Here is a 65,357-nt window from a genome sequence, read left to right as displayed (position 1 = left end):
GTCCCATACCCTCATGGCAATGGTCAAGACGCAAATCCACCCAGCGGCCACACACATCGGTAGGGCAGACATGTGGGCCAGTGCAGATCCATGCAGGCTGGGCAAAGGGGTGAGTTCAACACTCTGGGAACAAAAGAAGAAAAGAGAGTGTAAGAAGAGACTGAGACCAGGAAAAATATATAAACCTTTCTCTGTCAAAAACATAGGAGTAAAATTCAAATGGAACAGTAAAATTAGTCAAATGTGAATTAGTGAAATGTCAACGTCAGTGTTGTCTACACTGTCTTGTACACAGTGTTGTCTCGATCTGACCTAATCAGGGTATACAAACAAACAAAATCAAATCTGTGCTCCGACTAAAGCGTTCTTTATCCTCACCACATAAGAACAATGTTGTTGTTTTGGTTCCCTTGTATCCTATTATGGGGGATTATTGCCCTTTTCTGGGAAGTGACATTTCTCAGGACAAGGTAGAGCACCAATTATTTGGAAGGTCCTGATAACAAATGTGCAAATTACAGTCCAAAACATATCAGGACAAACAGTGTGTGATGTAACTACATGTTTTATATACAATTAGGCTAGAGCTTTTTAGACCCACCATCATCGCTTATTGCCATCTCACCAACGGATTCTTCAGTCTTATCAGTGACCACAGCTGTATGACTGAACAAGCCTACATCTACATGCATGTTTCTAAAACATTTTTAAAACGCACAAAAACATTTTATATATCAAAATGTAACAAGCAAGTCACAGATAATAAAATTGTATCCACGCCAATACTTCTGATTGGAAAACACACACACACACACACAGACACACACAGTGTGGCTGAGAGCTGCCTTTCAAGCACACAGAAGCATGGAGCCTAACAATTGTTACTGAACTTGACAACTTGTTTTTGACCCTGATTATCCAAGTCATAGCAACATCACCAGACTGTCTCTCAGGTGTTTTGGACTATTATGAAGTGCAATGACGTAACAGCTTATCTATGTGGTGTTTTTTGGACTGACACACCCCTTCAGACGTGTGTTTATATCTCATTGTTATGGGACATTCTCTCCCAGGAAAGAGGATAACAAGGCTTTTGGTTGTTTAATCTACAGAAGCAAAGGATTCGAACACAACACTTCAGTCAAGTGAAAAAATATGCCCGAGTGACTGACATTGATAAACAATATTTGAAGAAGGGGGAAAAAAATAATAATTCAGAGTTGACCACTGATGGCAAACTTATGTCACAGTGACAATACACACAACAACACCGGGCTTAACTCACTGTGGACTCCCACTGCTTCAGACAAAACATCGGATGTCCTCTAGAGGAGACATGTTGATTACTGGTCTTGGTACTGTCCAGTTTAACCATTTAGGCAGCCTCAACATCCTTTATTATCCCCTTTTCAGTTGGACATATTTCACTGTGTATCAAGCATGCCATTTGTGCACCAGACACAATGCCACAAACCAAAGCTCCACTCAAAAAACACACCTGAGCATCCAGTACCCTCCCTCCACCCTTCCCACTCTCTCTCTCTCTCTCTCTCTCTCTCTCTCTCTCTCTCTGTGTCCCTGCGTCACAGGAAGCCAAGGCAAAAGACAGGATGAATCAACAGCGGGTTTGGAGTGCCACTCTGGGCCCACCTACCCAGTCTAGTGTTACAGGAGGCTCGGTGACCTCAGATCTGTGTGCCAGCACTTAGCCGTGCGCACGGCGCGCCGTGCCGTGGCCCAGGGGTGGGTGGCTAGCTGAGCCGGGCCCTTACCAACTTCACCTCTCCCTCTTAGCAGTTGTAAACATTCTTCAGAGAGCTGGAGCAAGGCCTGTGCTCCTATTTAACCTCTTCTTGTGACAGATGAAAAACACACACACACACACACACACACGGAATAGAAAAGAAAGAGAAAAAGAGAGGGACAGAAATCCAAAGACAGAGGGGCAGAGAACTGCAAAGATATGTGTACCCCGATCCGCCTTCCTACTCCACTTACCCTCAAGGCTGATGGCAAAGAGCATGTGTGAGCATGACCATTCATGTGTGCCACACACACACACAAACACACATCCGTACCGTACGCACTGAGAAAGTATCTCAGTAGCATGCAGCACCACTCTGCACCTGTCCAAACACACTGGACATTATGTTCCTTCACTGGGAACTGACATTGGTCCTTGGTTATTACCATTCAAAGACAAATCCTCTCTCCCTCTCGATTGAGCGCCCACACAAACACCAACACCATTTTGTGCTTGTAGCCCGCATCTTTGATCACACTGTTGCCCATACCTTCATTTGACCATTATTTGTTCATTACACAATGAGAAAAAAACTGCTACACTACTATAGAGATATATACTGTTTTACCTTCACAAAGTTCTCTTTCCTCTGACGTCTCCTCTAGCGTAAATCTTATGTGCTCCTGCTATTTAAGTATGCGAAGAAGGCATTCCAGATGTACTATAACTTGTAATCTATGGTTCTGGGAATAACACTGGATAACAGCCATGTTCACACCTAATTTCAGCGGATTTCTTCACAAGCATAAAAATCCTAGTCATGTGTGTGTGTGTGTGTGTTTGCTACTATGTGCCTGATATTCTATTACCAATACATGTTAATCGTTTCTGCATATGTAGTATGCAGGCACACACACACATACACACACACTCACACGGTAAAAATAGTAAAGCACACTAGTGACAATGTGCCATCAAAGACAAGAGACATCAGTGCTATTTCCATGGGGACGTTCTATGTGAAGTAGCTGAGAACACAACTTCCTTAGATCGTTAGTGAGTACACATGCTTTATTTTGCAGCATCCACAGTTCTGAATAGACACGGGTGAGTCACGCCAGATACACACCGCACAGAAAACCAAAGCAGAAAAAAAGGAGAGGAGAGTTGCCATGGAACCCTGCTATTCCATGAATGTCACCGATGACAGTCTGGCTGGTAAAACAGCTCACAGAACACATGGGACCGGAAGTCATGCTGGAACATATTCTGAGAACAGGACTGTCACTGAAACCTTTCGGTGTTGAGGCAAAGTGGCAATGCAATGACAGGTTCAAGCCAATTTGAAAGGGAACCACAGACATAGTGTAACGGCAATAAAGAGCATTTTATTATAGAGTTAAAAAGCAGACCCACTGTCTTGATGTTTGTTTTCCACTTTGTGTTTCAGTCTTAAGAGTTATAAAATAAAATAAAATAGCAAAAAGGAAAATGGAAAAGAGGGTGTCGAACAAAGGTGAGAATGAGCTTGGCAGAAGGGATTGGGAGAGTGGGTGATGCGGATGGAGAAAGAGAGAGAGAGGAGAGTGAGAGAGAGAGAGGGGGGAAGACAATGAGAGAGATGGACATAGAAAACAACACCTTTATTGGCATCACTAAGGTAACAAAGCGACTCAAACTTCCTTTGACGCACAAAAAAAAAATCGAAATCCAAAAATACCTCCTTCTCCCTCTGTTGTCCTAGTGACTCTCTTTCTCTCTCTCTCTAACTCTCTCTCTAACTCTCTCTCTCTCTCTCTCTCTAACTCTCTCTTTAACTCTCTCTCTCCTTCTGTGCGTGTGTGTGAATGTATTGGTAGCGAGTGTCACTGGGTTTAGTCATTATTCTCGGGACTATGCATATAGTATAATAACAATCCTATCAAAGGTGAAAGTGGTATGGGTGAAAATGTCAAACTGTGCTTATAAAGGTCACACAGCGCTGAGTCGATGTGATCAGATCCTCACAGCGGTCCTCCTCTGACCACAACAGCAGATAAACGCGAAAGGTGAAAGCACCATTTGGCCATCTTTGCTCCTGTCTCCATGTCTTGAAGGCACCATGGTTTTCCCAGAACCACTTAGGCCTGTCACTGACTCGTGACCACTTCTTTATGTTATCAAAAAGGGGCACAACAGTTCAGCATTTGCAATGCAAATGAGGTCTGTATCATTTACAAACACGCAGCAGCGTCTGTACAACACTCAGATCCAAGTACCCAAGTACCAATGAAGACATGCTAGCTTGTTTTTTTTTTTTTTTGGGAGGGGGGGGGGGGGGGGGGGGGGGTTGGCTATGGTTGTGGCTACCACGTGTCTTCTTTGGCTTTACAGTGTTGTAAAAGATGAGCGTAACTTCCCAAGCAGTATCAGAGCAGAAATGGGTAGAAAATAGCATTAAAATACCTAATGACGAAATTGAACACATCCATCACAATACAAATATTGTCCTCATAACAGTCGTGCGGAAAGTTCTCATATGATCTCAGTCCACATCGGCTTAAAAGTGTTGTTTTAAAAGCATGCCTCAAAAGAAATATAAAAATTAGAATTGGATAACCAGCCACTGTCACTTGAAATAAGCACTTAAACAATGCAACATTCAAGTAACAGCATCTATGTAAGTAATGACGAAAATCTTACTGTCTGAATAACAGGCTTACTGGCAAATAATACTAGCAGCTTTTACATCACAAACAAGGGAGTCCTTTGAACATTTGTGTGTGTGTTGTTGGGTGGAAAAGAAGTAAAAACAGAGGCAGAATTTGGTGGACACTTATCCCTCCTCTTCCAAACATCCCTTCGTATTTCTAATCCTTAAATAATCCACCAAAGGATAGACTAGGTTATGTAAGGTGTCACTAATACAACACTTCAACCCACGCGCACACACGCACACGCATGCACACACACACATAAACACACACATACACATACACACACACTGCTTGCTAATGGTGTTGAGTGCCCACAAGTCCATTATGGAGCTGGTTTACAGAACACTCTGCTCTGCGAGCCATGGATGGGGTGAGAAGATTAGGCCTGCAGTGACCCCGCTCAACCTTTCCCGTCTAGACGGGCCCTCAATCCTCCAGCAGGTGGTAGAGGAGACGGCTAGCGTCTGCGTGGGATGGAGCTGTGAATCAGGCTGGCAGTCGGCTCCTGTACCACACATTATCTACGGTGCCTCTCAGTTTTCTCGGAATGTGAGAATGTGTATGCGTGTGTGTATCAATAACTGTGTGTGTGTGTGTGTGTGTGTCTGCTATTGTGCGCCACACTCTTAACTCAAACTCTGTGATATCAACATGACCCACATACCAGGACAAGGTGCAGATGATGTAAACAAACATGTTTGTCACCTCGGAACGACCGTGCAATGTCAGATACAGTGTTGGCCGAAGCGGATGAGCACAGAAAGTCTGCTACCGCCAGCCGCACATGTCCCAGCAAGTCTGTGTTAGACTCGGTGCCAAAGTCACCGTTATGCGTTTCCACAGAAAATGCCACCTCAACAGTCTCACCCCAAAGATGGAGAGAGAGTGGAGTAGCAGAGAAAAAAAAGAGAATGAATAGAATGAATAGAAGTGGGAAAGAGTGGGAAAGAGTGAAAAGACACAAGAGGGAGAGAATGGCCACTCGTGTGGCATTCCACTGATTGGTTTGAAGCAAGGACACACACACACACACACACATCTCCACCGAGACTGACTGTAATTAGACGCATAGAGTGAGTAAAATATAGATAAGCCAAATGCGGTGCGGAATCCCACAGTGGAGCTTCAGAGGAGCGACGGATCTCTCTCTCTGTCTCTCTCTGTGTCTCTCTCTCTCTCTCTGTTTCTCTCTCTCTCCGGTTCCCTGTCATGCTACGCCCACAGTCTGACCACACGCACCACTGTCGGTGCTACTATACGCGCTCTGTCAGCTCTGCGTTACTCCTGCACCCTGCCTGCTAGCCCCTAATGGGCCTTGACATGGAGCTATCGCCATGCAGAACTAGGCCATTTACTACGGTGGCACAAAATCAAACAGCGCGGACCCAAAAATATCAGTGGAAACAGGGCTTTACTCATTCATGAGTTCAGCCGTCTTTTCTATGGCACTCAGAGGGCTGTGGGCGGTGAGGCTTCCTTTCTCTCCCCCTTCTTGGACTTGTGTGTGATAGCCCAGCAATAACAGACAATCATTGAACAGCTTCAGTATGGCATTGAAGTGGCGCATTTAAAAAGCCTGTATGTCTTCTTGGGAAACTTGTGGGACACATACTGTATGGAATTGCCTGAATAGGTGTTAATTACCTGAGGAGCAAAATAACATATAAAAAAAAAAACACCTGAAGGGTAAACAAGCATTAGGGGGAAAAAAAAGAAATGTCTGAGCCGTTCTTACCTTTGCTTTCGTTCCTGCTGTTCTGATGAACTCGGAGCTCTTCAGACTTGTAGAAGTCGATGCTGGCATAGGTGTTGATGCTGGAGCTGGCACCGCCCCCCATAGAGCCTCCTCCGAGGGCCGAGGAAAACAGCGAGTGAGTGGCCGCTGAGCCGTCCAGGCCCGTCTGCAGACCCTCCTTGGTGGCCAGGTCCAGGTCTATGTAGTTGAGGCCTTGCTCCAGGGAGTCTGCTGCTGAGGCGGGAGGGGGCGGTACGGTGGACACCCCCGTGCTGACGCACTGCGGGGGGGCGGCTGACGGGCCCGTGCCCCATGCAGAGCCCTCCAGCCCAGCGGCGCAGTGGGAAGCCACCACCACCTGACCGCTCTCATAGTAGGAGAGCGGGGAGGGCGAGGAGGACGAGGAGAGGGACAGCAGGGGAGCCGGTCCCACAAAGGTCTCCGAGCGGTGGCGTCGCCTGCCGAGGGCGTCGGCCCGGACCAACCTGGCCCCCTGGTCTGGGCTGGAGAAGGGCTTAGCGGAAAGGGTCAGAGCTTCATCTTGGGAGATGGACGATGATGACGACTGGGCAGTGTGTGCGGAGGGCTGGGGCGTGTTAGCACACTGAGCTGAGGGGTCGACAAAGACCATTTCGGAGTACTCCGTGAACGAAGCGGCTGGGACGTCAGCTGGCACCAGGGCCAGGCCGCCGGCCTTTCGGTGGCCCGGCTCTGTGTCCGGCACCGCCTGGGGCACCAACGAGCGCTCATCCCGGGCCTTGGGGGCCTTGGCAGCCGGCGTCGGAGCATGAGCCGGGGAGAAGGTGGACAGGGGGGGAGCGTCAGAGGACAGCGGCGATGGCGAGCTGCCCAAGTCCATGTTGACGTACTCGGAGGACCCTGCGGAGGACAGGGGTGCGGAGAAACTGCGGGGGAGGTTGTTGCCACTACTAGGGCAGGGAGGCGGCCGGTGCAAGGGCCGTGGGGGCCCTGGGGCCACCGACAGGCCAGACTCTTTCCTCCGCTGACCTCTCCCCCTCCCACCGCACTCTCCTCCATAGGCGATGCTCACATACTCCCCAGGGCTCTGGGGCACGGTTGGGAGGAGGTTCTCCCTCACCCTGGGTAGGGTGTTGGCTTTGGACATGTCCACAAAGAGGCTGGACGGGCGGCCCTTCCTCTGCTGCAAGTGACCCTGCTTTTGAGCGCCGGGTCCTGCGCGTCTCTGATGATGCTGATGGTGGGCCCCCTCTTTGGTGCGTGCGCCGCCGACTGAGAATCCCCCCACACCACCCACCCTGCCCATCCTCCCACCTCCACCCGGCATGGACAGAGCCATAGGCCGGTCCTCCAGGCTCTCGCTGCTGGCCGAGCTGGAGGAGAAGGACGAGGAGGAGAGAGAGAGGTGGCAGCCTCCGGGGTGACCCACAGAGGCCTCCTCTTGGGCGCCATGGTATCCCCTGCGCCGCCCCCCTCCCTCTCCAGTCCCACACCCACCGCCCCCATTCCCACCCCCACCTCCCGCCTCGGGTCTTTTTCCCTGGCCTAGGTCATCCTCAAAGCGCGTGGACAGCGTGTGTTTGTAGGAGCGCGGCAGTGAAAAATAGGAGTAGACCATCTTGGGCTGCAGGGGGTGCTGGTCTGGGTGGGACGGGGGCGTGCTGCAGGCCGAGCGGGCGCTAATGGGGGACATGTTCATGTAGTCGCTGCCCGCCCGGCTCTCCATGCTGCCTCGGCTGCCCCAAAGGTTACTGGCCGCCAGGCCCGTGTGCAGGTCCGGCGAGCAGCTGCTGTTGGGGGACATCATCATGTAGCCCTCGGTGGCGCCGGCCAGGCGCGCGACATGCTGCGGGGGCGACACGCTGCTGTTGGGGGTCATGGCCATGTACTCGTCCGCTCCGCCCGCACCCCCACCGCCTCCACCTTCCCCGCCGCCGCTCCCCTTGGACCCAGCGTCCGACATGGCCACGGAGAGAGAGAGCGAGGCGGGCGTGGTGGCCTTGACACCCGGCAACATCGACATATAGCCGCTGTCCAGGGACGCCACGCTTTCGTCCCGGGCTCTGATCACCCCGCTCTCAATCTTCTCTGAAAGAATGTCGCCCCCCTGCCCCGACAACACTGTGGTGGTCGCAGCAGCGGCGGCGGAGGAGGTGGTGGTGCCTCCTCCTGAGCCCCGTCGAGATGCGAACGACTCCCTGCTGACGCTCCGCGACATGACGGCGTAATCGTCGTCCTCGTCTTCCTCCTCCTCGCGCCGCCGCGGCACCAGCCGGTCCTGGGTGTTGGAGGAGGGCAGGGACGCCCGCTTGCTGAGCAGCCGCCGCTCGGCCTTGCACTCGCGGCTGGATGAGCGCCGCAGCATCCTGCGCCCGTGCGACCGATGGTGGGAGCCCGAGTTGCCATGGTCCCGGTGGCCCATGACGATGTAGCTGGCCGAGCCGCCCTGGAGACCCAGGCCCACGGTAGACATGGAGGGGAGCCCTGACCCCAGGAGCGAGTGCTCCCCGGGGCTGGAGCCGTACTCGTCCGAGGAGCCGTAGTCGCTAGGCGAGCCAGACACGGACACCCTCTGCGGGATGCGGGCGTACGTGGGGATGGCGACACTTCCGAATCCCCCGGCGGCGGCGGCGATGATGCCGCATTCGGAGCCGTGTCCTGAGCTGGAGGATAGGCTGGGCGCTGGCGAAGGAGCGGGGTTGGGCGTGTACCTTGCCAGGCTGAGGGTGATCTTGGCCGGGGTGGGCGCACGCGTCGGCTTGGGCCTCAGCGTGGGCGTGGTGGAGCAGGACGAGCCGTTGAGGCTGGGGCTGGTGCTCGGCACTGTGCTCCGTGTCATGGTCGACCCGCTGTCGTCGGTGCGCGCGCCGATGCTGGCCGTCCGCGAGCGGGAGAAGCCGTGGCGGGGCGTGGGTGAGGTGTTGGTGCTGCTCAGGCCGCCCGCCCCGGGGGTCTCCGTGCGTGCCCGCCTGGAGAAGCCCACCTGGGATGGCGGCAGGTTGGGGTGGTGCCGGCGCGATGGCACGCTGATGGGGTTGGAGGCGGTGCCCCCGCCGGCCGTTGCGCCCACCGACTGGGTCTTGGTGCGCTGGCGGAACTCCTCGCTCAGGGCCTTCATGGCTTCCAGTAGGGTCTCGTGCATGTTCTGCGCCACCACCGAGTCTTCCACCTGCATCCAGAACTCGCCAGGGCCCGTCATGGCTGAGCGGCCCACCTCAATGAAGAAAAAGTTCTCGGAGTGTCCGCAGCGGCGCACGTTCATCAGCTGCAGGACCACGGCCGCCACATCAGAGTTGAGTTTGACGAAATTGACTGTCTTGTCGGTCAGGCAGAGTCGGTAGATGCCCACCAAGTTCCTGGCCTGACCTAAGCCTTTAGGCCACACCTTCACCTGCCATACCTCCTTGAAAGCAGGACCAGGAGAGGGAAGGCTACACTCGCCCCCACTCCCACTGTCCTCTGGGGTCTTACCTAAGGACAGATGGGGGAAAAAACAGCTTTTGAGATCAGGGAATCTGGAACATAAGAACAGTGATACACAACGATCGGGGATGAGCAAGGTTTAAATGTAATCCTACAAGTTTATTCAAAAGGAAATGTTACTTTCTGGGGTTGTACTAAAAGAGTTGCAGAAAAGTATGAGGTCTACATCATATAAAGTGTTAGTGGTCTGTGTTACTTTCAGGTAGCCTACACTGGCTATATTTTATATTTATGTAATATGGAGGTTTATGAGAAAAAATGCGTGGCGCCGTGAAGTTAATGTGAGAAATAAATGAACTAAATGGGACTCTTGTTCCTCAGTAAAACTACTTCATCATTCTTTAAACGCCATTCAGTGTATGAAGCATATGCTCTCAAACTAGACCCAAAATATCACCATATGTGCAAAATGGGATGACGTCCTTAAGATTTCACCATTTTCCGTTAAGGTTAGGGGAATGGGACTGCACATTCAGTGGTAAGCACTGCCTCTGGCGATTGACCTCGCGGTTGTGGTTCCTTTCTAATTAAGTGAAAGGAAAACGTGATGTTTGCATAGGAACTGCACATGTATCCTACAGTGGTCATTTCGCGGGGCGGAGGGCGACATTTATCGCCAACTAAATATGAGGGATCCAGCAAGAAACCCGTTTTCCAATGAAAACACGCGGTCGCTGCAGCAGCGCTCTAGCACAGAAATGTAGGTTACACGCACAACACGCACAAATGTGTGGAAAAACAAAAACAGTGTCGTGTGCTGCTGCTGCTGCAGCCAGGCGCTGCACAATGCGCCACCCATGATAACAAGAAGCGTAGTAATACCGTCCATCTACTATTTAATCCACAAATAGGACTGAGCAATTCTCAAAACATCGATGAAAATTACACTATTATTCGTCAAACAGCCTAGAGATAATTCGAGCCAGCCTTACATTTTGACATGCCTTACTCTGCAGCTCAGCTCATGCTGCAACGCATTCCATTTTACTATACAAAATAGCATAGTGTAGGCTTTTTTAAGCTTGTGCATTAACACTATTATTGCACTATCACAATTAGCGTTATGGTCAAGGAGTGCAGCATTGCAATGATGCATTTTGATGAATTATGCATATCCATACCGTAGCATAGCAAGGTAGACTACACGTTTTTGTCCGAGTAACAACGCTAGTTATGTCAAACGCGCTTGGGAAGTAAAGTAGGCCTAAATTAGGGTATGATGGTTTGCTTACTTCTGCACTGAAGGTCCAACATGGCCTGGTACCATTCGTTCTGAACCTCCTCACTATCTGCTGCAATGGCAAAGCTCTCTCCGCGCGTATAGAGCACTATCATGTGCTTATTCTTGGAATCCGCCCGCTTGTTGATGTTGAAGCAAGACTCCAGGTTAACCATTTTTTTCGGGACGGGTGACTTGCTACGAAATTTCTTCTCATTCTCGTAATACTCAAGGCGGGCAGGGCCGTGGTCCGAAGCCGCACGGAGAACGAAAAATCGCCGGTGCATAGATTTTTGCTTGCGGAGATACCCGCTTTTCCGGACGTCATCATAGCATTGCTGTTCCACCACTGCCTGGGTCTCCATGGTTAGCCAGGTTTCTTGTTATTCCTCCTGTGCTTGCGGAAAATTATGATGGTGTGTTGATCATGTTAACATCCCGACCTCCTCTTGCTACCAAATGGAAACAAGTGTACCCCAACACAAACAAGCTAATTCATTTCAACATAATTCTTGCAGCCAAGTCTGCCTCTCATATGCCCGCCTGCGAACACACACCGCCTTTCCCACACACGCTCTCTGGCGTTGCCCCCCGCGCCCCCTCCCTTCTCTTTCTCCCTCTCTCTCTCTCTCTCTCTCTCTCTCTCTCTCTCTCTCACACACACACACACACTCACACACACAGTGTGTGATCAGACATCGAACTGTCGTAGGCCTGTAATTGCTCGAGTAGCTACCTCGATTATTTACTATTTTACTCTGCATTTCAGAGACAGACCCGTCTCCTCAGCATACAAGGCGAAAATAAAACGCCCTCAGTACAGTAACCATGATCGCCTAAGGACCGATAACCGATAGAAGCTTTAGCTACATGCAGGATGTATAGCCTAATGGGGGAAAAACGATACAGTGGACAGCGCCAACCTTGCACCAGTCAGTAACTGACGGCTTTCTATATGGTAAATAAATAGGCTTTCATTTTGGCCATGTCAGATGAGCCCATGCGTTTGATCTATCTCTGCAGTAACTGAACTGCATGTTAGGCGAGACTAAACTGTTGTGCATACAATCTCTCTTTCTCTCTGTCTGTCGGTCTCTCAGTCTTTCCCTCTCTGTGAATGTGTTTGTGCATGTAAGCGCGCGTGTCCAGTATTTATTAATTATTAAATGCGGAATCCCCATAATAGAGACCCCTTTCACGCCAAAACTGGACTATTTGCGACACCTGTTGGTCGCTGATTGCATGCCTACCAGTGTCTGCAGTTGAGCAAGGGAATAAGCCTAGGCTACCACATACAACACTTAACAAATACAAGTGAGACATAGTATGGTAAACGTAGATAAACCTGAAATCTAGATAGGAATATAGTACCTAATCTAACATAATAAAAACAGTGCAATTATCTAAATACAATTGTATTAAACCAATATATGTGTTGCCTTATGTGACTTTATTTGTACTTGATTGATTAATTGATTGATTGATCAACTGACTGAATTATTGATTGGTGAACTGAGTGGCTGATTGATTGATTGACGTGTGTGTGCCAAGTTTGGACTATATTAATATGGGCTGTATAACTACAAATTCTACCATAATCCACCAGGAAGCTGTCAGTGCATTTCCTGGGCTGTATAGCTACAAGTTCTACCATAATCCACCAGGAAGCTGTCAGTGCATTTCCTGAGCTTATGGAGACCTGTATATGTTAACAGTAGCGGAATGGTATGGTCGGGAGAATTCCCGGTCGGCCAGTTATATTTTGAGGCCGAGGAGATTACTGTGAGCTTAAAAAGAGCATGATATTGCTGTTTGTATAAATTCTTTTCAGTGAACTGTGTAATCACAGCCCTTCTCTCTCTCACTCCCCACAGCCCTAGTAATAACGTGGTAACCATGATGGCCTAACATGCAGGTTATGAGATATATATCAGATGTCTTGATAAGGGAGGTGGCGCAGTCCGAATTCTCTTTTTCTTGACTTCTTAAGCACATTTAACATCATCCAACCCCTAATGCTGCAGGACAAACTAGGATGCGGGTGGACACCTGTTGTCATGGATAATGAACAACCTCACGGACAGCCCACAGTTTGTCAGGTTGAAGGACATCACATCCGAGACTGTGACCAGCAGCGCAGGTGCTGGTTCCCCTTCTTTTCACTCTCTACATGGCGGACTTCAGTCACATATCCGAGCTGTGCCACATTCAGAAGTTCGCAGATGACACAGCCATCGTCGGGCGCATCAGGGGTGACCAGGAGGAGGAGTAGCCTACAGGAGTCTGGTCAGTTTGGTGACTTGGTCGCCTGGTGCTACTTAATCCACCTGCAGCTTAACACTACCACAATTAAAGCGACGGAGGAGGACAGGGGAGCAGAGGCCTGAACACAGTGCAAGGACTGGACTGATTGATCTATTAGTACTATAGTCCTTGTGATGGCCCTCTCTCTCATAGTGCATCTCCACAGAAATAAGTATGCATTAACAACACTATCCTGCACTTAATATTTATTCTAACTATCTTTTTTATATATACTACTTATCTCTAGGACCTAGAATCTATGACCATTTTTAAATAAATAAACAAATAATGTAAAAACATAACGCTCACCTTGCTGGTGGGCCGAAATATCAAAATGCAGGGCTCTTTGAAGTAATGGTTTAGTAAAAATGTAGACAATTCAATGAGCTCAACATAGTTCATACTAAAAGGTCAAATTCAAAAGGTAAGCTGAATAGTGCTTGTTTTTTAAATTTTTTAACCAAATGGTATAATAACTAGATGCCACCCAGTCCAGCACATTTTTTTCACAAAAATATGTCACGCTTGTCAAATTGTGTTCATTTCCTACCTTGTTCCTTTTTTGTGTGTTTGTAATTGAGTGTGTGCAGTGTGTGTGGTTGTTTTTTGTGTATATGTGTTTTGTGTGTGTTTTTTGTGTGTGCGTGTATGTGTATGTTTGTGTTTGTGTATGTAGGTGTGTTTGTATAGGTGCATGTGTGTGTGTGTGTGTATGTGTGTTTATGTGTTTGTGTGCGTGTTTGTGCGTGTCGTGTGTTTGCATGTATGTGTGTGTGCATGTGTAGTGTGTGTGTGATTACGTGTCTTTGTGTGTGTGTGTGTCAAATCAGGGAACCATCTACTCTTTGCGATAAGTGCCATGGGATCTTTAACAACCATGGTGAGTCAGGACCTCAATTTAACATTCATGCAAAGGAAAACATCTCCTGCAGTACAGTGTCCCTGTCACCGCAATAGGACATTGGAATTGATATTTGTTTGGTGGCTTTTGGCCACAGGGAAGAGTGCCACCTACTGGCCAGCCACCAACACCACTTCCAGCAGGAACATACTCTTCCAAGGAGGTTTCTTATCCAAGTACTAACTAAGCCTGCTTAGCTTCAGTAATTCAGCAAAGTCAGGGTATCTGCTGGTCTGGCTGCTGGCTAAAAACAAAAGGTGAAAGGCATATATGATTCTAACTGTCTCACTGAATTGCACTATGCACACTCAATTCTCATTGGTATCTGCTAGACAACAAGTACCAAAACATGATTAGTTCATAGATTTCACATGTAAAATAAATTTTATACAACCCCACCCCCATCTTGCCTGTTCATAATTCTGAGAAATTCTTGAATTGTGTGCATGTGTACGTGTACGTGTTTATGTGTGTGTGTGCATGTGCTTGTGGGTGTGCCTGTGTGTGTGCATGTGCATGCATGCGTACATATGTCTACTGTGTGTGTATGTGTCATACGTATGATTACTGTGAATGTATGTGTGTGTGTGAATATCTGTTTATGCACATGTGTGCATATGGAATGGGTGACCCCTGGAGGCAAACACACACAAAAAATGGTCATCCTAAGCCCTACGGTTCTCAAGATATTCACAAAAAACTCTGTTGGTGTACGGTCACTAAATGTACACATAAATGAATTTATTGTATAGCCCCCCATGAACGAAAGTCCACGGAACTTGGCAAAGAGTATACTTATACTATACTTAATTGTTTGCTTTTTAATTTTTAACTAGGTGCTGTATACATGAATTGAGTGGTAATGGGATGGGTTGACATGGCCCCTTAAGACCAACATACAAAACAAATCTGGTCCTCCTAGGCCCTAAGGTTCTCGAGATATTCACAGAAAACTGTGTCCGGCCACCTACAGGCCAGTTGGTGTACAGTAACATAAATTAATTTATTGTATGGCCCCCATGAACGGAATTCCACGAAACTTGGCGTGCATTCAAAGGGTGTCATAATGATCCTGCACTACCAATTTCGTGCAGTTTTGACCATGTTAGGTCACAGATACCTGCGATTACAACACCTCATTTTTACTTTTTTGTTTTTAACTAGGTGGCGCTATACATGAAATGAGTGGTTATGGAATGGGTTGACATGTCCCCTTAGAGTCAACATATAAAAAAAGGTGGTCCTCCTAAACCCTACGGTTCTCGAGATATTCACAGAAAACTGTGTCCACCCTGCCCTGCCTGGGGGGGTCCAGTCCAGGGGGGGGGGGGGGGGGGGTTACAGATCAAAACGAAAAACAATGGTTCCATGCTATCCTTGTGGGGCTACATGCCCACCAAGTTTCGTGCACCCCGGTCTTTCAGTGTCCTTCGCTGCGCGGCGGTCATAATAATGAGTATGATATAAGTAATAAAACTTCACAATGATGATTAGCTCAGATACAAAAACATCATGCCAATAGCAATGAATTTAGTGATTTGCTGGCCATTCTTTTTTGGCAAATTAAACAGTTTATAATTCCATTATTGTCCTGTGTTCAGGGGTCTATCCCTGTTTAAGGGTCTATCTCTGCATCTGTGAGATAGTTACTATCACTGTTCTCGGAAAACCATTGGGCCAACATGCACTAATCAAATGTCCATTTTTGTATTTACACACCCCAATCCATTTTAGCAATTGTCCTCTCAGATTGTGTCTATTTTTGGAAACAATATAACATTTATAATATGGCAGGATATCATATTTCCTTGCTTCCTGATTAATTTAATTGTACAGCAAGTCCAAACATAATAATAATAATAATAATAATATTAAGAAGAATCATTAAGGATGTCGCCCTCCCTCCCCCCCACACTCTCACACAATTACACCTTACCCCTAGCCTAGAGATTCCAGATGAATGTAATGGCCCAACTCGAGGGGCAGCACAAAGCGTGCATTTGAAAATCTCACTGCACGCAATTGGATGAGACTATACGACCAATGTTTACTGACTGATTCCGGACTTCGACGCAATTGGATAACACTACTGTCATCTGTTTAGCTTGCCTTTGGCCCGCCTATATCAGATACACCGATGTGATTGGCTCTCCGCGATACAAGTGGTCAAAGTAACATGCATCAATACTCATTGCCAGAGTGTCTCGCAGAGACAATTTAAATTGTGCTCTTGCAAGAACTCTGGATTTTCCAGGGTACCTTACCCCCCAAACACACACCATTTCATCATCCCACCACCCAAACACACAACATACCCATCGATACCTTATCCATAACCATACCCCTCCCCCCCCACACACAGGTATACCCCCTCTACCACACACCCATTACCCATGCACACACACACACACCATTTCATCATCCCCAGCTCCCCCACACCCACCATTACAACCCCCCCCCCCACACACACACACACACCATAGCTTCCCATACACACACACACAATATACCTTTTGAATTACTACTTTTAATTTGATTTATTCTTTAAAGTTGAGATGGTTCTTGAGCACAATAATTTCATTACTTATAATTCTTGTTAGCCTATATGAGTCTACATGACAATAACCTATAGCCTACTTGAACTTGAAATAGCCCTATAACACACAAAACAAATGAAACCGCCTATAGATCCATAAAGAATCTGGGTAAACATTGTGCTGTCACGACTACATAATATTTTATCGTCGTTTGCAAAATGATAATTTTCAACAAAGTCGTACATGCTGTGTGGCTTTAATGAAACCTGTCATCTCGCGGGGCGGGTGCTTTCAAAAATGACAAGCATGCGTAAACATGTTGGCCAAATGCAATACATTCCTGAGTTTTGTTGGGTTTTTACCATAGGGTTTTACAACAGCATTATAACAAGTATACCTTACAAATAAGAACAAGAGATCATTTACACTATATGCAATATGAAATAATATAGTTTCATAATTGTGTTTCAAGAGGAATATTTAAGAACCTCAGAAATATGTTAAGAGGCCCGCTTTAATCGGCCATCATAACAAACAGGAAGTGGGCACTACGGTGCCACTGTAAACTTTCCCTAGAAAACGCTGAAGGTGTTTGTGATGGTACATTTTCCTGTTATCGTTTTATGTTAATACGGATTCTGCCATAAAACTTGAATATTGCCAACATTTTTTTTTAAGGAAAAGGTTGTATCGCTTACAGCGATGGGCCGCTATGATATCTGGTGTAACCGCAGGTAGACAACGTTAGTTAACGTTAAACGGCACGATAGCTAGAAGCTAATGTTTTAGCTACTAGTTAACGTTAAGCGCTAAATTGGTACACCTAACGTTAATTGCCAACGAGAAAACTTAACAAACGCTGGTCGTAACGAGCAGTTGTGGAAACTAACTTCATTACGTTTCGCACAAATATAACATCAGTGTTAAAACCTCCTTTGTCTTGTGAGCTGGCTAGCTAGGCAACGTTCACTGTAGCCATTGACCAGCCTCATATCTACGTGGCTTTCAAGCAGATGCAACCGTTGGTCTCTTAAAAAAACGAGTTGCAAATATGTCGGCGAATGAAAGTACCAGCTCTTCTCTTGTCGCAGAGCTATCCTTCTCTTTTCAGGACGAATTGACCGCAACCATTCAAAATGCGCTTGGGGTGGCTGTGGAGATAGCTGTTGTAGAGATCACCAAACTGGTCACTCAAGTGCTGAGAGGCGTGAGAGACCAAATGCACGAAACGTTAAGTGATAATAAATCTCTGAAGTTTAGATTACAGGCCGCAGAACTTGAACTTAGTGCAGTGCGAGATCGTATGGAAGAACAACGCCACACGAGTTATGTGAAGAAAGATGCAGCTTGTAACATCGACATTCAGCAGGTTCATGACCAGCTAACCTCCTTAAGCACAGGTCTGGTGCAAACAGCCGTAAACATCAGAACACAGGACTGTGAGATCAATGGTGAAGCGCTTTCTAATCATCGTGTCACCGACTCCGCTGATGTGAAGGAAATATTTGGCATTTTGGATGACCCACCCGATACTGAAACCTTTTGTGAGATCCGCGAGGATGGACGTGTGTGTACCCAAGACATTAAACAGGATGTGACCGAGGAGCCTCAGCTACAATCTCAGGAAGGGCCTGGTACGTTCTTTTTCCCTTTTCAGCCTATACTTGTAGATATCCTTAATACAATTAAGCAGGGCTAGGCATAATTTATTCCTACTCTGATAAAAGATATAATCTGATTTATTCTGTTCTCTAGTGACCAAGGAGGAGCAGTTGGCATTGCGGTCCTGTAACCAGGAAGAGACTTCACATTTCAGTGAAGAAAGTTCAGCCAGAGCTCAGAGTGCCCCACAGGCCTTGCCTGATGATCAGTCCAAACTATCTGGGACTGCAGTCAAAGTCGAGGTAACAGCCCAGAACTGCAGCTCGGGCAGTGTCTCCTATGGCACAGAGGGAGATGATGGAGACTTTGGAGCAGACAGTCTGTCTCTTGCCCAGTCCCAGCTCCTGGAGGACTGGAGGCCTGAACCCTTGCAGCTCCAGGGCTGTGATGCAGACACTTTCACTCCATCCACGAGCCATTCTCTTGGTAAGTCGGGTGGGTTGAAGCATCACTGTTTTCAAAAGTGTTCTATTTACCAAACTATTAACCTTAGTAATGAAATTGAATTTTTTTTTGTATGTATGGAGAGTGAGTTGTTGTGAGATGTGCTATAACAATGGATTATATTTATTTTTGCACATCTATCTAGTGTAAATAGGTGCTGAAACATTTAATTGTCTGTGTTTGATTTCTAGCCGACTCCCCCATCTTCTCTGCAGACATCCCTGACCTGGCGCTACTGGCTCAAGCTGGCACAGGGCATCCCGTGCCTTTCTCCAAACCCTACTCGCACAGGAACCCTGTGGCACTTCCGACGTCCAGCTCAGCTCAGAACCAACCATACCCACCCCATTCGCGAGGCCAGCAGCATGTGTGCAAGGTCTGTGGCCAAAACTTCCGTTTGTCCGAAGAGCTGCGCCGGCACCGCAAGAACCACATCCGGAGCCCCAAGAAGAGCCTGTTCCCGCCAGGCCGCAGCCCTTACCACTGCTCCCTGTGTGGCCGCGACTTCAACCGCATGGAGCACCTGAAGATCCACCAGCGTATCCATACGGGCGAGAGGCCCTATGCCTGCAGTGTCTGCAACGCTCGCTTCCGCCACTCCTGGGCCCTGACACGACACTTCCGTATCCACACCGGCGAGAAGCCGTATGCCTGTGGCATCTGCGGTAAGACCTTTCGGAACTGCGGGGGCTTGCGCTTCCACCAGCGATCTCATGGAGTCGGGGCCGTGGGCTGAGTGTCTCGTTGGCAGGCTGTTACGCAAAAGACTTGGAGCAGTCATGGCATTTGAAGCTTGGTTATGCTTGGACTTGGAAAGTGAATACTCTTCTTCTGGCTGGTCTTGATTAGGTCAGAAGAGGCATTTTGCCTATAATTACTTCTCTGCATTATTACACACATGATGCTGTTATTGTGCTATCCACACCCGACAGCTGGGGCTGTTACACACGAAGACTGACTTTTTGAATTTGTATTTTGTACAGCTTAAAATATTTGAGAATATGTTGCATAAATGATGGCCCAATAAAGGAAAGTCCTAGTCACAGCGGAAATTGCTAACAACTACTCCGAGATCCTTTTTTATTTCACAGTCAATCTACAGAGACATCAGGTAAAGAAATGAAAGCATAAATTGTAGGCATAGTGAGGCCATCCTGAAAATATTTTTGTTTGCAGTAACAGGCAAAAAAAAAAATGGGTCGGTAGATAGGTCTATATATTTTTTTTTTTCAATATTCAAAGTAAAAAAAAAAAAGTACAATTTTGGTCATGGTGATTACGTAGGTATGAATTTAAACACATTTGCATATTGTGATGTCACTGACTGGGTCTTCAACCCGTGCCTTCAGGCGCACCAAGTCTTTGTCAAAAAACATGTTCATTGACTTTATAGTACAAAACAAGTGGCTTCTAACATTAACAGGTAGTATGCATGCTAGTTCCAAATCAAGGCTGCTCTGCTACTGGTCAAGAATGCAAACTCACCATCATTGCAGGAGCGAAGGGGTCTTCGCCTGCCCCATCATGATGGAAAATGCATTCCTTATGTTGTTGGGTGGTGGTGGTGAGTCACTTTGAAATGTCAATTTAAAAGAAACTACTTATATTTGAGGGTCACTGTAGCACGTCCTCAATTGTTTGAAGATCCTCCACCAAAACTTTAGTGGTCTCCTTGAGGTCAGTGGACACGGTCACTGTTAGACGAGGGGAGAAGGGATGGGAACAGATCTGGGCAGTTTTTCCAGAACTTCGTGCCAAGTTCAAGTGGTGCAGAGATGTTTTAATTTATTTTTAACTAATTTAATTAGTTTTGTGGGCATATGTAGCCTTCTGGTTAGCACTTCGGACTTGTAACCGGAGGGTTGCCGGTTCGAACCCCGACCAGTAGGAATGGCTTAAGTGTCCTTGAGCAAGGCATCTAACCCCTCACTGCTCCCCGAGCGCCGCTGTAGCAGGCAGCTCACTGCGTCGGGATTAGTGTGTGCTTCACCTCACTGTGTGTTCACTGTGTGCTGAGTGTGTTTCACTAATTCACGGATTGGGATAAATGCAGAGACCAAATTTCCCTCACGGGATCAAGAGTATATATACTTATACTTATACATATATGATTTTACTGGATTTTTCAAACAACAAAAGGGTGCTCCACAAATACTTATACTTAATGCATTTTTTAGATGTATTACTATGGTGCCTGAACCCGTATGACTTTGAACGGTGACCGCAAACATTTTATTTACTGCAGCCGCAGCCATCATTACAGACAAGCGCGAACCATTGACAGTGAATGAAAGAAGCAAACGTATTGTCCATAGTGTGACATAAGTAAACCAATGGTGTAAACATAATCATAGATGACGCCATGGGTTTTAATTTAAAAGAAAACATAGCCTGCGTTTGTATGTAGGCAATTTATATTCCCAATACTTACTAAAATATAATTTTTATATTATTTTATTGCCTTTGTAGTAGTTGTTTGAAGAGTAAAAAAAAATAAAAAAATCGGTCGGTTTTAATGCAAGTTTACAACCGGCAAGTCGGTCGGACTAAAAGGGGAAAAAAACAAATATTTGGGTCAGTCCTAAATTGATAGACTCAGTTAGGTTACGGCAAACAAAAATATTTTTAAAGATGGCCTGAATGCTGTTTTAAATATTTCTTTTTAGTCCCGTTAATGTAATGGTGACATGAATATATTATGTTTTTTTTTAGCTAAAGCTGAACATTCCTTATTTTCCTCCATGACCTTGAATCCTGAATATGTTAAGTCATGCTTTTTGTCTTTGTGAAAGGCACACATGTCTGATTTTTTTTATTTTTTTAAACTTGCATTCTGTACCATTGTGTTAACCAAACTTCGCACTCAACTATTTGTAGCCGAGGTGTTACAAACTGTTCACAGACTCAAGCTGGGTTGTCGGCATGTGCCTCCTTTGCTATCGTGCAAACTTTAGGAAATGGTACTTTAGGAAACAAGAGCTGCTGGTAGCAGCATAATCATCATTTAAACTTTTATTTATTTATTTAACACTCTGTTTGGAGAAGTCTTAATTGAGATTAAAAATGTCTGATGCAAAAGTTGCTTATAGTCATATTGCTGTTTAATAAACTTTTGTTATCATTTCATCATCAATGCATATGTCTGGATGTTTTTCATCATCAGTGCATATGTCTGGCTTTAGCCTCTTGTTAGAAACTGCATTAAGCGAAGCCTTTAATTAAGTATTTTTAAAATACAAGACTGATGAAGCTTCTTTAAAAGGGGTTAGAACAAGGTCATCTAGAATCTTACATATTGACTCTTCTGGACATCATGAATTGTCCCTGAGGTGTTTGCTTTATTTCTTGGGATTTGTCTCTGCTGCAACAAGAATGGAAATAGGTAGTTAGTGATTGTTGTTTGCATTATCATTATTAGTTCAGGTTGTTTATTGTCATGTACTTATAAAAGGAATTATAAGTAATAAAATTCCTTGTGCTCAAGAGCCAGCTCAACCATGGCCGTAGCTCCCATAGAGGACACCGAGGTCATATCCTCAGTATTTTTTTTCTTCAAGTTTCGTTTAATTTATTAAGTAGGCCTAGCCGACGAGACCATTATCTTTGCATCAGCCGTCACGTGATAGCCGACTCGACTCTACTTCCGTTTTGACATGTCTTAGGTAGGCTATCGCGTAGTGTGTCCTAAACTGATTAACGAACGCAACGCAGCTCACATAGTTTAAAAATAAACTTGACGTCTTGTTAATTTCTGCCAGTAGGCTAATCTTAATTCACCTGACCTGTCACAAAGTTAACGTTTTGGAAAGCCAGCAGAAGAGCAGACAGAAAAGGAGGGAAGGTGAGAAATGTAGGCCTAGGGCTACCAATGAGATGCTAAATAATGAAAATGTATGTTGAAATTCAGTGGAGATGCAGTTAGCTAACCTGCATTGAAAACAAAGCTATATAAATGTTATATAGGATGGATAATGTTGTGAAGGATATTATCTCATGGCACAAATATTAGGCTACTTTTTGTCAAATTATATCAATTATTGTTCAGTAATTTAGAGACTTGTTGTTTTAAGAAATCCAACACAGGAGACGGGATAGAAATCAGGCAGTTGAGAAGAAAGAGAAGAGGGAAATGATAGGTGAAGGGTAGAGGGTGACAATTTTTCGGGACTCCCGCGGGTCACGGTATTCCCGCGGGTTTCCCGCAGTACGGGAGTAAATTTCACTGTTGGTAACGTGATTGGGACGGGACAGGAAATAATAAACGGGAGCTGGCGGGAAGCCAGAGATTATTAACTTAAAAAATTACGCTGCAATGCAGTGAGTGCGCCCAAAGACGTGAGGGATTTCCTTTTAGAAAAGAGAATTAATTACAACCCACAATACGTTTGTTGTTGATTGGTAGCCTATCAGAGCAAGACAAGCAGCTGCCCTGTTCACAATCAATCAGCTTCAGCGATAGGCCCTAAGGCAAAATGGATGCAAAGAAACAGTTACAGGCGAAAGTATCAGCAAAGGACAACTCTATTCAATTGCACGAGCTGTCCGGGAAAGCGATTCTCGTTGAGTTTAATGTGTAATGCAATGTTGGGGCATGGCACCTCGACGATCGCATTCCTCAATATATTTATCGCATAACCCTGACGGAACACAAAAAATAGTTTTGTTTACTCATAGCAACGTTGCTATGCTTCGCTGGTTTAACGTGATGAGAACGGTGCAAACTTAACTGATGGGATGAGATCTAACTATGAAATGATTTAAGCATAGCCTACAGCAAAGTACAGTAAAATATGTAATTTTAATGTAGCCCAAAATGATCGGCTATTAAAGAAAAGTTAGACAAGGCTTTCTGCCCTACCAAAATGTATGGTCACCGCACGCTACTGTAGCCTAACAGTCGGATAACTTTAGACATCAACATAGGGAGCGGGACGGGATTCGGGAGTCTTTCTCTCGGGATTTTGCGGGACAGAATTTTTTTGGGGGGGCTGTCACGTGATCGGGATATGACGGGAGTATTTGTGCAGGCTCGGGATGGGACGGGAGTGAAAATTGCTTCCCGTGTCACCCTCTAGTGAAGGGCCCTCCCAAGTGAGAGTCAAGATGTGATACTCACTGTGTCAGAAGGTAGCCTATAAGATCTGCAGCCTATGACCCTGCAAATTATGCAACATTTGCTACACTGATGAGGAGAAGCAGCTCATTCTTAATATTCTTAATAACAGATGGAGCAGGGTCCAGTATAAATATCCAAAGCCAATTTGGGAAAAGGCTCAAATGGTGCATCTAAAAACAATAATATTGTGGAAAAGTGTGTTGGTTCAAGTTATAAACAAAACATGTTATAATCTGAAGAAATATATGGTTGTTGGCAAAATGGGGGGGGTATTTGAAAAATCCTGGCTATGGCCTTGAGCTCAACCACATTGGAGTCCCAAGAAGAGCCTGTTCCCGCCAGGCCACAGCCACAGCCCCTACCACTGCTCCCACCTGAAGGGGTTGATGAAATGGTGTGTGGGTGTAACTTACTAGTAACTAACTTCATTACCCATACCTTTAAAGGAAAACACAAGCTACAGGTTACATTTAGTTCAATACACTAAATTGCCTTCACCTTTCAGCCGCAGGGATATCTTTTACCAACACCACTGCACTCGTGTCATATTCAGGAGTGTCGGACTGGGGGTAAAAGAACTACTGATTATAGGGGCCCAAGGGGAGAGAGGGCCCTTGAAAAGTCTGGAATATATTTTATTTCACCTGGATATTTTCATTTCCTAATTCAATTTCATAATGCATGTCAAATGAAATGTAAAGTTGGTGTATTGGTTGAATAACCTTGTTGATTGACTGACTACATTTTGTACACGAAAAAATACTATCTAAGGTCTCACCCACCCCCTGCTATTGCGCCAAATGGTTTAGTCCATTTGCACACATTTTGTTTATGTTCGTTCAGTTGAGCATCTGGTGGAGCGCAAACTTCTGCTGTAGAAATGTCTTTCTCAAAGAAAGCCAAATCAGGCTACCAAAAAAGAAAGGAAAGACAGGAGAGAAAAGGAGAGAGGAGAGAAAACAAAATGAGGGGAAACAATTGGTAACTTACTTATTTTCAAAAAAAGGTGAGTACAAACTAGAAAACGAAATCCATGGTGCTAAACTGCTTGAATATCTCCGCAAGTGCAGAAAACCCACTGAAGGAGCAGAACATACACTTTCAAATGATCATTTATACATGTAATCTGAGGTAAAAGGCTACATAAATAAACTACACTAACAATGCTGTTTGCATACAACATTGTAACCGAGCTTTAGAACTTACTATAATAATTCATCAGTCAAGAGTTGTTGAAAACAGTTTACTTCACATACTCATCATCCGTAACACAGTATCAAGAATAGCGCTCTCTACCGCGAGAGCAGGAATATATCTTTTCACTACGGAAAGCCCAGAGGGGATATAATACCCTCATTATGATACCAGTCTGTTACATATTTAATGGGGTTAGTCAGTTGTCTACAAATATCACAACCGCGGCAAAACGTTGACATGTGAATACATTGAGCCAATCATGTGGTGTGTTGTAAAATACATTGAGCCAATCATGTGGTGTGCTGTGAAGACATCATGCCAATCATCTGTTGTGATCTCGCTGCTGGAGCAAGATTGGTGTCGTGAAGCCTTACGCACACGCATTTCTGCCGAAATAGATGCACGATAAGTGCCCAAAAAGTGTTGCAATATGGCCGCCGAGTGGAGGTACTTGGCTGAAAAGGACTTTGGTCCTAGCTTGAGTTGCTGCAGCCAGCAGCTAAGGCAGCCATAGTCATGCTCCCAGTGTGTAGCGCTGTAGCTGCAGCAACTCGAGCTAGGTAAAACCGATTGTTTCAGTTTTGTTCATACCGACAGTACTCGGTGACGTTGAGAAATGGAGTTCTCCTTTAAGTTTGAGCAGTAGTTGATTTTCAAAGTTAGTTGCACTCATCCTTGCGTCGCTTTGCAGTTGAAAGTAATTGTAGGTGAATAATTACTTAAAATTAATCTTAGACTGGCGAACTTCAGGAAAAACTCAGGAATCAAGTTTATTCTATTACAAGCAGAGAGGGTACAAAAAAGGTCTATATGTAGGCCTAGCCCAGGCCTGAAAGGCCTAGGTTGGCCTGTAGCCAACTCCTCTCTTCCGCTACATCCTTAGTCCAAGTCTAGAAAATCTGATCTGACAAACATTGCAGTTTAGTTACTTTTAAATGTTTTAAACAAAGAACAAAATGGCGCCAAGAACAATCCCACTTGGTTGGCTCTTCACTTGGTATCAGACACACCTACTCACACCCACTTCACACCTATATGAATAGCATGAGGAGAGATATCTTATATATCAGAAATATCACTTATAGAATGTTCCAAACATTCTCACAATCACATCATTACAATCCTTGTAATGAGACTATCAAAATGATACCAGACATGAATACATTTACATTTCATGATACATGGATACATTATATCAAGGTAGCATCCTTTGTCTTGTGTAAGTGATAGGCCTTAAACCAGCACATTAGCATTCCATTGGGGGAGGGGATGGGGTCTTTGTTTAAAACCATGAAGGGTTACATGGCTAACTAAAAGTAGTCTTGAAGTTAAATTATTATCCATACATTTTATTGCTATCAATTCCCCCTTTTCAAGTCTGAATGACTTGAAGTTTAAAATAAGATTCCATAACATGAGCCTTCTTGAACAATTTTACAAATTTTTTTTTGTTGATTTTTTTTGAAGTCCATAATCAGTCCATAATCAATGTAAGTGTGTGCGTGAGCAAGGAAAGCAGCGTTCAGCATACATCCTTTCTTGCGTTTCTCTTCCGTTGAAGAAGGGTCCTCTTATGAAACTTGAATGTGTCTGCATTGTTTCAGTGTAAGTGTATGCGAGTGCAAAGGGTGTGCATGCAGGCCGTGTTCGGCGTGCACCCTTGTGTCAGTCCAAACAGTCCATGAACAATGGGCCATGAGTGTCTTTGATGATGCGGAGTGCGAGGCTGCTTTCGGCACCCCCTTTCGTTGCTTTCAGTCAGTCCGGTTTTGTTGCTTCCAGAGTCATGGCAGTTGGTTCTGCCACAGGTTCCGTTGGACCTGTGGTTCCTGAGCCTCGTCCAGTCTCGTCTCATGACATGGTCTAGCCCCCACCGCTGCTGCTGGCTGTACCTGAGCCCAGGGCAGAGTTGTCTGGTCCATCAATCTCGTCCAGTGGCATGGCCTGGTCTCCACGGCTGCTGCTCTGGCGTGGTAGCTGAGCCTGGTTGGTGGAGCCATTCGCCATCTTGAAAGGATCTTCTTGAGATGTTTGCGTAGTGGTAGTCGAAGACAAAGGCATGTCACACCTCCCTTTGTCCCTTCTGGCATGAAAGAGATTCTGGAGAGACTGGAGAGTGGTTTCACAACAACTTGGGAGAGACATTAGCATGAGTGTAAACAGAGTCAAACAGTGTCTCGTGAATGCAGATTCACAAGTCAACAACAGTATGCTAATGTATTCAGTTTCTCAATTGGAGACAGTCACACCTACAGTATGGGTCTTCTAACATAGCAGGGCTATTTATCTCCAAACAGAGACTACACATTTGCATCTATTGGCAAAAGGCCAATATAAAGAAAATAAATAAACTTTGGTTAAGTTTAGATGTTTAAAAGAAAAATAATCCACAGACTCACGTGGGTAGGGTACCCTTGCATGTCTTTTAAAGAGATTTTGCATTAGAAGTGAGGGACAGTAAAACAAAACAGTAGGCATTTAAACAAATGACCATTTGAGCAATAAAACCAGTAAACTTAGATGGTATTTCAAGTCAATACCATCTATCTCCCCCTTTTTATAGTTTCTTAACTATAACAGATTGTGATCCCAATATGAATGAAGAAAAGAAAATACACCACTAAAAACAAATAAAAAGTAATTTCAAACATAAAGAAACTCAAGTTGTGGGTATGAATCCATTCAATTGAACATTTGCCCACATCAAACAAGGCGTAAACATGTAGCAAACATTTCCCATTGGCATACAAGCAAAAATAAAAAAAATATGTCTTAACATGTTAAACCCCAAAATGTGTCCCTTAAAAGATAAATTAAATGAAAGAAAGAAAATGGTTGAAATCAACAATGGTTTCCCATTATCACTCCTCTTAGGTTCATATCTCCCCAGTGAAGTTCCTTTTGTGTCCATGGGGGAGAAGCTGGGGGGTTGGTTATAGAATACAGTGCTGCTAGAACAAAGGCAGTGAGATAAGATAGCAAAAGGTGTGAAAACTTTTGACCCAAGAAAACAAAGAAGGACTTGAAACAAAAAATGGAAACAAACACATATAACGAAATAAACAAATTTCACACACACAGGGCCGGCCCACACGCGCATTCATTCATACTGGACACACAGACACACACAGCTCCATGGAGCTGGAGGACAACTTTAAACGGGCTGCAGGAAGAATTTCCTGCTTAAAAGAACAAAAGAAGTTTAGTCAAGCCTTTTCAGTTAGCTCATATTAGCTCACAAAGACATCTAGACGCCCCTAGCGGCAGCTAGTTAGCTCAGGCGTACTTAAAAGAGGCCTAACCATGCTCTCTTGAGCTTAGGCCTATGCTGTTTGAGCTTATGCTGTTTTCACACTTGAAAAAGATTACGACATGAATCCTGGATTCATCATCTGAGTGTAGATGTAGCCTAAAACAAAACACCACATCTACTCAAAAACAAAACAAGACTAGTGTTAGCTTAACACTTTGGATTCTAGCCGCTCATACGCTCTTGGTGATAAAAACAAAAACAGAATGTTCTACAGTGAACAGTAATCCAGCACAACTGAAAAGCCCCTCACAGGCAGCTGAGGCAGGCAGGCCAATGTTGAGTTGCAGAGAGTTTTTTTTTTTTAATATTTGGAAACGAACCTCTGACTCCTCTTGCAAAATCAAACTTTCGCCTCAAAACAGGAAACATCAAGTGGAAATTACTACTTTGCTTTGCTCTTTGCATTTTTTTGTTCTTCCTCCTCCTTGTACCTCTATTTTTACAGTATCCTGCATCTCACAAACTTGTCCTTTGATTCTTGTTCTTTGTTGATATGAACTTGCACCAGTCAAAATCTATTGAGCAGTCAGTACTGCAAACAAATGGAAAGGGCCATACGATTTGTTTACAGTATTGTACAGTATACAGCCTACAATGCACTGTAGTACAGTGTCCAATAAAAATCCTCTTTCTTGCCATCCTCCCCTTCCTCCTCATCCCCCACTTTGCATATGCACTCGTCTTCTTACATAGTTTCTTTTATCCATTTTCATCCCCACCTTCAACAACCTGTTTGCTCTCTGAACTGGCGTATATTGGTTTTGTCACATCATTTGAAACAAGTGAAATCAATTTTGAGTGGTTGTGTTTAATCGATGACATGTGTATGTCTATTTGTATTTTATTTTTGCCACTTGTGTTTACCAGTATGGATACAGTACATAAGCATTAGTGCAGAATGTGTTTTGAGAATGAGTGTTTAAAGTTTTTCTAAAAATTGTGTTTTACCATGTGAAATGGTTTAAGGTATTGACAACAGACTGAATAATTAGCTTAATGAGTTCAAGCAACTGAGAACTTTCTTCAGCCAATGGGTTTTAGTGTTTTAGCAACTGAGAAAAACTGTAAGTACTCATATATTTTAGATGTTACATGTACTGTACATATACTGTATATACTGTATCACCACATATGTATTGTGCACATTGTATGTGCATGGTCTCATATATGTACATATATTGTGCATATACATATATCTTTACAAATATTACCAATACATTTCCCCATATACATCTGAATACATTATGGTGGATATTTCTAACTAATTTGGGGCAGTCATGGCCTACTGGTCAGGACTTGAAACCGAAGGGTTGCTGGTTCGATCCCCGACCAATAGGTAAAATGCTGACCTGATCATGATGTTGTGGCACCATTCTTCATGGTAGGAAATGGCAACATCATCAGCTGACCAGTTCACAATGTTGTGGCAACATCACTCACAATACTACATGGCAATGTCATCGGCTGACGTCGCGGGGGACGGTTCCAATGGCACCAAATGGCAACGTCATCAGCTGACCCGTTTACAACGTTGTGGGAACATCACTCCAAATACTACATGGCAACATCATCGGCTGACGTCGACGGTACATTTCCCACAGCATCAAATGGCAACGTCATCGGCTGACCTAATCACGATGTTGTGGCAACATCACTCCAAATACTACATGGCAACATCATCGGCTGACGTCGCCGGTACATTTCCCACAGCACCAAATGGCAACGTCATCAGCTGACCCGTTTACAACATTGGGGCAACATCACTCCAAATACTACATCATTGGCTGACGTCGCGGGGACATTTCCTGATACTAAATGGCAACGTCATCAGCTGACCTGACCATGATGTTGTGGCAACATCACTCACAATACTACATGGCAACGTCATTGGCAGACGTCGCGGAAACGTTTCCCACGGCACCAAATGGCAATGTCACCAGCTGACCTAATCACAATGTTGTGGCACCGTTCTTAACGGTACCAAATTGCAACATCATCAGCTGACCAGGTCACAACGTCGCTGCAATGTCACTAATGGTACCAAGTGACATTGTCTTGCAAAGTAGCTGTGACGTTACAACAACGTAGCCAGAAGGTAATGTCGCTGTGACCAAATGACAACTTTATGGCGACATTGCTGCAACGTCATGTGTTAGCTGGGTAGTCTATATTTTGTTTATTTAGTTGAGCATCGCTAGTAGTGGACCGCTAATTGTTGTGCTGCTGGTGCAATGTTGTCTCCAAGAAAGCCATGTCAGGTTACTAAAAAGAGAGACATCAAAATGAGGGGAAACAACTGCTAATAAACTTCTTTCCAAAGAAAGGTGAGCACAAACGTCAAAACACGAAATCCCATGGTGTTTGCTTGAATATCTCAGCTATCATTAGTGCTAAAACGAACTGAGACCCATTGAAATAGCGGAAAATACACTTTCATAGGTTAGGCTACACATGTAATCTGATGCATCTCGTAATCCAGCTCCATCTCCATCACTTTCAGAAAGACTGCATGACGCCAGCTTGATTCATGTCCTGTTGTAGGCTACATGCTGATCATTATCACTAGGCTAATGGTTTAGGGCGCGATTTCTTTTCTCTCCCTTTCTGTTTTCGTTAGTCTTAACTTTTTTCTTTTTACTCAAGTAACGGATGGGATTTTTTATGTAGCGAAGTACAATACTTCACTCAAAATGTAATCAAGTAAAATTTAAAATACCAATTTTATAAACTACTTAAAAAATACAAAATACACAGAAAAAATACTTAATACAGTAACGTGAGTAAATGTATTTCGTTACTTTCCACCTCTGGTGGCCGTGTAGGCAGGTGAACTGGCAGTGTATAAGGCCTCAATCTGTCATAATGCACCACCTGCTGTCGCTTATCACAGTCCAAGAGGTTGATGATACGGTAGGTGAGGCCCGGTACATCGCCTGAGTCCAATACCTGCAAGACCTGATAGGGCCCTTTCCAGTGTGGGGCTAACTTCATGCAGCTTTCCACTGGATTGTTAAGCCACACCATTGCACCCACCTTCTAAGGTTTGTGTTGGGCTCTCTCGTCATGATAAAGCTTCTCCTGCTCATGAGCATCTTTTCTACTCCTTCTGGCTCTGCTGAAGGCAGACTTCAGTTTGTCTCGTAATGAGGAGACAAACTCACTGTGAGATCCAGGTGCCAGTGACGCCAAGGCACGGGTAGGTATCAGAATGTCAACTGGAACTCCCGCCTCACGTCCGGGGGAAAGGAAGTAAGGAGTGAAACGTGTGCTGGCATGTACTGAGGTATTATAAGCAAAGGAAACTTGCTTCACATATTCATCCCATTCACCCCCACACTCCAGTAAAGTTTTAGCCAGCTGGTCAATTAAGGTCCTGTTAAAACGCTCTACCATTCCATCTGATTTTGGATTGTAGGGAGTGGTGCGTCTTTTTGTGATTCCAAGCAGCTGACAGAGGCTCTGTATCACCTCTTCTTCAAACTGACGCCCCTGATCACTGTGCAAGCGCTCCGGTACACCGGCGCAACACATAATCTTCAAAGAGGCATCGCGCTACTTTTTGTGCTGTCTGGTTTTGCAGAGAATATAATTAACTATTATTATAAATAATAATAATAAATTATAATTATTTGGGCAGCCGTGGCCCACTGGTTAGCACTCTGGACTTGTAATCGGAGGGTTGCCGGTTTGAGCGCCGACCAGTGGGCCGCGGCTGAAGTGCCCTTGAGCAAGGCACCTAACCCCTCACTGCTCCCCGAGCGCCGCCGTTGAAGCAGGCAGCTGTGTGTTCACCGTGTGCTGTTTGTGTTTCACTAATTCACCGATTGGGTTAAATGCAGAGACCAAAAAAGTATATATACTTATACTAACAAATTTTGTTAAATAATCAACTAGCACGTACCGGTTCCCTTTGGTTGTCAATGGCAACACAACAAGGTCAGCCGCCACTCTCTCAAATGGACGAGTTGCACAAGAGCCCCCCACTGGTGCACTGGTGGCACTGGGAACTGGCGTGTCTGACATGCTTTGCACTGTTCACACCACTGTTGATGTCTTTATATATGGAGGGCCAAAAGCAGATTTGCCGTGCTTGCTCCCACATACGCTCAGCTGAGAAATGGGCAGAGGCCGGGCCAGGAATGAGAGCAGAGGGGACCACAATTTTATTTAGTCTGTCAGCAGTGAGGAACAAGACAACAGACTGACATAATGGTCCATCTTGCATAATCAGCCGATCAAATTCTGTCCACAGCTTCCTCAACTATAAGAGGCGGCCCTCAGTCGTGCTCAAGACGGCCTCCGGGATATCTCCATCCTGCCGAGAACAACTCCAATGTCCACATACGCGCTTTAATGTCCGCCACATCATGTCCCAGGGTGGACAGCGACGGTAGGATGCCTGTTCCTACCGCCCTTGGCGCATCCGCTGTTGAGTGCCCGTGATGACAGACAGACCCCTGCATCATATTGCGGATTAGTTGGGTCTGAAGGCATTGGCATTGGTGTATGGCGTTTACTCCCACCATGGTGTCAGAGTGTCTTGCTATGCTGTCAGCCAGGCTGTCTCTCTCCGGCCACCGGGAGATAGCGTCTGCATTCATATGATGTTGACCGTCTTTGTACACACTGTACCAATTGAGTGGGTCTAGCTCCAAAATCCATCTACCTCGCCTGCCTGTTGGGTCATTATCGAGAGCCATGCGTCAGAGCCCCAACAGAGGGCGGTGGTCTGTGACCATGGTAAAGGATGTAAGGCCAATGTAATGCCTGAACTCACGCACAGATTTTTCAGATAATTAAATGATGTTTCACAGTCCACTCAAAAGGTACATTCTTACGATTCAGAGGGGCGGCATGTTTGGCAAAATTGTGTACAAAGTGCCTGTAATATGAGCATAAGCCCACAAAGGCTCTGATTTCAGATGGAGACTGAGGAGTAGGCAATTTTCTGACTTTATCAGTGTTCTTTGGATCAGGCTGTAGACCATGTTGAGAAATTATGTGGCCCAAAAACAGGACATGATTCCGGGCAAGGTGACACTTTTGAGGGATTTTAATCCGGCGGTCTTAATTCTTGAAAATACCTCGTTGAGGCTAGAAAGATGTTCCTCAAAAGTGCCACTGTAAAGGAGGACATCATACAGGTACACCATACAGATGTTTTAAAGCAGACCCCTGAGGACAAGCTCCATCATTCTTTGAAATGTGGCGGGCGAGTTTGAAAGACCCATGGGAATAGATCGCCACTGATAAAGGCCTCGCCCGGTGGTAAACGCTGATTTTTCCTTCTCTGCAACTTCAATTTGCTAAAATCCATTCGAAAAGTCTAATGTGCTGAACCACACAGCACCTGCCAGTGCATCCAGTGTGTCATCTACCCGCGGCAGAGGATGACAGTCTTTCACGGTCACACTGTTGAGACGCAAAATCTCCATTGACCATTCTTTTTCTTAACTAAAACAACTGGAGAGGCCCTGGGGCTGTAGCTCTCTTCAATGACACCATCTGCGAGCAGCTCTGCTACCTGTTTCTCAATCTCAGCTTTTTTCAGGGGACGTTTGGTATGCACGTTGCTTGAGTGGAGGATGGTTTCCTGTGCGGTGCGGTGTTTCCGACCTTGTATTGATTACCGGGCTCTCAATAAGATCACCATTAAGTATCGGTATCCGCTGCCCCTTGTGCCATCCTCCCTGGCATGGGCGGATTATGAACTTTCGGGCCCCTGGGCCCAGATGTATTAAGGGCCCCCCACTAATTGTCGTATATGTGGGAGGGGGGGTTTGGGGGTCCTCCCCCAGAATTTGTAAAATTTGTTTGATGTGATTTCCTGTATTCTGGTGCATTTTGGGGATGGCCAATACTAAATTCAATCAGATTCATAGCCTACATCCTGATTTGTTGATATTGAGGCAATGATTCCATGCAAAGGCTTGGGCTTCAGGGCCCCCTGACCCCTTGGGCCCCTGGGCTTGGGCCCGGTAGGCCCGTGCAGTAATCCATCCCTGCTCCCTGGAGCTTCTGCGCAACGTACAGATCTTCTCTAAGCCGGACCTGCGCAGTGCATACAACCTGGTCAGAATCCGCAGAGGGGATGAGTGGAAGACTGCCTTTGTGACACCTACAGGTCATTATGAATACTTAGTAATGCCCTATGGATTAGCGAACACTCCCTCCGTATTCCAAGCATTCATGAATGAGATCTTCAGAGAATATCTCCACCGATTTGTGTTGATGACATTCTAGTATATACCAACAACATGGCCGATCACCGAAGCCATATGTCCCTGGTCCTCCAGAAGCTCTGTGAGTATCACCTCTATCTTAAAGCTGAGAAATGCTCCTTCCACCAGTCTCAGGTCCACTTCTTGGGTTACAACATCAGCCACAACCACATTAGCATGGACAAGAAGAAGGTGGAGGTGGTACAAACTTGGCCCAGGCCCACAACTATCAAGGAACTCAGCGCTTCCTAGGCTTTGGTAATTTCTATCGTCGCTTTATTGATAATTACAGTTCACTAACTTCTCCACTCACCTCCTTGCCTGTATGTGAACCAGACGTGAACGGTAATGTGTTTCTTTTTAATAAACTGCCTGTACACTTACAAAGTTCTCAATGCTACGGTTTACATGTAGAGACCCTCATTATGCTACTGTGTAAGTGTGGTGCTATTTTGATAGCCTGATCCTTACCGCCTGTGACTACGTTTCTCTTCGTCATAGTCTGAAACAAAGTAATAATAATCTGTCTCCGTAATGGGCGGATGCTTATTTCGAGGTTTAAAATCATTGGAGTTCCCTTAACCAATCAGCAACGTTTGGTAATGATGTATGCTGTTCGCCGGAGTTCACGCTCTTACGCTTACCACTTCCGCTTCAGGCTCTTACGCTTCCCACTTCTGCTCTCAGTAGTAAACAGACCGCTGGCTAGTATGTAGGCTACCTGACCGCCAGGGCAGTCTCTTCATAGTGGATATATCCCTAATTTGCGCCAGCCACAGACTGAGAGTTGTATAAACTTACCAAAAGCGTCATGTCACCGATATTATATCAGCTCTTGTCACACGCCAGTTTTCCTCTTATCTCTTCTTGCCGCTTATCAGACGATTGTTGTTCTACGCAGCCCGGTGACTTCGTCGGAGCTACGGAGCTTACTTCGTCCTACACGGGCTGTTTAGACTACACTCTCGGATAAGTTGGATTGTACTGACGACCTACGTGTTATTTAACCTGGAGCTTGCTCAGTTAAACTGCCGAACAGTTGTTCGGCATAAAACAACGCAGCCTCACCTTGAGCCATGCTCGGTGACTGGCTAACGTTACTGTCCACAAGCACGGTAGCCTCGCCTGGAGCCCAGCTCAGCCACAGGCTAGCCTCTGTCAAACACAAACACGGAGCGGTTTACCTTGAGCCCAGCTCGGTAACCGCTAGTCCCAGTCAAGCACAATCACAGCAGCCTTGCCTTGAGCCCCGCTCGGTAACCGGCTAGCTCACGTCAAGACACACCGCCTCGCCTTGAGCCCCGCTCGGTAGGCTAGCTAGTAGCTAACATTCCATTCCTTAAGTAGGCCTATGCCGCATTGATTTCGTAAAAGTAATTTGAGAGTAGGGGGGAGAGCAGCAAATGTTTAATTGAAAACATGAAAAGTAGTGATGCATGTAGTACACTTGTGTGTTTAGGTTTAGTTATCACCATCTGATAAATCAAACTTTTCCCAAAGCCAGTTGGAAGGAGAGTTATACGACGTCCTTGCCATTTATAAAATTGACAAGACAAGCCTCTTGTTCGTGCTTTAATTGCCCTCGAGAGTTGAGACAACATCGCGGATAGCTCCTAGCGTCTCTTCCTCCGTCGCCATTGTTGCTATGCTGTTGAACTACAAGCTTCGCTGGACTACAAGCAACTCGGCAGGCAAATTCCGCGTCATCACTCAACTGTTCGCTGAATGGCTCGGCTACACGCGAGCCGTATAATGTTGGTTGGGCCAGACTACGTGCGAGGCTGAAATAAAAATTTTGCCGGAAGTACGTAGGATGGTAACGACCAGGCTACTATTTTGAGCCTTGTTAGTGGTATAGAAATAGCGATTTCTTTCTACTGTACGTGTGCCCCGAAGGCTAGCATTAAACGCTAATTAGCGGTTTGCAATAAAACTGGTCACATTCGACTAGTATGAAAACAAATCCCAGCGAACGGTCGAACTCGGTACACATGTGTTATTAACCCCTAGGTTCATTTTGCGCCGGAATTGTCCTTTAAGCAGAAGAAACTGCACTAGAAATAGCTTTTGAACACTTGAATGAAGAGCGCTAAACGCTTTTTAATAGCCTCCCCCCCCCGAAATATTTTGCTTCAACCCAGTGATCTCAAGGAACTAGCTAATGAACACATTTTATTAAGTTTATATACATAGTTATAATGTAAGCCATGCAAGACAAATGTAAACACTTTGCTTGAACCATTTATTCTTTAAAAATCATCAAAACAGAAAACTCAAAGTATTTTGTTTGTGTGTCTGTGTGTGTTTTCAGAAAATGCCAAAACAAAACAAAACTGGACATGAAGGCGGCCCTGGAGGCAGGGGGGAGCCTGAGAATGGTGGGGGCCCGCTACGGCATCCCCCACAACACTCTCCAGGACCATGGGCGAGGCCGCTACACCTATCAGCCCCACCCCATGTGCAGGATGGGCAGGCACAGCTTCCCCGTGACCAGGGCCGTGGCAATGATGATGGCCACTGGGATTGTCAAGGCCTCGGGACGCCAGACAATAGTCAACTTCGAACATTGGCTGAGCTGCATGTGGTGGTGCCGTTTCCGGGAGCACCACCCGGAGCTGTCGGCCAGGACCCCCCACTCCCTGGACCGGCAGAGGGTCTTTGGTGTGACGGTGCCTCGGGTGGAGGCACTCTTTAACATCCTGTAGCCCAGGGGTTTTCAAACTTTTTGTGAGTGTGGACCACTATTTGTAATGAAGAATTTTCGCGGACCACCTCATAATACCCTTAATAAAATGTCTATACACAGCCCTACCTGAATTAATCTGCACCTCTTAATAGGCCTACTAGCACTAAAACTAGGCCTATAACTGGGCATCACATTAGTAGGCTATCGTAAAAGCACCAATATGTCTAAAAAAAAAAAAAAGTTTTTTAATACTTCAAAATAGCATTTGATAAATTAACCTTACATTTTCAGTAGCCATAATATGAAGTGTGTAGATTTAAACAAAATCTGGGTTGGTTCTTAGCGTGAGCTTTTACTGCCCAAGAAATTGGAACCGTGCTCAAACCGTGTTTGAATTCTTGTCATGAAATAAAAAATTCCACTGGAGCTCCAAGCGGTTTTGACTCTTCGAGTCACTGTACATAGCTAATTTAAATACACTTATGGGGTGGGTGTTTGCGTTTCTTTAGGAATCCGCTGTCTTGGTTTGTATAGAAATTAATATTAATTGACGCATAGGCTACTCGTAAAAGGGCGGATACAACAGGCTTGTTAAAAGAAAGTTTACTGCACACAACGGCTGCCACGTATTTAATTTATTTATTTACTCAAGCGCCCGATGGCATAATCAAGTTCATTTCAACAATGTATTTTCTTAACAATATATTATTAAATGTATAACGTTACAGTAATAAGAACATCTGTCTGTCTGAGAGCGAGAGAGATAGAGAAGGGGGGAGAGCGACAGAGAAAGATAATTTTTCTTTTCACCCTCCTTTTTTTGTACCTTTATGAGGAATCTGGCCCGACTCACTGTCAATCTCCTCATTATTAGTAGAACTAGAGTTAACATCTGCCTCTTTTCTATTCAGAGAACCTGTTGCCATCCACCGATCCATGTGGTTCTAACCAGTTCTTCTAACCGTTAGCGCTTAGCGGCACTGCACTTGAACGTCACAGCCTAGTGCCACTAGCCTTTTAGTCACACAATAACTTTACTATTTAATTTACATTTAAATTTGATATGAATATACATATTCTTAGAATATATGTTAGCATTTACTGGTAAAATAAAGGTTTAAAAAATATATTATTTAATATTTTATTTTGCTTTTCCACTGACCACCTGCAGTACCCTCACGGACCACAGTTTGGGAATGACTGCTGTAGCCAATGTTTGCAGTTAATAGCTGGCCCCACCTGGTATTTAACTGCGACGAAACAGGCTTTGGGGACAAACAGAAAAGTAGGAAGGAGAAGGTATACGCGCAGAGGGGACAAAAGCATGTGTACAGACAAACGGTCACAACGAGGGAGCACATCAGTGTACACTGCTGTGCTAGCACGGCAGGCGTGAGTATCCCCCCACTGACTTTGTATGCCCAATGCCTGCCTAGTAACAGCTACGCGCTAGATGGCCTCCCCAACGCCCTGTACGGCATCAGCGAGAAGGGGTACATGGATGGGCCCCTGCTCGTGAGATGGATCGGACATTTCCTGCGGCATGCTCTGGCAGAGCATCCACTCCTGCTCACTTGTGATCAACACGAGACCCATATGTCCAAGGACGTGGTGGACCTCTGACGGGGCAATGGTGTGGAGGTGGTGTGCCTGCCAAGCCACACCACCCATGGCCTTCAGCCCCTTGATGTGTCCCTCTTCGGGCCACTGAAAGAGGCCTTCACCAAGCTGGCAACAAATATGGGCCTGGGGACCTTGTCCTGGGGAAAAAGCATTTTTCTTCTATTATGAAATTTGCTTACCCAAAGGCGGCCACCGTGGAGAACATCAAGAAGGGCTTCCGGCTGACAGGCTTGTTCCCCCTGAATAGACACACACTGGAGGACAGTGATCAGGTACAAAAAAACAACAAAACAATAGACACTGCATAGATACAATAGAAACAATGCAAACAATAATTTAGTAATATCTTCTCTAACTTACATTTTAGATGATGATCATCCCTCCAGTCCACCCAGCCCCTCCCAGCACCACCATCGCCACGGTCCAGGTCCACGCAGCCCCTCCCGGCTCCTCCCGACACCACATCAGTGCCAGTTGTTGCTGGCTGTGTAGAGTGCCCCACCTGCCATCGGCCCCCAAATCTTTTGGTCGCGGCTGGAATTATCCCAGCGGGGCTCGACCACATCCTGGTCCCGCCGCGTTTTGATCAGTCGGCCCGGAGGAGGCGGCAGCAGCAGCGGGTTCCTGCTGGAGCGGGCTGAGAAGGAGTGGGAAGAGAGGGAGAAGCAGGAGGCAAAGAGAAGGAGGATGGAGGAAATGAAGGAAAGGAGAGCATTGATGGAGGAAGAGAAGAAGAGGAAGCAGAGAGTGAGGGAACAGAAAGAGAGGGAGAAGGCGCAGAGAGAGAGAGAGAGAGAAGCAGATGGAGAGGGAACAAGAGAGAGAGAAAGACTACGGAGAGAGAGGGAGCAGAAGCGGCTCCAGATCGACATCTGCGCCGCTTGCAAACAGCCAAGCCCCCCAGGTTCTGCAACAGAGATAGAGTGGGTACAGTGTGAAAATTGCACCCTCTGGTACCACATTGAGTGTGTCACTCATGTGGTACCAGAGGAAGCATGGCTGTGCAGAAAGTGTGCCATTTGTATATCAATTACATGTTCTATGTTATATAGCATCTATGTACTGCATTTTTGTTTTAATAAATATGTTCGTGTCATATGTTCAAATATGTTGACATTTATCAAAATCAAAAGTGCATCAGTCTTTTCTTGTACCCCACACGGTTTCCTAAAACCTAAAGCCCAGGGACGGATTAAACAAATATGGGCCCCTGTGCACAATATCAAAAAAGGCCCCCCCTCCCCCTGACCGCGACGCGCGCGCATGCGCGTGCAAGTGACGTGCGCGTGCAGCCAGCGCTTCTCTCTTTGCTGTCGCTGTGCAGGCTGGTGCACAATTGCACACAATGAACATGTAGTATATTATGTCATATATTATAACTCACAGAAATGAATTCCAGCAGCTGTTTTTATTATTAGGCTGTAATCTCCCTTTGCTGTCCAAACAGTCTACAGCAACATTTTTCACTAAACGGACCGGACACAGTCATCTGACGGATCGGTAGCAGTGACGTTGATAGTATTTTGTGAGAGGTGGTGCTGATCATATTACGGGGGGTTCGGGGGTGTCTCCCCCTGGAAATTTTCGAAATTCTGGCTGTTAAATATACCCTTTTAACGCAGTTTGGAAGGGGCATACAAACTTTAACAGAGCAAGCTGGGCCCGTTTCTGTCTGACTCAGGTGAACATTGGCTACCTGCATGATAAGGTTTTCACTTCACTGCTGCTTGACACTACCTTGCATGGAGACATATTTCACGTTAACAGTGGAGATGTTCGCAAAACTATAGCGTTTGGTAAATGAAGATGCAGATCATCTCCCTAATTAATTTCTTTGCTCAACAGCCCACATTATGCGCTCACTCCACCCATTGGCTGAGGGCCCCTGTGCACGTGCACACTTGGCACAAGCCATGATCCGTCCCTGCTAAAGCCATGTTTGATACAGTGACCGTCATTGACAGGTTTACTTCATTGATTTAAAAAAAGTATACTGAAACTAAATAATGATCTAAATGAAGGACTTTTGGTGGAGGATACAAGCTTTCATAATACACACAGCCTATCAAATAATAAACAGCAGAAGCTAGGGCTGTAACGATACACCAACCTCACGATTCGGTTTGTATCACGATTTTTGACCCACGGTTCGATACGAATCTCGTTTTTGTTTTTTTTTTGGGGGGGGGGGTCATTTTATTAAATAACATTTGAATAGCCTCCCTTAGAACACAGGAGGATTACAATATAATATATCTATTATTATGACCGCCGCTAGCGAAGCTAGCGAAGCGGTCATATAGGGATTGTCAAAGTTTATTTTTATTTTTTATTTTTCCCCCGTCATCTACTTCCTGAAATTTTGGTCAACGATACCCGGGGCACCGAAACACCGGGGCACATGAAATTTGGTGGGTATGTAGCCCCACTAGACTTTTATGGAAAATTTTCGTTTGGTCCCCGGGGGCCACTCCCCCTCCGCGCTGGGCCCCCCGAAACCCAAAAAATGCAGTTTTTCCTAAATAACTACCTGAACCGTGGCACCGAGGATGAAGAAATTTTTATGGTATGTTGGTCTCAAGGGCCCACATCAACTTAGCCCATAATCACTCATTTGTGATTTGCACCCCCCCCCCCCCCCGGTAAAAAATGAAAATGCAATATCATTCTGCTTTAATCGCCCCTCTCTTCAGTAAAGACGTTCAGAACTGCACCAAATTTTATGTGTATGATTAACCTGACATTCTCTGGGGGTATGCCAAGTTTCGTAGAATTTCATCCATGGGGGGGTCTAAAAAATTAAGTTATGTGTACATTTAGTGACTCTACACTCATTGGCCTGTAGATGGTGGTGCACACATATACACATGCACACACACACACAGGCACCCACATACTATCGGTATTAGAACGGCCGATACATAATTACAAATTCAGTAGGATTAAAAGAAAGCCAAAATAAATATTCATCATCATCATCATGGCTGCATTTCCAGTATTGGCGATAAGTAGTCGTTTGTCCACTAGATGGCGCATCGTTGCAGTGAGACGTAATTTTGTTGGAAGTTAATCTAAAGTGGGTTGGAAAGACACTAAGCTTCCTACAAGGACAAGACTGTAGGCTACAGTAGTTTACCGCTGAGAACGTCTAAGGGTAGGATGATTTCTGCATGACATGTAATTCCCATTTCCTCTTGAAGCCGAAGTAAATCTGAGAATGTTTATCGGACATGCTTGTTTTTTTACTGCAGGTAGGCAGGCTACGTTAATCCTATCAATAGCAGAACGTAGGTAAAATATTGTTACCGTTAGCATGGTTGAGTGATGGAGGCCAATTTGATTATTGATGTATTTGTAGAAAACCATAAATGCGTTTATAGGCTACCAAGCAAATCGATAACAGCACTAATTGTATCTTTCGACTGTCATCTCATTTGCTTATGACCATAACCTAGGCTACTAACAGGAGCTAAGTGAGTTAGCCACAACACGTTCGCTACGTGATGTTTTTTTAATGGAAAATATATAGGCTACCTGAAAGATAACCTGTCTATGATCCCGTGATGATCTACATCTCCATTTAAACCAGATGTTTTAGAGCGCACGTTGAGATGTATTCAGGGCAGGGCTGTACACATATTTGTTGCACGTGCTACAAAAATCATTCTTTGCGATGGATGATTTAGTAGCCTACCAACGTTACACCGGTCAGATACAGTTTTGCCTATGGCTATTCCGTGAGACTGAGGCGCTTTTTGTTTGTTCGAAGTGCGTGTTTAGGGTGTGAGAGGGGAGTCGATGTGCTTTGATTCCAGCTTGGTAGTTGTAGTCTATGCGATTAAAAAACACGTGTGTGTGAAGTATCCAAACAATGATAACGCTTTCATTATGGCTGCTTTAGCCACAGACCTTGAGCTACTGTAGTGGGTTGGGTTCCATTTAGAAGTGTCCACTTCATTCGCCCTTTCCGTGATTCACAGCTACGTGAAATGTATTACTACTGATATGCAAAACTATTAACTTTTCGCCAAGAGGTGGCAGCTTGATACTGTAAGGTGTAAGCCATTGGTTCCAACGGAGATTTTATTTGCAGCATAGCCTAGTGACAATTTGTGTTGTGTAATAGGCCTAGCATAGGGCCTACCTTATATAGCTTATAGTTTGTTAACAGTCACGGTTTTGTCATAACTCCCTCTATGCATTTTTGCATTTAGAATAGCTCTAAAACCGGGGGGCGAACACGTCGCAGGGGGGCGCCAGTGCGTGGATATCTCAATCGCAAAATTAAACAATATTTCTATCGGGCGCCTACCATGGACTAGGCTGGGTGAAAATCAAAAGATTGCGTCAAAAGATTGAGCTTAACCATGGACCTCATGGTTGCAAAATGCAAGGGAACATGAATCAGCATATTATTTGCACAAACAATAACGGACAGTAGCTCTTCAACTTTGCCCGTTAAAATGTGTATGGACAGTCTCGCAACGCATTTCATGAAGGCCCTTTTGGACATGTCAGTTATTTGCACCACTGGGTAAAACGGCATTTTGTTTTAGACTACTGGTATTTAATTTGTGCATTGACAATAAAGCTGAATATCATTTGAACTAGATGACTAAACTTATGCATATGTAGAAGAAGAAACATTCACAAAAATCCATGACATGACCTCTCTTCTTGATAGCTGTTGAAAACTGCATGGAACTGACAGGGATTGTTTTGTTTAATAATAAATAAATACATTATGCTGCTACCTTCTGCTTTTCCCAAATACAATGTAGCCTACAGGTGTACCTTTCATCAGTCCAGTTGCAATGGATGGACTGTGATGAACTGCCCTACTTGTGATTGTTTAGAGATTTTAAAGGTTTTATAACAATGTTACAGATTTTTTGGCCCAGAAACAAATCTATTCACCTTTGCAGCGCCAGTAGGCTACTTTCTGTGCGGAATGTGTGCAAACACACATTCCAAACAAGCATACACAAAAGTTTCAAGAGTGGGGGATGGAGTAGAAGATGGAGACAAATTCATTAATATGATTTATTTTCGCGGAATGGATGTGCAGGACTGAGCGGCGGTCATATTTTGTACCGCTACGCGGTACATCTAGTTTTTTCAGAAACGCGCACAAAACATTAACAGATTTCCCTAACATTAGTTATTTGTAGTTATTTATGAGTATTGACTAAAATAATATGATAATGCATTTCATGCATTTTTAAATAATATTGTCACAGTGGAACATCGAAATATATTAAAGTTCTGATAAATAAAATGTATAAAAATAGAAACTTAAGATATGAAACTTAGTCTTTTGAACAAAAACATAATAACAACAACAACCAAATCAAAGTTACCAGTACTAAAAGACTTAGTAAGCTTCATAAATATAACTTTGAACTAAGACTTAATAATTACAAAAAAGAATGATGACATTATTACTATCATCATCATTTGTATTATCATTAAACAAGATAAAGGTCACTCTTAAATGTTTGAGTGTGCGTGTGTAATAATTAGTCCCTATTGCCTTATAAGCTACCTTATAAACTCAATGTCAGCTTGCTTATCCCTTTACCTGCACTTTTAAAATTATTTCCATCAAGCTACATCAAACCATTTTCAATCATCAGTTGCTGCCTACCTTCTAAAACCTACTATTTAGTGATCTAAATCCATTATGTAACGTGTTAATGCTGCGGCTGAACGACAGTCTGAAACGCACACTTGTCGTCATTGGGTTTCACATACGTGTAAAAGAAAAGCTAACTTTTATGCACAAGCTACGTTTTGCACAAGCTACGTTTGATACTTTTTCTCTATGTCTAAATGTTCACTCCTCGCACGTATTACTTACATTTTACAATGCAGGGACTGTAACTACAGATATACTAGTTATAAATCATTACTTTATTTAGGCAGAATAAGTTTGTTGTGGTTTCCAAGCTCATTAATGTTAACGTTAGCGGTCTTCCACTGATATTCATGGCATTAGCTAGCTTTGTGGTTAGCTAGTCTATGATGAGCCCTAATTTAGCAATGGATAACGTCATACCGCAAATTGTAAAACATACGCTTTCAAAATAACAGGCCGGGGAGAGATGATACGTCTCACTGATATAACTGTCACGCTATTAAAGAAATACATCTTCAGTCACATTGTCAAAAGTTAAAAGGACAGACAGTCAACTACAGTGTAACAACGTAACGTAATTACTAGCTAATTCCGCTTCACTCTCGTCTTATTTAACAGCAGCAAAACTGGACATTGTTTTCACGAATTTTGTCATGCTTATTTGAGTTAAGAGGGATGTTCTCTTTCGGTCGACTCGTTCGACACAGACTTTGACTATGGGATATAACGCCCTCGCGCGACCGCTCTTGAAGCCCTTAAAAAACGCCTATTGGCTGAGTAAGCTGTCAATCATAGGCGCCCCGCCCGCCTATAAATTACCGTGACCGCTCACTCATCTTCACATTTTAGCTCTTCAAGACTCGCTGAAGCCACTTGACAGAGTTATACCACGCCGACTAGATTCGAGTGTTTCCGCTATCCTGGCTTAACTGTTTCATAGGGGAAGAGGTTGTCAACCCCGCGAAGCGTCGAGATATTCGGATTCATACTAAAAAAAAAAAAAAAAAAAAGATTTTTAGTGAGGACTCCGCGCCGCTTTGCTTGCAAGGAGCTAGCCTCACATACGGACGGTTCTGGAACTTGGCCGCTTCGGCTAGCCTCATCTCCGAACTTTTCCTATTAGCCTGCCTTGTTGGGGAAAGCCGTACCTGCTCGCTGCCCTCACATCGGGTTTGACTAACTTACTCTACCTCGTGTCTTTAGCCTTTTTCTACGGACACGTGGACACGTTCCTGACCTGCACCATGCGTCCTGCTGCGGCACGTCCTAAACTTCGACCTTGCCCCAACGCATGCGGCCAGTCTCTCAAGAGGAAGGATTACCATACTGTTTGCATCTCTTGCTTGGGTCTCCAGCATGCCCGAGAGGCCCTGGAAAACCCTCAGGGATGCGCTGCCTGTTCTCGATTTGGGCTCAGAACTCTGCAGCAACGCTTCGAAGGCTTTGGACTAACCCTCGAACCTCCGGTCTTGGCTAACTCGGACCCTGTACTCTCCGAGTTGATCATGAGCGAGGACGACGAGGCGCAGATCCTTAACTGGACTGAACCTGCCGAAGACCACCCGCAGCCAGCCTGACTGCATCCTCACAGTTACCACACAAACAGCCGAAGTTTACCTCCCAACAACTGGAGAAAACGTTCAAGGTCCTCGGACAGGCTGCCCGCGCTCAGAATACCATCTCACTGCTTCTCGCCTACGTCGCCGAGCTGCAGGCAGAGGTCGGAGCAGCAATCGACGAAGGCAAGCCCATAGAGGACCTGTGGGCCGAGATTCGCACGGCAATGGACTTCGTCATGAGATCCACTCGCTGCTCGAACCAGGCCATAGGACGGGCGATGGGTTTGACGGTGGTAGCCCAGAGGCATCTTTGGCTCAACCTGTCGAAAATCCCGGATAAGGACCGGCATGTTTTTCTGGATGCCCCGGTGGATCCAAACAGTTTATTCGGCTCTGCCGTTCAGGCGATGCAGATTCGATGCGAGTCAAAAAAGAAAGAGAACGAGGCTTTCAGCTACCTTCTCCCTCGCAAGCTGGCTCCGTCGTCCACGCAGTCCGTGCAACGCCCTCACCCGACCCAGCTGCCGATGGCTAAACCTGCCCGTCAGTGGCCCACTGGTAAACGAACCCAGGCAACGGTGGCTCGCCCTGCTCAGCCACCACCGCAACACACAGTGGTCCAGGGCGCGTGGGCGCGTGGACCCACCGTTCAGCTCGACGCGGACATGCGTTGACCACCGAGCCCAGCTGCTAAAAAGAAGAAGTCAGCCTAGCTGGATGGCTGGCCCCGCCTGTACCTGCGCGGTGTCGGACCGGCAATAACACGCTTTGTCCGACATCAAACTATGACACCCCCACGCACTGCTCTGGGGAAGTTCACAAACACTCTATGTCTCACAAGCATATATCCCTTGTTGGTGACAAAAATAAAGGCCTCCGGCCCCAGTCTCTCCCCTCACACACACACACTATGTCCCACGGTTCCACCTCTGGGTCTAGATTGTCAAACTGCTTCTCCCACACACACAAATTCCCTGTCTGTGGTGCAATTGGAGCTAAAACAAGCTCACGGTCGTTCACGACTGAGCCCTTGGGTAGCACACTCTCCGGTCGCAGCCGGTCATTTTTCTCTCCCCCGGTCGGACACAATAATGTTTTCCCCGGAACGGAGCGAATCGCACGCACATCAGGTGCAATGTCTCGTGCGGCCATCAGAGGGGGTCATAGACCCACGATTCAGCCCAGCTTCACTCACATTGAGCCAGCCGCCACTTGTACGGTGTCTCCCGGCCTGGCACACGCACGTCACGTGTCCTTGGGTTCTCTCTACGATCGCGCAGGGCTACAGAATACAATTTGCTCGGAGGCCTCCGAGTTTCAGGGGACTGCTCAACTCGGTGGTGAATGCAAAGTCAGCGCAGGTACTGAGAGAAGAAATAAATTCTCTTCTCGAACAGAACGCAGTGAGAATAGGCCCCCCAAACGAAGCGCGGTCGGGATTTTACAGCAAATATTTTGTTGTCCCCAAAAAAGACGCCGGCTTACGCCCCATCTTGGACCTGAGTGTACTGAACCGTTACATACGGACATACACTTTCAAAATGCTGACACACAAGCAACTTCTTGCGTCCATGAGACCGGGAGATTGGTTCACGAAGTTGGACCTAAAACAGGCGTATTTTCACGTCATGATTCACAAACACCACAGACAGTTCCTGAGGTTTTATTTTGAGGGCAGAGCTCTAGAATTTCAGGTTCTACCATTCGGGTTAGCTACCGCGCCCCGCCTGTTCTCAAAAATAATGGATGCTGTCATATCCCCCCTCAGGGAACGGGGTATGAGAATATATGGCTACCTAGACGATTACCTGCTTTGCGCCCCATCGGCGCAACAAGCAGCGGAGCACGCGCTAGTGTTCCTCAGGCACCTGGAGTCTCTGGGTTTCGTGATAAATTACCAGAAAAATGTATTAACCCCAGCACAATCAGTAGATTTCCTGGGCCTCACTCTGGACTCCACGTCTTTCCGGGCCAAGCTGACGTTACAACGAGTAGAGTCGTTCCACAGATGCCTCTCAGCTTTTCAACTGGGGGAGAGGGTCAGGTTTCGCACTTGCCTTCGCCTGCTTGGCCTGATGGCGTCTATGATAGCAGTGGTGCGTCTGGGACAACTGTTCATGAGAGACTTCCAGAGATGGGTGTTCTCGCTACGCCTGTGCGCGGAGCGGAGAGCGCACATGAACAAACTGGTGCTGGTCTCCGCGTCGTGCCTTCGAGCACTGCTTGTGTGGCGGGATCCCACACTGCTGACACAGGGAGTACCGATGGGGCTCGTTTTGATGCGTCGCGTTGTGACAACAGACGCGTCGCTGAGCAGTTGGGGCGCCACGCTCGAGAATCGGGCGGTGATCGGCTCTTGGTCAGCGCAGCAACGTCAGCTTCACATAAACGTTTTGGAGCTGGTAGCGGTGTTCTTGGCATTGAAACACTTTTTGCCACTGCTTCGACACCAACACGTTTTAGTCCGCACAGACAATACGACGGTGATTTCTTACATAAATCGTCAGGGGGGGTTGCGGTCACTTCGTCTTCACCGCATAGCCCGCGACATGTTACTATGGGCGCATGCTCATCTGAAATCACTCAGAGCCACTCACGTTCCGGGTGTTCTGAATGTCAGTGCGGACAGGTTATCGAGGGCGTCTCTCTCCAAACAGGAATGGAGGGTACATCCTCGGATAATAGAGTTTGTATGGGAACGCTTCGGCCGAGCGGAGGTCGATTTATTTGCATCGAGAGAGAACACACACTGCGAACTGTTCTTCTCCATTCGGGACAAGGATGCTCCGCTGGGCACAGATGCCTTGGCACATCCGTGGCCAAACGTTCTGCTGTATGCGTTTCCCCCCGTTCACCTTATCCCCCACGTACTGACGAGAGTGAGAGAGAGGTCTTGCATTGGTGCTGATCGCTCCGTGGTGGGCGAACAGACCCTGGCTGGCGGAAATTTTCCAGCTACTGGCCGAGGAGCCGTGGCGGCTCCCCCATTGCAAGGATCTCCTGTCTCAGATGGGGGGGGGAGTTGCTGCACCCAGACCCGACACGGTGGAATTTACATGCCTTCCTCGTGAAAGGGCAGCGCTAAGTGCTGTAGGTTTACCACCTAACATTATTGCCACTATTCAGAGTGCCAGAGCCCCTTCTACAAGGTCTCTGTACGATCTGAAATGGAAAGCGTTTGAGAGGTGGTGCGATCGAAAGGGCGTCATTCCCTTTCAATGCTCGATCTCTTATGTGCTCATGTTTCTTCAAGACCTGTTTGAACAGGGCTTGGCCTTTTCTACTATTAAAGTCTATCTGTCAGCGATTTCGGCCTGTCATGTAGGTTACGATGGCGTCTCTCCTGGGGCGCATCCTCTCGCATTTAGATTTTTAAAGGGCGTCCGTCGCCTCCGACCGGCGGTTCGACCAACACTCCCGTCCTGGGATCTGTCCCTGGTTCTGAACGCTCTCTGTGGTGCGCCTTTCGAGCCCCTGCAGGATGCGGATATTAAAATTCTATCTTATAAGACGGCTCTCTTGCTGGCACTCGCCTTAGCGAAGAGAGTGAGTGAGATTCATGCTTTTTCTATGCACCCTTCTTGTTTGGAGTTTGGTGCGAACGGCAATATGATAACTTTGCGGCCCAATATAGCGTTTGTGCCTAAAGTGCCTATGTCTTACGGCTGCTCATCGTTGCAGCTGTCATCTTTTTATCCCCCTCCATTTTCCTCGGAGGAGCAGGAGAGATTGCATTCTCTCTGCCCGGTTCGTGCATTACGCTTGTATTTGGCCAAGACTGCATCCTTCAGGCGTAGTGACCAACTGTTTGTGTGCTTTGCGACGGGGTCTAAGGGCCGTGCGCTGTCGATACAGAGGCTATCTCATTGGATTGTTGAGGCTATTGCACTGGCCTACCGGGCCTCAGGGAACGACCCTCCTGTTGTCAGGGCTCATTCTACCAGAGGTATGGCCGCGTCTTGGGCCGCGTTTCGGGGTGTGCCTCTCCAGGCTATTTGTGCGGCCGCGGGCTGGGCCTCGCCGCATACGTTTGTGAAGCACTATCGCCTCGATGTTACGGCGTCTACTGTGGCGCACGCTGTGTTTGAGGCTGGAGCGTCTAGGCCCGCGGAAACTGCTTCTTAGCATCTTTCGGCGTGGCTTTGACCTTCAGTTATATTCATTAGGCTCTGAGCATCAGGGGCGTTGTTAAAACTCCCATAGAGTCACAGTCTGTGTCGAACGAGTCGACCGAAAGAGAACGAAAGGCTATTTCATAACCGCGGTTCTCTGAGGGAGATAAGTGAGACACAGACTTGCGTCGCCCATTCTGCTTGCTCGTCTTTCAGAGCTGGTCAATGTGAAGATGAGTGAGCGGTCACGGTAATTTATAGGCGGGCGGGGCGCGGATAACTGGTTCTCTCTGCCCAACTCTGGCTGGATCAGCAGCAGGATGTGTGGCGCGTTATACACGAGTGTTGCCAGCAGGGACGGTGTAGAGTGCCCTCTGGTGGACAAACTATACAACGCCAACACTCATGACATGGTTGAAGGGTGTTTCATCCGTTTTTATTTTATTTTTAAAATATTAATTTATCGGCCATTATAAATGCCGATACCGATAGTTTTGAAAATGCCTAATATCGGCCGATAATATCGGCCCGCCGATAAATCGGTCGGGCTCTAAACGTAGGCTACCGATAAGTAAAGCGGGAGATGTGGGTTGCTTTTGCGGCCGCGTAAGCTGCAAAGCACTGCGTGAAACACTAGAAAGGGTGTGTCGCGATTCTGCCTTTTCACACCGCGACACAGTATCGTGGATATGAATGTCGCGATTTCGGTTTCGAATTGTATATCGTTACAGCCCTAGCGCCAGTGCCGTTTTTTTACCACGATGGCAATACCATTGCTCCTGGATAGTAGACAGTTGCTAATGTATTTTTTTTTTGTTATGTGGTGAATCTTCCATTTTAAGACAAGCCTATACTTTGTTAGTGAATTAACCATTTTTGTGTAGGCTACGTGGGAGTGTTCAATTGTAAGATTTAACAAATCAGGATTTAATAAGGAAATTGGCAATGGGCACCCCCACACAAGTTTTATTTGCTCTTTTCCAACGGTTTCTGGTGCACTAAAATGCTTCTTCTCCTATTAATTCATTTCTGCGCATTTAATAAGGGTGAAATGATCTGCAAACAGATCGTACCATTCACATCAAGCAAGGAAGACTAGCATGATATGCACTTCTCATTGTTGTTCCCTCCTAGTAAAAATAATAAAAACACCACGCACTTTACCAACTCACCTGAAACACCAACTATCCCTGCTATCTTATCCCACGCCTCGTTCTTTTTCAAATGATCCCTGTATGCAAACAAACTCATGTCATAAATAATCAGGAACCCTGCAACCGCAATTATCAGCTTCTCCTCCATTTTCTCGGAACTAAAGTTTTGGTAGGAACGAAGGTTTATATCCTATGTTCTCTGGAATCAGCGAGTGCGAAGAACGTCCATTCAGATTGGTTGCTGGTCGCTGAACCGCATCATAGCTCATTACCATAAAGTTAACCAACTTTCTGCTTGACGCTCAAGACGCCCAAAACGCGACAGCGGCAGATTTGACGCTTCTGGCAGCTGAGAGAAGCTGGCTTCCATTGAAAATTAATGACTTTCTGAATCTTTGGAAGCTCAAGTCGCCGGCGGTGTGTACGTACAGTCAAGGACTTGGTGCATGCGAGTCACCGGTCTCTGCGAAACCATATTTCGACTCGTCATATTTCCAATTGAATGACCCCTTTTTCTTTGAGGTGTCTGGCTCACTTCCATCGTCAGTGGGTCTTTTCCCCCCCTACCCCTTCCAAAGTAATGCTCTAAAGATGGTTGTCTTTTGTTGCTTATTCTAGCAGTTTAGCTAACTTCGTGTGACACTTCCGTTCGCCAAGAACTGATCAAGTGAAGTGAGCTGACCTGAGGCTGCGCAGCGCTGAAGGGAATATGTAAAGTGTTGAAGGCGGGACAGACAGACGTAAGAAAATAGACCTTGCAAAATGCAAACATGCATTTTTTTTTTGTCATGTCGTAGGCTACGGCCCGTTTGGGGACCGCTGGTGTATAGGGCTGCACAGTCCCGCCCACAGCCAAAATGCGGTTAGGTGCCGGAAGTAGGATTCCCATTCATTTGTCCCATTGACGTTTTGGAAAAATCCGTATCTAAAGAGTTTTACAGCACGTCTTAGTCTAACCAGCTACGGCATAACTCATAAGCATACAACATATCATTTCGAGTGAAAAAACGAAGAGAAAATCCAAAAAATGTCAAAGGTACAAGACTGTGTACAGGGGCGTCATGCCAGCCAAAATTCAGGGGGGGGCACAATCAGCCTTTTTTTTTGGGTTATGTTAGAGGGGGGCCGGAGATTTCTCCCCCTGGAAATTTTGAAATTCTGGCTGCTTAACATCCCATTTAAATGCTGTTTGGGAGGGACAGAAATACCTTAACAGAGCAAGCAGCAACCCTCCTCTATCTGAGGACTAAGCTAAAGTATCTATTTTGTATCTATTCTAAGTTAATGTAAAACACAGGTTGGTGAAAGAACTGTAAGCTCAAATTCAGCTCATTAAAGTGTAAGCTCATTAAAGCATGTTTAGACACACACATTTACACTTAGGCCTACTACACATGATTTTAAAAACAGTACCATTGCAGTTATGATTTTAAATTGATATGTGACCTAAGAACAATCTTACATTAAAAAAGGTTCTGAGGTCTGACTTTTTGTGCTCAGAAATTAAATTATTTTAATCTTAATTCATGTGATGAAGGATTTTGAGAAGTTATGAGCACATGAGAGAGACTATTATACTTTCTTGCCTTCTACATCATGGTCATAGCATATAGCCTATTTATATAAAACAACTTTAGGAGCTCATTTTGAACGGATACCCTATCCCTTTTCACTACATGGATAAGCTGCCAGATACGTGAAGAGAACAAGTGGAGAAACATCCAACGCGATGCCTTGGTAGGCCTAATGTTATTAGGTTGGATTTTGTAGTCACTGCAAATTGAACACCCCATGAAACTGGAAACAATTGAACCAGGAGACAAATACTACTGCTATGTGTAATATTTGTAAGAGTAGCCTAGGCTACGTTACACTGACACCATGTAGCCTACTGTAGGCTAACGTTAACGTAATGCTCTGAATTCGCGGCCAACATCAAATCCATAGTCAAAAGTCAAAATTTCCAGGTCAACCACAAATAATTCCACTACTTTTATTGCTTAGCCTAGTCTACTTACCACTTCAACACCATTGACCGTATCTGTTTAAACTGTAACTGTAACAGTTCAAACGGTATCCTAAAGTTAACTGTAACAGTTCAACACAAGCAAAACATTGCGAGTTTACCAATTTTATTAAAAGGGCTGATGTTGTTGACCGGTATTCAGCTATTTTGGTACGGTTTATTACACATCCAGAATAATACATTTGAGTCGTTATAGGCTCTGGCTTATTATGGAGCATAATAGAAACAAAGTTGTGATCAAAAAAATATCAGGGAGGAAAAATCCGAGGGGGCACGTGCCCCCTTTATTTCAATGGGCATGACACCACTGACTCTGGCTCTGCCACTCTAAAATGTTGATATTGTTTTCAGTTAACCATTTATTACCTTGTTTGGCTGTATGTTTTGAATCATTGTGTGGTTTAATGATGTTAAAAAGGTGCGGTCTACAATCATTGTAAAGACATGAAGAGGCTTGGTAGGTATTATAAGAACCATTTTGAGAGCGTTGATGGCAAATAAAGATGTTTCCATTGATTATTTAAAAAGGGTATGAATAATTTTGGACATGTCATTTTTCATAAAAAATTTAAAAAAGATAAAAACAATTATTTTTTGATTCCATGTTTCTACCACATTGTCTTACAACCTTTTCAGAACAAACATATTGGTCAAGAGAAAATTAACATTACATCAATATTTGCCAGGGGTATGAATAATTTTGTTCTTAACTGTATATATACAATTTAGATGGTCATATTATTTCATTTGTTGAAGTGTTCAAATTATTCAATATTTCATTACTTTGGCCGTTTGTAGGCTATTAAACTTCAATGACTGCTGCTTTTGTCTCGTTCTCATGCTTCAGAAAACTGAAAAGCTTCAATAGCAAACACACACTAACCATGGTTTTCAAACATATTCTTGCCTGATAATGTTATTAGTACATGCAGATTTTCTTTAATTTTGTAAAAGAAATGCCATGTATACAATGACCCTCTGATTAGTATAGATGTAATTAAAGTGGTGGAAAGAAAAACAAACATCACAGGAAGAAACAGATACCCTCAAGTTGTGTGTATTCTGTGAGGGAGCTTCTATACTCATCATTGTGTCCTCTATGGTAAAGTAGGTTGGTCATCTTTGACAGAGAGGAAACATAATCATTGGTGTAATGACTACAGAAGGGACCCAGGTGTGGAGTTTTGTCAAAATAAATGGACACTGTGACACTCAGATGCTGCTGTAAAAAAAAACAAGGAGTCAAATGTATTTCTGCTTGTTGAAACTGTCATGGTAACTCTTGCCAGTACATCAACTAGTGGATAAATTGGGAGGTGTTAGACACCTATAGGAACACATAGTAAAAAAGCTATTGGTAAGAATTGTTTTTGCAGATTGGTGAAAGAAAAGCCTAACTTTCCCTAACTACTGGAATAATCTTCAATGTAACAAAAAATAACTCTCTACTTTCCTGTAATCAATTCAGAGCTGTTATCACAAACCTTCCTATGTCAAATTGTACCTGTTTTATGTAAATATTTTATGATTTATTATTGTTATTATTTTATTATTATTATTATTTTCTGTATTTTTATTTTTCCATTCCTCTTTTAATGTTACGTAGGTTATCTTATTATTTGTTTTTTAATTTGTTTTATTTACCACAATTATTATACTATATCTCTTGTAATGTCATTGTTACTGTAATCTCGGCTTCACTGAAAATGAGGACTACCCTCAATGAACCTCAGAGAATAAATAAAGGTTGAATGAATGAATGAATATACAATCCTAAGTCAGATGCCTTATTTATCCATACGTATCTATTGCCTCATCATGAATGGTTTGTGGCTTGTCTCAACAAATAATAGAAAGTTAAAAAACACAAGATCAGAGGTGTCAAAATTCGGCTTCTCAAAGTAAAACTCCTACCATGTGTTGGTTCTACCTGTGCACTTAGCATGGGTGTTTTCACTAATTAGCTCATCTACCTGGCTGAGGACATATATATTAGAAAGCTAGATAATGCATTAGTGCCACCATCTTGGTGGGGGCAGCAATCACTGGAGGCTGATGGAAAAAAAAGGTGTCTGATTGGAAATCAGACAGGTGTCTCTAATTGCTGGCTAGTGTTTCCCATAGACAGTAGGTGTCCCCAGCAATATTGAGGCCACATTTACATATGCCACCTAATAGAACTCGACAGACATGAGTTGTGCCAATTACAATCAGATGGTTTAGTGAATGGTTGGAGTAAATATGTGGCAGGAATTTTACTTACCAAAGCCGGACTTTTACGTCCTCTGCACAAGATGTTAAACACAGAACAGAAAACAAAACACATTGATCACAGATACCTGAATGGCTGTTTCTTTGCCCATCTGACATTTACTGGTAATGATTGACATGATGTGACACTAAGTGCGATTTTGCAAGAAATTTACATTTTTAATGTGGCAAGTGTATAACTTGCTATCCTTTGCACCCAAGATTGCAGAATTTTTGTGGTATGTTGATCTCAAGTAGGCACCACTCATTTGAGGTATAGAGCCAGCCACAAATATGTAGTGCACACAGGTTTGGGACCTTGTAGAGAAAATGAGGATGAGTTTGGCTAGAGAACATTTCGTGAAATGTACATGGGTCATTCTATAATTCGGGGTACATTTTGCGTCTCCATGATAAAGATAGTTATTATTAAAAAAATGAATCTTTATGGAATCAATTTTGAAAACAATTATGCTAATAAAACAACCTTTCACCAATAACAATGCTTTATATTTATTTTAGACCCAATTTATCCACAACATATTAACTAAATGACTTCTACATCCCATATCATTGACTGTCTCTGACTACAGATTCATGCATTCAACTGATGTTGTCAAGTCTAACGATCTATTTTTTGGAGATTAATTTACTAACTCATAACATTAGTTACAATGTCTGTTTTTTCTGTGCGAGATTTAAGTAAAAAAAATATCATTTTCGTCCATCTCAAAGTTATTTTCAACTCTGTTATAAAACCGCTTAAAGGAGAATTCCGGTGTGATATTGACCTAAAGTGTGTTGAAACATGATACCGAGTGTGAATGTGTTTACGTAAATAATTCCATGGATTAGTTTTGGAATCTGATCCCTTATCATACCTGTTGATTCGTACTTGTCGCTCGACTTATCGGGACTAAATTCAAGATGGCGGCGAATGGTAAACTTCGTGAAGGTACTGTCTGTATAAATCATCGTCTGGTAAATAAACTACCAGTGCTTTTTCAAAGTTCTCAATGCCGCATTTTAAATGTCAAGGCCCTCGGAAGTCTACCAATGAAGTATGGAGCTACTTTGAGCCTCGTAAAGGGTGTAAAACAGTGATTTATTTGCATGGCTAGGCCGATGCCTGAGGCACCCCCATCGAAAAACTGTTGGTAGCATCGGCTAACTAGCGCCAGATTTCTGAGTGCAGGGGACAAGCCGAGATGAGCTAAACATACGTTCACACTCAGTATCATGTTTCAACACTTGATCAAAATCACACCGGAATTCTCCTTTAAAATCCCACACAGACTTTGAATATGAAGCATGACGCCTACACAGAGAGATGTCAATTCCTCTGACAGGAAACTTTGGAAAGGCATTGAGATATGTTAAGCTTCTTCTCTCATTAATTTGAACAAAATGTTGAGGATAAACCAACAGTAGATTCATTATTTGTCAACTCTGTTATTGCGTTATTGGAGTGAAACTCAAAAACTTTTTAAAAAACAATAATATGATTAAAATCCATGAATTTCTAGTTTTATTCATGCAGTAACTGTTGAGGTTAGGATGTGGAGCTAAGCCACAAAATGATGAAAAAATCTGTTAATTCTGTGTTAATTCTGCATAGATTAATGATAACAGTGCTGCATAGATTAATGATGTGTCAACTCTGTATTCAATAGCATTTAGTGAGAGTGTCACTCTTAAAATTATGACTAAATATGTTTTTTTTTTTGTTTCAAATGTATATCAGATGTGTAACAACTAATATTTTTACCACAGGATTTCTTTTTTAAAATTATATGTAAAAGCTCTTTACAAGGTAGCTTTTTTTTTTTTGAAAATATGCACCTCTTGCCAGTGGAATGTGTTGTTTTTTTTTAATTTCAGGACAAAAAGTAGCAATGTTATCAAATGTAAAGTTGCTTCAGTGACTGTAGAGACAAAAGTTCTCTTAGAGAAGGCATAATTGAAAAATCACATTTGCTAAATAATTTACAGTTTGTCTCTAACAGAGTTCACAGATTTTTCTGTTAATACTTAATTTTTTCAAATAAATACTTGAAGTCTTACAGGTTTAAGCTCAGCAAATATTAACTTTGAAGTGTGTTCTATGACTATAAAAAAGTTCAATGATAAAAACTCATTACATTACATTCTCTCTACACTTGGAATGTACCCCGAATTTGAATGACCCACATGTAAGCAAAATGTGAATTTCAACAGTCACTCAGAAACTAGGGCATGTACAGTAAGAGCTGTTGTTGCAGGATGGGATGGAGAGTGGTGGAGAAGCGTGATTTATTTTCTCTGAATAGTATATGGCATCTCCATGTGGCAGTCATATCAGGCAGTACCGCTAGTACATCACATTCCCAATAATGTCCATTTTGATAAGATTGCCTTCAATCCTGCACAGAATTTAACAAGGAAGCATATTTTACTTTAACCTTTAAAAATAGCACTCACTAATTCTCAGGTGATTTTATTTGTTTTAGAGAACGTGAAAATTAAAAGAAAAGATCTCCTGTCTCCATGTCTTTATTTTGTAAACATATCATACAATATATATAATGTGTATATATTAGAAACAACAAAACAACAAGAAATCTGCTAAATCTATCTTTCATATTCAAAAGATTCTGATAAGCATGGATACAATCAGCATTAAAAAAGAAATAAAACAACTTGCTGTTGAAGCTGTAGATGCTCATTTTAGAAGTTTAATGCAGAACATGTTTTATAAACTTACCTATGTTAGAACCATTGGAAGTAAGTGGTGGTAGATCTGTAATATTTCATGTTCGCCAGTAGAGAGCAGTATTACTCTGATATCTCATGTACAGTAGTTCTTCACATAAACAGAGCCACTGCCTATACATTATGACACTGGCTTTGCTAGTTAAGTTAACAAATAATCACAAGGGGGGGAACAATCAAATGGGCCCTTCCACTGTAAAAATTAACTTAAAGGCATACAGCAGAATATATAGCTGGAAGAAAATGTCAAGAGATGTGCCAAAAGAGTCCAAGATGTTCTCAGTGCAAAAGGTCACACTTGTCACTTTAGGCGTTAGAAACTGTTTTTATCTTATAGAAATAGAAAATATTTTTGTCTTTGGTACTGTCTACACATTTCCTGCATATTCTGGTGGTATTCTAGAGACTGAAAGTAATTAGTCAGTAAAACATTGCTAAAACATCTAATCTAATGGTGGTCTAAAACTCTAGGCTTTAAGTATTGTGCCGTCATTTTAACAGAGTTACATGAAAAAAAACATGTTTATGCAATTACAATTTGCATTATTTTGTGAACAGATGAAATTATGCAAATGCATTTTTACAGATTTTACAGTTACATACATTTATTTTCAAATTTACATTGAGCACTCTTAACTTCAGCAGTAGTAATGCATTGTAGGCTACATAAAAGTCTGGTTGAAAGTTGAAACAGCATTTTAAGTTTCTGGAACCCTAACCACACCCAGTACACTTTCTCTGGATCCATCACTTACAGATCCTGACCAAGCAAAATACAGGAAAGGCCAACCCCACCCTGAAATAAGTAGGCCTACTAAAGCCCCTTCTCCTTCAGCTGAACTTCTCAATTGCAAAATCAGTCTATCCCATGTAAGCTGTACTCGTTTATGCTTATAAGTTGTGAAAATAGTTCAAAGCGCACACGTGTACATCAGCTTGGATATTAAGTAATGTAACTACAGCGTTGAGGTAAATGTTCACTGTAAATGTACAACATGACATAGAGATGGCAAATTATTTTAGCAATATTGCATTTGAATAACATGTTACTGTACCCCCACCAGAGTCCTCCTGAAATCAAATCAGACAATCAGAGACATCGGATTGACCAAACACATATTTTGAAGAACTGTCTAAAGCGTATCATTTTAATTTTGTTGGCTTAAAACTGCATGTCACTAATGGAAACCCCAAGAAGCCCATTATGTCTGATGTATAGTCTATGGAGTTGGATGCCTTTACAAAATAATGGAACTAATATGTTTTTAAGGTGGGGAAAACTTTGGTGCTGGAATGATAAGAGAACACTGTTCATAGCAACAATGGTAGCTCAACCACTGCTGACGAGTGTGATTCAACTCAGCCATGAATTGCTGCATTGCATCTGCCAGAAAGGAACTAGATGGTAATATTGCTGAAAAAGCAGTATGGTTGGACTCCTTAAAGACTAGTGGGAAACTGAGCCAACTGGGCAGGAAAAGAAGGCCATGTGTGGGAAACACTGCCATGCTCCTTCTCATAAAGAGTTCCGACATCTAGTCCTAACTCCCCACCACCACTCAACCCATAAATTCATTATGGTTCAGCTACCATGTTTTGGAGTGTCAAAGCATTTCACTTAACACATGAGAGACCCTCAGGTTCTTTTAAGCCTGCATGCATGTGCAGATCCTTATAATGGACACCCAACCCCCCCCCTCCCACATATGTGACAATTAGTGGGGGGCCATTAATACATCTGGGCCCAGGGGCCAGAAAGTTCATAATCCGTCCATGTACGTTACCCTTTCGCTGCAAGGAACGTTGTCTGGCACTGCTGCCCTTAAACACTCAGCAATGCAAACTATTTTAATTTGTTGTTCCCCGTAGGTGGCTACCAGTGCTGAGCATCCCTCTCTATCAAGAAGCTCTTGAAGACCTAACTCTTCTAAGAGTACCTACAATAACCAACCCAACACACCTACACACCTAATATGCGCTTACCACACTTCCTTTCTTCACTTATTCTACTTCCCTCTCCTTCTACCACTACCTTCTTTGACTATACTAATACTTAAACCTCTGCACTCTCATTCTCTGGTAGTAGGCTAGAATTTATTGTTTTATTTCCATGTAGTTTGTTGCAGGCAGGTGGGATAAATGGGCCAAAACAGCATGTCAGGAGTGATGGCCTGTAAAAGGCATTTACATGTGCAAACCACTTAATGGTATATTAGTCTGTGTTGTTTTTTTCTTTTCTTTCCACCTGGCATTCTATGGGTTATCCTCACCAGGGCCGGAGTGGGGCCACTTTTCAGCCCGGGAGTTTCAGGCCCAAGACCGGCCCACGTTTTCCATAGTGGTGGAAATTGGATAAATGAAGCAACATTTCAGCTCTTACTATCCTGTATTTTTTATCAGTACCATGGTTCAACAAATGTGTAAAGGTTATATAATAATTCACTTCAACTGAGAAGTTAACAACAAATATTCCACTATTCCACAAGTTAAAGGAACCATATGTAAGATTTTGGCCAAAACTGGTACTGCAATCACTTTCAAATGACTGTAGAGCGGTGTATCCCCTCCTCCTCCCTCCTGATTCGAGGTTGCCAACCCGGATGCCAAAACACTACTGACTTTGTGATTAGTAGATAGGTAGAGGGTGGCGCATCAGGCCAAAACACAACATGACATGACAAAACACAACATCAACATCAGTTGAGGGCTGCAACTTCACTTTTTAAATGGCAATATCCTGGCCGGACTACAGTTGTCAGTGATATAAGTATTTTAAATTAACATGATTTCTTAATGTCTAGTGACATATCAGGGCCATTTTATGATTAATTGAAATACATTTCTTACATATGGTTCCTTTAACAAAAACAGACAGAAAGAAAGAAAGCCTTTGAAATGTAGCCTATCCCACGCTTCCACAAAGAGGCATATTGAACTAATGTTTAGGCTACATGTTTTTGCATGGGTAGGCTATATTGTTGTTTGGTAGCCTACTTCTTTACTACACCCTCTTCTAAGCAAACAAGGCATATAGGTTCATCATGTAGCATAACTATTTTGCTCTTTCACTAATTTCGGGCTCATCATTTTCAGTGGTCTACTGGTTGATCTGCTGCTCAGAGGCTACAATTTTTACCGCATAGGCCTACACAGATCAAACTTCAGTTTTGTTATTAATATTTGCATACTGCAAAGTCTATGAATCAGATACAAAAGGCTAATATTTTAAGAAATGTAATATGTTGCTTGCAAATAGCTTGACAACGCTACAAACGTCCAATATTAGGCCAATAACTGCTAATAATCATTGCCTATAGGCTATCTCTCTTTACCAGTTGCCACTTTTGTCTGTAGGCCTAATCTAGAAGCTTGGCACATTTAGCAGCATCTACCTGGCCGTTTCAGTCCCTCCTGGCCTCTTTCTACCATCCATCCTTCCTGACGCTTATGGCTACTGTAGGGCCGGCCCGGCTATCCGTACCTGAGAAAAGTTTTTGGAAAAGACGGGCTATATGGACCCAACCAACTCTTTTTGGGAGGGGAGAAGTCCCTCACACGGTAGGCTACAACCCATGCAGAGGCAACGGTGCCATGCAATGAATGCGGAATGTGTAGCCTACTTTTTGAAAAGTTAGACTAACGTGACAAATGTCAATATTTTTTTCCTCGACCGGCCCAAAAGTGAAGCGGCCCACCGGGAATTCTCCCGATTACCCACCCCGGGCCTGATCCTCACAGCACATGAGCAGGTCTATAAAATAAACATAAGGAGATACCAAAGATTGTTAAGCGGAGCTCCGCCTTAACAATCTTTGGAGATACCATAGACAGTAAAAGAGAGTTACACATAGACAGTTAGGCTAAGTATACTCATAGGAACTGACGTCAGCTCACGAGGACGAATGATGTGGCAAAAATCAAAGGGCGATTCGCAAAGAAATAGTGCCAACTTATCTTAATTGACCTTGCCAGTAGACGCAGTAATGTGTCAAACACATTAGAGAGACATATAATTGCTTTGTTGAAAATATTATTCTTCGGTTTAAAATGTAAAGCACACCATACTATTGACATAGTTCGTTTTTATTTTCATCTAATTGTGGATATTCTTCCGCCTCACTGAAACATAGTGCCATTTCCGGAATATTTCTCGCCCTGAACAGTTTCCGCCGCCATTGCAGGTTTCTTGAGTTCAATTCAGCGGCCGCTGTTTGTCATTCTGGGGAAGAAGCACTTAGTCCATGTCAAACGGGCCTACGGAATCGTAAGATAACTGTCATCACAAGTACCTAAGAGAAGCTTCTGTCCATTTTTTCGGTCTCTTTTCAAGCCGTCTCAGGACTGCCCGGCTTGGATCTGAGTGAGAAAGCAGTAGTTTGTTAGCTAGTTTTAGGCGAATTAGGAGGAGAGAGAAGAGGAACCGCCATGGCTCAGATCCTGCCTATCCGATTCCAGGAGCACCTGCAGGTAGGTTATGATGATGGAAAAATAATTGCCTGGTAAATAAATTCATTCAAAAATCAGTGCTGACCAACGCTTGTTTGTAACTTACGACAATATCATCGGTGACTTGGACAGCTATCTTACTAGCTCGCTCGCTGTAAACGAAATGACCCTTTCACTCGGCAAAGGAAGCGAAAGCTAGCTAGGGGTTAGCTAGACATTAAACAGCTAACATTCGATGTAAAATGACTAGCTAACTCAAGTCGTTTTACTTACAAAAATGTGTTTTGTTCCGCACCCGCAACTCGTCGTTGGGCTGTCGTGTAGTTTACCAGGCTGGCTTGCTCTGTGTCTATGAATCTTAATGCCACCCAGCTAGCCATAAAGTTAACTGTGAGGTAACTAGCTGCAGCTGGCTAACGTTATCGCTAGGTGGGTCCTGCGATTCGGTATTAAGTTAGCTTGCCAGCTAGCTAGTTAAATATAGCGAAAATTAGCGATAGTCCTTCGTAGTCATGACAGCTTTGTATTTTAGCTCTGGTTGTTTGGCCAGCTGAAGACATGTCTAACGTTATGTGGCTGGCTATCTGAAAAGTAGTCGACGAGTAAGATAACAAGGCTAACCTTAGCTATCGGCTGACGTGAATAAGCTTGATAGCTGGCACTAAATTGAACGCCATTTACGCATCTGGCCCTTCTGAGGTGATGTGTAAAGATTAACACATTGATATTTGTAATTTGGTAACTATGTTGTAACGTTACTGACCATTCAGAATAGACACGACTGAGAAACGTCACTTTCAATGAATGACATTCTACCGCCAGTTGCAAGTTTCCGTTTCTGATAACTGGCTAACGTTGCTAGCTTTGTGAGGTGGATTGCTAGCTGACATTGCTTATCTAGAAACACTAGCTTCCTCTTCTGTATAGATGTCATTAATGTAGTTACCTTAGGTGTCGACGTGTCTGAAAGCTTGCTCTTGCAATGATGTGAATAAACATATACTTATCAACGAAACATCCTCTTGATCAACGGTATAACAAGTATAGCTAGATGTTGGCTCTTTCTTTTTTAAAAATTCATGCATGTGCAGAATAATTTAGATGGTGGGTTACATACCGAATTCGTTTAGCCACCCCTTCTTCATAACTGAATTGTGTTAGTAACTTGAGTTGTGGACATTATTGGCACCGAAACAATTGGTTGGTTATAGATAAGGTTCTGAACTGTAGAGGCGTTGGAGTATAGAACCGCCACACCTATCAGGGAATATGGGACTCCATGTTAACGTTAGTTGTCTGAAGGATGGATGAAGCATTTACAACAGAGTGACGACTTGGGCAGTTTCAATAACGTACCGTTTTCTCCAACTCTTCAGTAGTGGACATGTTTGAAGTGTTGAATGACAGTCTTGGCCAGCATGTTTTGGAGAACTGCCTGCTCATTATGTTTATCAGAATTTCAATATTTTCACTGTCGTTCACTTTGATATTTACAAATGCACTTTTCTGTGGCAACATGCACCACATATTTGATAGGAAAGTTTTAAAATCAGTGCAAGGTCCAACCTTTTGCACAAACCTATTGGAATTATTGTATTGATTTGATGCATTTCTAATACCTTGACCATGTTGTTCATTCAGTGGCATTATTAGTTGGCATGTTAATTATTGTGAATGTAATATCTTCTGTTACAAACCTGAAATACTGTGGAGCACTTCCTTGTCATTCAGTTTCAGGGATAACTCATAATGTTAATCACTGCATTTTCAGTGGCTATACTGCTTATGGAATTAACACTGGAAAGTTGTTTAGTAGTCATGACAAAAAAATGTGTTGCGTTTTAGGAGTTGTTGAAATACTGTAGTTTTAAACATTCACAGTAAAGAGGTCACCCCTGTGTTGACTAGACTTATGTTTGTGCACCTGTGTCTATGGCAAGTACATGTATCCTGAGTTGGCTTTGTGTCCTTGCTGTATCAAGGTCATTTTACTGTGTGATAAATAAATAACATGTGAATGACTGGTTATCTGAATGTCCCATTTGCTGTTGAGTATGGATCTCTGTTGTATCCTTATCTGTTGCAGTGGAGTGGTACATAACAGTTTCTCTTCACATATGTATGATATTGTGAATGGGAATAATACTGGAGATAGCTATGGACTAACAGATATTTTGATTGGGTCTGTGTTTGCCTTTTAAAGGGCACGACAACCTCAAAGTTTTTTTTGTTGCATGGTTTGTCAGATGACTTAGACACTGATTGAAACTGTAATTAAAGCCATTCATTCTAAAATATTATGGTAACCCATAAAAACGACATAAAACCTGGATGTTTAAACATTGGGTGTCGCTTTGTCACGCAGAATTGAGGGATGTCCCTCAGGGAAGAAATTACTACATTATTACAACATTTATCACACAAGTTATGTGTAAAACACAGAATTCAGCATTCCTCTCATTAAAAATAAATACAGTATTTGTAACAGCAGCTGTTGTATTATTTTGGGCTGGTTTGACTACTAGTGTTTTAACAGCTACCGCATGGTAGGTTTTTCAAAC

The 65,357-nt window shown here is 44.2% G+C and overlaps 3 protein-coding genes across 4 annotated transcripts in view; 2 read left to right on the top strand and 1 right to left on the bottom strand.

Moving 5' to 3' along the window:
* Positions 1-6,076: 6,076 nt before the first annotated feature.
* On the bottom strand, positions 6,077-11,221 carry LOC143112625 (insulin receptor substrate 1-B). Its single transcript, XM_076274905.1, has 3 exons — positions 10,870-11,221; positions 6,176-9,625; positions 6,077-6,084 (listed from the first exon to the last, which is right to left on the bottom strand). The coding sequence occupies exons 1-3, from the start codon at positions 11,219-11,221 to the stop codon at positions 6,077-6,079; spliced, it is 3,810 nt and encodes a 1,269-aa protein (XP_076131020.1).
* A 5,924-nt stretch (positions 11,222-17,145) lies between these two features.
* LOC143112074 (uncharacterized) lies at positions 17,146-21,833 on the top strand. 2 transcript variants are annotated; one of them, XM_076274323.1, is made up of 3 exons: positions 17,146-18,232; positions 18,354-18,686; positions 18,920-21,833. In XM_076274323.1, exons 1-3 carry the CDS (start codon positions 17,650-17,652, stop codon positions 19,438-19,440), a joined length of 1,437 nt encoding a protein of 478 aa, XP_076130438.1. In that variant the 5' UTR covers positions 17,146-17,649; the 3' UTR covers positions 19,441-21,833. The 2 variants fall into 2 exon arrangements, with proteins under 2 accessions (XP_076130438.1, XP_076130437.1); XM_076274322.1 differs by having other exon boundaries at positions 18,896-21,833.
* Positions 21,834-62,507: 40,674 nt separating this feature from the next.
* The window catches only part of cltca (clathrin, heavy chain a (Hc)), a 39,823-nt gene continuing 36,973 nt past the window's right edge, over positions 62,508-65,357 (top strand). Inside the window, exon 1 of the mRNA XM_076274451.1 lies at positions 62,508-62,817. Within this exon, the coding sequence (XP_076130566.1) occupies positions 62,776-62,817 (42 nt within the window). The 5' untranslated portion in view covers positions 62,508-62,775. The remainder of the gene's footprint in view (positions 62,818-65,357) is intronic.

This window comes from Alosa pseudoharengus, unplaced genomic scaffold (assembly GCF_046254945.1).
Source record: "Alosa pseudoharengus isolate Yale_2024_CS ecotype anadromous, Long Island Sound unplaced genomic scaffold, YU_APseudo_1.1 YU_APseudo_1.1_scf_8, whole genome shotgun sequence".
Lineage (NCBI taxonomy): Eukaryota > Metazoa > Chordata > Actinopteri > Clupeiformes > Clupeidae > Alosa > Alosa pseudoharengus.
Note: the sequence above shows the minus strand (reverse complement) of the source record. Positions and strands in the feature narration are given on the sequence as shown.

Excerpts from the sequence above, each read along its gene's own strand:
- LOC143112074 (XM_076274322.1), top strand. The coding sequence starts at position 17,650 with ATGTCGGCGAATGAAAGTACCAGCTCTTCTCTTGTCGCAGAGCTATCC. Across the intron at positions 18,233-18,353 it reads ACAATCTCAGGAAGGGCCTG|TGACCAAGGAGGAGCAGTTG; the intron begins GTACGTTCTTTT and ends TCTGTTCTCTAG. Across the intron at positions 18,687-18,895 it reads ATCCACGAGCCATTCTCTTG|CCGACTCCCCCATCTTCTCT; the intron begins GTAAGTCGGGTG and ends TTTGATTTCTAG.
- LOC143112625 (XM_076274905.1), bottom strand. The coding sequence starts at position 11,221 with ATGGAGACCCAGGCAGTGGTGGAACAGCAATGCTATGATGACGTCCGG. Across the intron at positions 9,626-10,869 it reads GTTGGACCTTCAGTGCAGAA|GTAAGACCCCAGAGGACAGT; the intron begins GTAAGCAAACCA and ends ATCTGTCCTTAG.